Source organism: Protopterus annectens, chromosome 2.part0 (assembly GCF_019279795.1).
Source record: "Protopterus annectens isolate FY-2018-M chromosome 2.part0, PAN1.0, whole genome shotgun sequence".
NCBI classification, from domain to species: Eukaryota; Metazoa; Chordata; order Ceratodontiformes; family Protopteridae; genus Protopterus; species Protopterus annectens.
In genome coordinates, this window is record NC_056728.1 from 466,277,134 (window position 1) to 466,349,222 (window position 72,089).

Below are 72,089 nucleotides of genomic sequence, written 5' to 3' on the forward strand. Positions count from 1 at the left end.
GATATTATATTTTAACTGACAATTGGAAATGGTCTTCTTTCAGCATGACAACTGTTATCCATGTTAGTTTTTACTGCAGATCTTTTCAGTATATGACCATTTTTACCTTTTTTCTTGCAGCAAACACATTTTATGCTATGTAACAATGAATAGATGTGCAATATTTTATGATTTTAAAGTATCTTTAATGATAATAAATACAACACATTAGTGAAATATAAATAAACTGACTGTTTGGTACAGTTGTTTCACTCCATTGTCTCATAGTGAGAGTTTTGAAATGACTCAAAAATGATACTGTTTGTAATTCTCAGTTTAAATTAACAATCAACGCCCACTTAATGCAGCTGAATAAATGTAGAGCAGCGATACAGATTATATGGCTTTTCCTTTAATAAAAATACAGTCACTTCAATATAACAGCTTTGCGAAATGGTGCACTGAGATAAACTGATGCATAAATGCAAGGACAACTTAATCTTTCATCAATTGCTGCGCACTTTGGCACTCTAGCATACACTGATATTTTTAATGTGGATGGAAAATAAAAACTGTGACTCTCCTATTGACAATTATTGTGAAATGTTAAAGACTCTAGACTGAATATTGAAGACTTATTTTATGCAACTACTGTGCATACAGACTTCTGTCCAAAAGAAAAAAAAAACATAATGCAAACTTCCTTACATATGTCTCGAAAGGATTACTGAACTATACATACCCCTGTAGAATGTAATACTGGTTTTATTTTAAGACCTCTTGCAATGTAGTTGAGACACAGACTCTGGTCTACCTGAGAAAAGTTAGAGCTATGGATATCGGACCAAACATTTCAAAGGTGCATAGACGAAATATGGCTGAGTATGGGTGTGTGTGTGTGTGTGTGTGTGTGTGTGTGTGTGTGTGTGTGTGTGTGTGTGTGTGTGTGTGTGTGTGTGTGTGTGTGTGAGAGAGCGATGTTTCCACACTACGTCAGTAATCATGGAGCCTGAATCCTCACCACTGACACTGGAGAGGAGCATTCACTTGGAATGCAAATGATACACTCAGTATTTCCACATGCAGACTTCTCTGCATGAGGCACAATTTCCCTTAAGAGTACATAGGGAGCACATTCAGCCCAGGGTCTGGATTTCTCTATATCTGTCTCCCCCCAGGTCCCCAATAAGACTCCCCACTGGTACAGCTGTAGGGTTAGGTCCTCAGCCAAGTGTCCAAGCCAAGTCCTCCAGCATCCTCTCTATGAAGCCAGCACTTTGTGTCCCTGCCCCAAGTAGCTGACACACACACACACACACACACACACACACACACACACACACACACACACACACACACACATACACACACACACCTGGGAAAGGCTGGTCCATATTTATCTGCTTAGTCATCACCAGATACTCAAAAATCAGCTACTCTAAGGCCCTTAACAAAGGGTGTCCACTTATACTATGTAATATTAATATTAATATTAATACAATTGGTAGTAGTTGACCAAGACAGCTAGGCCTTCTGGAGTGGCCCACACGGTGTCACCAAATAAATATAAATGCCCTCAAAGGTTAAACACTTTCTAAAAGGACCAGACACAATAAAAGTTTTAAATATATGTAATAATAAATAATAAAAGAACATGAAAATACTGATTATATATTTACAGTAAACCACAGAGTTCAAATCACAGGAAATATTGAAAATAATTTTGATGGACAGACTCAGACAAATAAAGAAAAACAATATCTAAACTAATTTGGCTATATATATATTCCTGACTTAATCTGGGATAATTACTATTCCTCGTTTACTTAATAGAGCAAGGAAAGATGAAATACATGAGTAGTCTTTCTAGTCAGGCTCCTAAACAGAATACACAATACTTAGAGTTTACTCCCTGTAAAATGTAATTTCCAACATGGCTTGCAGAATGACCTCATCTAGTCACATGACTCTAGGTTTTCACAGTATCCCCTTTTAAATTTTGAGACAGGACTTTAGCAGACTGCTACAAAACACATTAAGAGGTTTTATGGAGGTGCCTAGGAACCAGAATCATTTACAACACTTTTCCTTGCTTTACAAAAGCTAACATAAAATGACTGCTCCCAGACCTACCATGTCCGGTCCCATTCAGTACTACGGGGTGTCATGTTAATGGTTTAACAGCTTATTTACATTCCCTTATTTTTCTTAAAGTAATCTAGCTGGTTAACGTTTGCTCTTTCAGCAGGAACCACTGTTTATACATACTAGCAACTTTACAAACGCATTTTAATTTTCAAATGCCAAACAGTTCAAATAAATTTGCAACATAAGCATCTGTACAAATCAGTTTGATATTCAAATGCCATGCAGTTCAATTACATTTGTAACACAAACATCTTGCATACATTAGTTGGATATTCAAAGGATATCATTCTTTACAAAAGTTCTGTTAACTATGCTGCCACTAGCCCATATCATCAGTGTGTGTGTGTGTGTGTGTGTGTGTGTGTGTGTGTGTGTGTGTGTGTGTGTGTGTGTGTGTGTGTGTGTGTGTGTGTGTGTGTGTGTGTGTGTGTGTGTGTGTGTGTGTGTGTGTGTGTGAGACTATGTCTGTATGTCAAGATGAATTGGGAGGGTATGGTCCTAATACTCATAACTACCATATCAATGAAGCCACTGTGTATAGTTGTTTGGTAAATATATTAAACAAAACAGTAGCAGTAAAACTTGGATGCTTACTGAACAGTTTACCATCATAATGTTAAATGTCATAATGTCTAATAATCATTTGGTTGAAAACTAGCATCTCAACCCAAAACATTGAATTATCTAATCATTTCATTGAAAAAGCAATGAGATCAACTCTACTATTTTGCAGGGGGGCTGTGCCCCCCACACACCCCCCTACTTAAATATATCAACTCCGAGATCACACTACAGTGCAGAAATGGGCAAATTTGATAATTTTTACATTGTGTGTTTAGACTAATTTTATTTCAACATTTTGATCATTCAGTATAGTGTGTTCAACCAATTCAGTTTTAACCATTTAGCATTTAACATTATATCGGTAAACCTTACTGAACACACACATATATATGTATATATATATATATATATATATATATATATATATATATATATATATTAAAAATAGGATACCCTTTTGATAATATTGGATTTTAAAATGATTGTGGAAAGCAACATTTGATATTGTACTATTGAATTAAAACATTAAAAAGGCATACATTTTTAGCAGCATAACAATATTTTGTGGTACAAAATCTATTTAGAGATACCCAGTATAGGACAGCTCCAGTGTATCTGAGATATTGTACTTTGAACATTATAGGACAGGAGAGCAGCATTCACTATTGATTATGGAAAACAACATTTGGCAAAGAAGTAATTTTTCAAACAGAGCTGTGAATTACTGTCATGGTAGGGAAACATAATGCAGCATTTTAAAATGATTCTGAAATGACTATTTGACATTATAGTATTGAACATAAAAACACAGGACACACTGTCAGCAGTATATAATCAAACAGAAAAAAGATGAGACAGCGATTATGAACAACATAGGATAAAGGTGTGATATGCTCCTGAATGACAACTAAAGAAGCACTGTTTTTTTGAATAGATGGGCTGGATTTATGAACACCTATACTAAGTGTACACTACATTTTATACAATCAGTATTCAAGAACATCCCTACCACATGTGTGTGCTTTCTAATCACTCAGAAAGATTACACTAAGTGCACATGTAGACCACATATTGTGATAACCTTTATGAATGACTCAGTATTTAAGGTTGCAAGAAAATCAGTAGGAAAACTAAAATTCGGAGGAAGAAGGTGGGAGTTATGCTTTTGTTGTCTATTCTCATCCTAAGGGGTGGTGAAAGCCACACACACTCTGGCTAGGCTTATAAATGCCCTAGGGCAGATAGCCTAGTATGAACCTATGAACCTATGAACCTATTCAGTGTACATCTAGTGTAGGCAGTCATGAATCTGACCCATTAAGTATGAGCAACAGATGAGGAAACATAGTTTTATATGTGTCTAAATGCAGTTGTAACATTCTGGTTTGCATTTTTTCTTTATGGAAATGCAAGACGTACTTGAAAATGACTGTAAAAACAGCCATTTCACATTGTAGTGTTAACAAAAAAGGGCACACATTGTTAACAACATATCACTGTTCTGGTAAAACAGACACTATTATGAATGCAGGATGGGGTGTTGTTGAAGGCAGCATAAAAACATTGTATCAATTAACTGTAAAAGTTACCATTTGCCCCCATACTGTTGAACACAAAATGTTTGGCACATATTGCTAGAAACCTACAGCTGTAATACAGTGCCGTTAACATTGCCTTACACAACATGAATGGAGAAATGGGAAGAGTATTTATCCAAACAAAGTTGTAATAGTTTGCTTTTCACTTTACAGAGAAAGTGAAGTAACACTCAATCCAATGTTTTCAAGTGACATCTAATCCTTATAGAGACCCTATGAACAGCTGACACTGTTCACAGAATTTACTAGTTAAGTGAGGAATGGAAGAAGATTTTCAGAATTTCCTTTAATATCACACATATAGTTACTGAAAATTTAGAATGTCCAATTCAATCACCAATATCTTTTTTTATGTAGGGTACAGGAGGAAATGGATTATCTAGCGAAAATCAACATAAACAGCAGGAGGACCTAAAGACTCAACAGAGAAGGTACACCAGTTGAGAACTGAAAAAGAACCTCTTGCTGTGAGGCCCCACTGCTGGTACTCATTGTACCACTGCGTCATGCTGGGAAGTAATGAACATCATTTTAAATGATTCTGAAAAGCCACGTTTCACTTCAGTAATGATTAAAAAAGGCTCCACGCATATTGTTAGTAAATAAAGGAACAATGCTTCGATTCCGTCCTGGTAGTTCATGGTTTTTAGGCCTGTGATCTTACTGGTTAGGAACCTCTGCAGCCTTTCTAGTTAGTTTTTTTCTCTAGTGATATACATCCTGAAAGAGAAATTGTACTCAATAACTCTCCTCATTAATGTGGAATTTAAAGGAATGATGACCTGCTTAGATCTGGATGATCTTCCCTAGGTGATTAGTAGAAGTATTTCCAGACTACTATTCTCATAGAAGATCAAAAGACTGATAAATATCACCCCAAGTTTCAAGTTCCCCAACTACATCTTTATTTAATAGTGGAAAATTGGCAATGCTGATTTCTGAGATGAGGGGTTGTCTAATAAATGTGATGATACTTACTTTAATTTTAGCCCATTTTTGGAACACAGAGCATTTATGAGGGAGAGTTCTTGCTACTGGATTCAGAAATTAGAGGGGGATATAACAATAACTTTCAGTTTGCAACTTTCTATACACATTGTAAGCCATCTTGGTTCCTTACTCGGATATCAGAAAAGTTAATGCTAAAAAGTATAGGTCCCAACAATAAACTCTAAGAAACACCAGTAGTCAACTTCAAACATTCTGTAGTGATACCTGTGAGTCACACTATTATTCAATTTTCTATTTGTCTCACCACATAGGGATCCATTTTAAAGTTATTGAAATTTCTTATGATGTTAGCATAGGGTACCATGTTGAAATCCTTAGACAGGCCTAGGTACACTGTGCTCACTCCATGCCCACTGTAAATTACCTGTGTTACCATCATAAAGAAGTTATCCAGATTGAACAAGCATGATCTGCCCTTGAGAAAGACAAAATATTAAAGGCCAATTCTCAGAATATTTTTGAAAATATAGTTTAAAAAATCAGTTATTATATGTGTCATGGTTGAGTCAGTGAGGTTGGTCAAGCTGGTAGGTCTATAATTCTCAAGGATGGTGATATGGCTACACTTATATTAGGGCAGCATAACTACAGCATGTTACTTTTCAGGGACAAACCATGCAACTAACCTTAGGATAAACAAATTGAGGAACTGGTCAGCAAGGACATGTCTGACGCCACTTACTGAGCACCCAAGTATATCATCAGGCCTCATGGATTCATTTAGTCGTATTCAGTACATTCAAGAGTCAAGGGGACTCCAGGATTTGTGGACTATGGATAGGTGAATAAATTAGTTTGTTGGATATTACATTGGCAATGTCAATTGGGGCTGTGTAATTATGTGGGGTATTGCCAGCTATGCCAGGAGAAGTAGGGCAGTGGATGTGTAACATATGCCAGCATAGCTAGCTGGAGTTTTGCAAAGAATTGTATGTCATTTGTATATCAACCTGATTTGTAGAGCTGCGTGTATTGAAAATGTATTTGTAAAGTTGCTTGTGTTAAAAATGTACCAACAGTGGGCCCTGTTGGACATAAAATAAATATACCTGTATGTCTGACTGCATTGTAACTGAAGAAATGAATATATTGTAACACAGGATACTGGAAGAGAAGAAGTAATGTCAGCCCAGCTAACTTTGAAAAATAGGCTGAAATTAAATTACCTGGCTTAGGCCATAAAGATTGTATCTTACAGTTTTGACTGGAGCCAGAGATGAAATGTCTGTGAAAACCAGGACTAGGAATCCCACTGTATTTTCATTAGGTGTGAACTAATTACTACCCTGGAAGGGTGGAAGTTTTTGAAATCATTTTGTAGCTTTCAGATGCTATAGCACATCTTAGCAATGCTCTATGTGCATGTATGGTAACACATATACAAGATTCTGGCTCACTTTCTAGAAAAGGGGGTAGTGTGGGAACCAGAAATCAAGTGACAAGATGTATGTGATGCCATTCTGTAATCCAGCATTGAAATGATGTTTTAATACTAGATAAGATGGAAGTCTCAAGGCAGTCTGTATTTGAAACCTGACAAAGAAGGATCACTCACCCACTTTATCTTGCCTTGCAGTTGTAAATAACCAGGGAATAGTAGTTCTTTACATCAGTCAAGAAAATATAGTGAGATTAGTTAAGTACTGTTTTTCCTCTATCTGTGTGAATCTACTAATCTGAGTTATTTAATATCTCCCGTGACTGAAACTGTGGCGTTTACTGTAAATAGACATTTAGCATTTTCATGTTCTTTTACTTATTATTACATATATTTAAACTTTTCACTGTGGCTTACCTTTTAGAGAATATTTTAACCTTTGACAGTACTTATATTTATTTGGTGACACTGTGGCTGCTCCTGAAAACATTGCTGTTTGGTCAACATTACCATTGGTATTGCTATTAATTTCACTCAGTATAATTCTGTACCCTTGTAAGAGCCTTAGAGTAGATGGCTTTGGAGTGTTCTGGTGGTAGTATCTACCATATAGTCTGGGGAAAGGGGGCATAGTTGGTAAATCTGTGCCAGCCTTGCCCAGGCGTGTGTGTTTGTGCGTGTGTGTGTGTGTGTGTGTGTGTGTGTGTGTGTGTGTGTGTGTGTGTGTGTGTGTGTGTGTGTGAAAATCAAATCTCAAAGAGTGTGTGTGTCAGCTGTTTGAAGTAGAGAAATAGAGCAGTGTTTTCACAGATGGGGTGGTGGAGGACTTGGCTTGGAACACTTGACTTAGGACTCAACTCTAGAGCTGAGGTCAGTGTAGAGTCTTACTTGGGCCTGTTGAGACAAAGGAAGCCCAGCCCCAGGATGGGAGTGTGTTCCTTATGTGCTCTTAAGGGATATTGTGCTTGGTGCTGAGAGCTGCATCTGGAAATACATCTATTTTTTTTTTTCAAATGAAGGTCTTGCACCAGTGTCCACAGTGAGGATTGAGATTCCTTGATTACTGGCCCAGAGGAGGGACATCACATATTGGTAAGCAGCTGTGTGGATAGTAATTGAACTTCTGTAGCCTGTAAGCAGTTGTCACTAAAGGTGTGTATACTCTCAGTAACCACAAGGTAAACTTATAGAGTTTCATTTTCACAACAGTTTTATTTATTTTTTGTTAGCTTAGTTTAGTCAGGGGAAAGCAGGCAAAGATGTCAGCAAGGGATTATGGCAAGCTAAAAAAGAACCAGTTGGCCAAGGTGTGCGAAGCCAAAGGACTGGTACATATCAACCTGACTGAAGAGGAACTGATTTCAGCTTTAGTCACAGCTGTAGCCCAGACCAACAACCAGGGGGATAACCAGTCTGGTGATAGGGATGTTCAACCCTAGTTCACCTTTTCCTCAGGGGACATAAAAAGCCATCAGGAGTTAAAGATACTTGAACTGGAGGCCAAATGTTTGGGATGAGAATCAGCTGAGAGACTGCAGCATTTGGAGACTGAAGAAAATGAGAGATTGCACCATTTGGAGGCTTAAGAAATTGAGAGGCAGTGGCAGGCAAAACATATGGAATTGCAATCAGCAGAAAGACTGCGGCATTTGGAGGCTGAAGAAAATGAGAAACTGCACCAACATAAGAGGGAGGTGCTGACTCTTTTTCAGGGTCCTGGAGGTAATTAGGTAGGGAAAAACTGAACCCCAGAAGCAATGAAGGTCAGTATTTTTTTTCCACAGTTTACAGAGGGTGATAATTTTGCTAGCTTTATTCATATATTTGAAAGAGTATGTAAACAGTATAATATTGACCAAGTGCTCTGGGTACAGTTCCTGACCCCCTTACTCCATGGTAAAGCTGCAACTGCTTATTCTAAGTTGTCTGATACTAATTGTTGAAACTATGATAAAGTTAAACAATGTCTATTGGAATGTTTTAAGTTAACACTTGAAGTTTACAGAAAAAGGTTCATGAGCATAGGCACAAGGCAGATGAAAGTGTATGTGATTATAATGTTGAATCAAGTAATTATTTTCATAAGTAGGTGAGCGTTTGTCAAGTCAACACGTTTGAAAGGCTGGCAGACATATGATGAGGGAACAAGCATTTAGCACTTTGCCTGAGGACATAAGAATCTGGTTGACAGACTTGGAGTGTAAATCTGCAGATGAGCTGTGGAAAAAAAGGGTCTCTACTTAGAAAGCAGGGCATTACTGCACAAGAAGGGGATACCCAATGTTGCACATGGATATAAGGGAACCCATGGTGGGCAGCCTAAACCACCCCAACAGAGTATACTAGTAACAGGGAAAGCCACCAGTTCAGCTACATGCTAAGATCAAGGTTTAGATGTTTTAAATGTAACCAGTGGGGGCCATGTAGCATACAAATGTCCAAAGAAGCAAGTTGGGGAACAAAAACGAGGCAGCCAGCAAGTGGGAATAACAGTATTCCAGTGGCAAGTTGCTTGGAGACAACAGTGGTACCAGACTATCATTGGAGTTTATATTCTATCTTAATGGATGGAAAGCAGGCCACTGCTAAGAGAGACACAACCCAGACATAACCATTGTGAAATCTGCAGTGGTTAAAGAGGAACAGTACTTGCTTGGGTAGTCCACTCCAGCCAGAGCTTTAGGAGGGGCTCCATTCCAAATGCCTTTGGCCAGGGATCACCATGACTGGAAGGGTAAAAAAGGAAGCAAGTAAGTAGGTGTATTTGAGGATATCCTTGCAGTAGTCCTGATAGGGAATGATTTTGATAATGCAATACCTTGTGTGCATGCAGTTATACTCGGTCTAAGTCGATGACAGGCATGTGAGACTGGTAGCCTGCGGGAGACCCAGACAGACCCCACACCTGAAGCCAGGGACAGTGAGGTGGCTATTTCAAGGTGGGAACAACCCCATAGCAGTGAGCCTGAAGGTGAGCCACAGCTGCTGGTAGGTACTGATGTTCCCTTGGACAGAGTGACTGCAAGGGCATAGGTGAGTGGTAGTACCCAAGCTGACAGTGAGGCACCACTGTCATAGGATACCAGACTTCCTGTGGAAGGAGAGCTAGGAAGGGTAACAAAAGTAGAGTTGAGACAGCCTTAGCTCTCGGACCCTACACTAATAGGCTTGAGGGATATAGTTAAGGAGGCAGCTGATTCTCAAATAAAAGGGGAGTTTGCATACTGGAACAAAGGGTTACTGTATAGAGAGTAGACCCCTGAGGGTGGGCTAGAGGGTGAGGTAACACAGCATTTGGTAGTGCCCAGACCCTACTGTCTGTCACTTCTAGCCATAGCCCATGACATTCCTTTTGCATTTTATATGGGGATAAAGCATATCAAGAGACATATTATGCAGAACGTTTATTGGCCTGGGATTTTAAGGGATGTAACAGGGTAGTGCTGGTCCTGTGAACAGTGCCAAAAAGTAAGCAAGGAAGGAGACAAGGTCAAAGCTCATTTGATGCCTTTGCCTGTGATTGAGGAGCTGTTTCAGAGGCTAGCTATGGATATTGTGAACCCTATAAGTACCTCAAGTTCTACAAGGAAGAAGTATATCCTGGTGGTAGTAGATGATGCTACTAGGTACCCTGAGGTGGTGGCTCTCTCTTCCATCGAGGCAGAGAAGGTGGCAAATACTTTGTTAGAGATTTTCAGCAGGGTAGGTTTCTCAAGAGAAATGCTGACTGTGGTGATAATTTCATGTCAGTCCTGCTGGCTTGTCTGTGGGAGCTCTGAAAGATGAAGCACCTAAAGATCACCCCTCCACCAACTCCAGACTAATTGCCTTGTGGAGAGGTTAAACTCTACACTGAAGACCATGCTACAGGCATTTACAGACCAGTTTAAGAGAGAATGGGACAAATATTTGCCCCATCTGCTGTTTACATACAGGGAGTAACCCCAGGAATCAACAGTTTTTTCACCCTTTGAGTTCCTGTATGGGCATAGGGTGAGGTGGCCTTTAGATATAATTCATGATTAGTGAGAGGGTGGGTGTGTGTGAATTATGCAAGAAGTCTGTTGTGGCATATGTCCTAAACCTCAGAACAAGGCATAAGGAGCTCATGGGCTTGGCCCAGGGGAGCCTGGCAAAAGCCCAACAGCAGAAAAAGGTCTGGTATGACAGGACTACTCAAGCCTGAGAGTATGCTATGGGACAGCAGGTTATGGTGCTCATTTCTGTCAGATACAATAAGCTGCAGGCAGCTTGAGAGGGACCCTTCTAAGTGGTATGGAAAGTATGTGATGTTAACTACATTGCAGTCCTGCTAGGCAGGAGGCAGGGAAACCAATTGTACCTCATTAACATGATGAAGCCTTATTATGCTAGGGAAGCCATGGTGCTGAGTATTTACAGTGGGTGGCAGGAGGAGTCTAATGTAGATCTATGGCTACATCAACCCAGCCAACAAAATGCCAAGTTGATATGGTGGAGCCTAAGGTTGCAGGTATATGACATGACAGAGCAGCACCATAGTGGGGTCAGCCATGCCAATGCAGATGTGCTGTCAAGACAAGGTATGGGTTAATATGTTCCCAGGCAAGATCATGTCCCTCAAACTACATTTATCAAGGATTACTTAGGTTCATAGGTTCATAGGTTTATACTAGGCTATCTGCCCTAAGGCATTTATAAGCCTAGCCCAAAGTTATGTGGCTTACGCCACCCCTTATGTTAGAAATAATGTGCCCATTAGTTTGTTGTGCCTCTGTCCAGCAGTGACACAGAGATGATTCCCGGGGTAAACCTACGATCTCCCATCCACCGGTCAAGATTTCTCTTGAACAGAGCCAGCGAGGTGCTCTGCCTCACATGGACCGGGATTTTATTCCACAGCATGGGGAGTCTCTGGGTGATAAATCTATCCCTCCAGCACATCCTATTTATATCCGTGCTAAGGTTTAAGTCACTTGCTCTAGTGGTTCTGGTGGATTTGGATTTTTTGAGGTGGAGCATGTCCATTAATTCCGGGTTGGTCATGGCCTTGTATGTCAGGCACAGGTCACCTCTGAGCAGATGGTATGCAACTGAATAGAGTTGGAGTTTCTTCAGTCTGGCAGTATATGACAGGTTTTGGAGTCCCTTTATACTTTTGGTGAGGAACTTTTGGGGTCTCTCCAATTGCTGCAGGTGTTGGGTGAGATACATCCCGAATGGGGCATTGTACTCGATCATTGGTCTGATAAGTGAAGAGTACAGGGGAACAATGACCTCACTTGATCTGGATGTGAATCCCTTCATGATCAGATGGGCAATGTAGAAGGTCTTTTGAACCACTTTAGCAACGTGAGTGTCAAATGAGAGGCCACTGTCAACCTGGGTACCCAGGTCCCTGATAACCTCTTCTGTGCTTAGTGGGTTGCCACCTATATGGTAGCTTGGGGTTACCTTGTTTTTCCCGAAGGGTATGACTATACACTTTTGCGTTTAACTTCAGGCCATGGCTCTGGCACCAGCTATCAGTTTCCGTGAGACCCCTCTGAAGGATGTCTGTGTCCGATGTACTATCCACTATGGCACCCAGTTTGCAGTCATCCGCAAACTTTGTCAGCCATAGTCCTCCTATGTTTGCCTGTACTTCTGAGAAGTAGATGCCGAACAATAGGGGCCAAGGACTGAGCCCTGTGGGACACCACTTGTAACCGGCTTGGAGTCTGACATGGCTCCAGCAACTTTAACCCTGTGGGTTCTGTCCTTTAGCCAGTTTGCAACCCATCTTGTGACATATGGGTTTACATTTAAGCTGGTAAGTTTCTCTATGATACCCGAGTGGGGTATTGTGTCAAAAGCTTTTGCAAGGTCAAGGTAGGCTGTATGGACTGCCTTTCCCTCATCAATGGCCTTGGTAACTGTTTCGAAGAAGTCGACCAAGTTCAAAAGGCAAGATCTGCCCTTGACAAAGCCAAACTGGGTTGGGTCCAAGGTCTGCAAGTCCCCTATGTCCTTGTTTATGAGTTCCATTATGATCCTCTCCATAGCTTTGCAGACCAGGCTTGTTAAGCTTATGGGGCGGTAATTACCAGGGTCTGTAGAGGCACCGCCTTTGTGGAGTGGTCTTGAAAAACTATCTTAAGTCTTCAACAGGGGGAGAACTGTCATGATGTGAGGTATTGACAGCTATGTCAGGAGAAGTAGTGCACTGGATGTCTAACATATGCCAGTATACCTAGCTGGAGTTTTGTAAAGAATTTTATACTATTTGTATATCAAACTGATTTGTGCAGGTGATTGTGTTGAAAATGTGTTTGTAAAGCTGCTTGTGTTAAAAATGTACCAGCAGTGGATCTTGCTGGACAGAAAAGGAAAACACCTGCATGTCAGACTGTATTGTAACTGCTGAAATGAATATATCATAACAGAGGATACTGAAAGAAAAGAGATAATCTCAGTCCAGCTTACTCTGAAAAATAGTCTGAAATTAAATTACTTGGGTTAGACCATAAAGATTGTATCTTACAGTTCTGATTGCAGCCAGAGATGAAATGTCTGTGAAAACCAGGACTGGGAATCCTGCTGTATTATCCTTAGGGGTGAACTTATTGTTACCCTGGAAAGGTAGAAAGTTTTGAAATGGTTTTATAGCTTCCAGATGATATAACACATCTTACCAAAGCTCTATGTGTTGTATGGTAACACATATGAACAAATATATTTAAACGTTTTGTACTTTTGGTAACACATATGTGCAAATATATTTAAACTTTTCATTGTGGTCTTTTAGAGAAATATTTACCTTTGAGAGTACTTATATTTATTTGGTGACACAGTGGCTGCTCCTGAAAGCATTGCTGTTTGGTCAACATTACCATCGGCATTGCAAAGGGTTTGTGTGTCTGATACTTGGAGCAGGGATACAGACAACTGGTTTCGCAGAGAGGGTGGTGGAGGACCTGGCTTGCAATACTTGGCTGAGGACTCAACTTTACCACTGTAGTCAGTGTGGAGTCTTATTTGGGGCCTGCTGAGAGAGAAAGGGAAACCATGCCCCAGGATGGGACTGTGTTCCTTGTGTGCTCTTAAGCGAAATTGAGGCTGGTAGAGAGATCTACATCTGGAAATACTGTGTGTATCTATTTTTGTTCCAAGTAAATGCCCCTCCCTGGTGTCTGTGGTGAGGACTGAGACTCCTTGGTTACTGGCCCAGAGGAGGGACATCACAGACTGAATGACAGACACCATCTTGAATGAGTTAGGAGCAACTTAGGGTGTTGCTCCTTGGTTTACTGAACATGAAGTTGAGTTTCAGTTTCTTTGTAGTGTTTGTAATAATCTCTTTGATGTGAGACATTTTCAATTTGCTGTGTAATTTAAGGAGGTTTTATTCTTTTGTTTTAAAGTATTTTTTTTTTAACCCTAGGATGGTATCGTTTTGAATTTGCCATAATACTGTACTTAGCTCTAGCAGGAACTGCCATTTCTATACATTTATCTACATCACCATAGAATTCCTTTGGCGTCCCAAACCACTGTGTCTAAATTGGAGCTGGTGAAAACATAAGATAATTTTAATGTCTCAACTTAGAGCAATATGAGGTTTGTGTGATTGTAATCTTTGTATTCAGGGATGTTTCCTGCAGAAGGCTTTGAAATTTTGAAGGTGAACATTTTAGGCTTGTGGTCAGACATCATTGTAGAAGGAATGTCAGAGAGGGAGGAGACGTACATGAAGCAATTATATTTGTGAGGACTATAACAAGAATATTGTGTTCCCTGGCAGGTTTATATACAAACTACTCCAGATATATATTATTTTTTGTTTGTTTTATACTAACTCAAAGAATGTTTGGGCATACCCTACATTGGAGGTATGTGTGTTCCAGTTTCTTGATGAGTAGTTAATGCCAAGAAAATGGAATTTTTAGAGTTCTTGTTGACAGAAAGATTATCAAGTAGATAAAGGAATCCAATGCAATCATCATGGGACATGGAATGTAACCTATAACAGGCTATAAGTTGATAATTTGCCTTAGCTAGGAAGATTTAAAGTTTAAAGATTTCTGTTTGTGAGTCCCTAGGAGTCAGCCTGTAGGTAATATTAACATTTGCAAAATAAAGGTACACAGCCATAGTTTCTGTCAGACTTTAGCATGTATGCAGAAGCCTTGGAACAAGAGACTCAGGTCATCCTTGGCAAAGCAATTTTGGCTGTCAAGCATGTCATCACATGCTGAAAATATGCATGGACAGTTCTGATATGTCTCACTGTGTGTTCCTCAGATTATTGCATCTTATGTCATTCACCCCCACAAGGATGTTAATGTTATAGTCATGTTTATCAGGTGGGCTGTGAAATCTGAGATCCTGGCACCTGAAAGACAACTCACTGCAAACCTCTTATTGTCCAACCTCAGAATGACAATTAATAGCTAATTACAATGTCAACTACCATAACATTTTTTGTTGGTATTATGGTTAGGACTGAAAGATTTGAAGTGGTTTGACTCAAGGTTATTTTTTTTATAAGGATTGCATGAGTAGATGAAGAGTCTGATTTTCATGGAAACCTAATGTTGTTAGTTCTGGGTGGCTTTGGAAGGGATTTTTACAGCCTCAACATGTCAGTTTATTGTGATTTGGATTTAACTGCTGTGGTGGTGTTCATTGCTCAAAGGACATGCGCATTTATGGTAGGGAAGCTTCTACGTTAGTTAAGTATTTATTCATCTCACAGATAGTATGTTTATACTAAGCAAAAGTTTATTTTCTGTGAGCATGAGGCAGTTGGTGCACTTCTTTGGAAAAACTAGTGCTATAATGCTGGCAAATAGGGGAAAATAGGCAGGCAGACTTTCCAACATGTCTAGAAACTGATAAGTTAAACAGAGTATACTATGGGCAGCTGAGTGAGTAAATTATAAGACAGGTTATTTTGATAGTATGATATGAAGAGTAAATTATAAGGGTGTGATATATATATATATATATATATATATATATATATATATATATATATATATATATATACACATATATATATATATATATATATATATATATATATATATATATATATATATATATATATATACGGGATTCACAGACTAATAATATCAAAATGCATAGAATGAGCAGAAAGTTGTAAGACAAACAGCTATATTTCTGGAAACATGCATTGGCTATACTACAACAAGGGATGAGAAAAAACAGCATTAACAGAGAGGGCTTAGCTAGTAATGCCCCTATGATTACAGGAGCAATGCAACAGAATGAATCATCAGTTGGTGTACCTTAATTCTGCCAACAGGTGCACTGGCTGAACCACAATTTTCAGAGTTCACATGAACATATTTATTTGTGCAATTGTAATAAACAGAAAAGATGATCACTGTTTCCAAAAGGAAAATGCATGAAAAGTGGAATAGTTGTATTAAACTTTATCAGAATTAAAAAAGTGTATACATAATTATTCAAGAAGCTGCATTGCACTTGCATTTTCAGTAGAAATGAATGTGTGAAAGAATGCATGCTAAGATGATATATAATTGCATTTACCACTGTGTGACTACAAACTTTGCCACTGTGAAAAATATTGCAGTTTTAAATTGACGCTAAAGATTTCCCCAAAAATATATACACTATTGAAAGAATGTCTGATTGTTTAGTGTTTTGTTTTTAATTTTTTTATATAAGCTCTGTATTGTTTGCATATTTATTTGGAAAATAAATACTTTAACTTATTGTTGTCAGTTAAATAATTTTATTATTTAACTATGGCATTTTGTGGCTTTGTTTATTTACAAGCTTAATGGTGTTTACTTCAACCATGTGGTTTCCACCTACTTAAGGGTGCCTGCTCAATGCAATTGCTATCATTCAAATATTTAATGGTTGACTTAGTTTTAACATTTTTTTGGGGGGGTGAGTAGCTGTTTGCAGTGTACTGTAGACTTGAATTAAAAGGGTGTTGTTGACAAATGGTTATTATTTATACCTCTCATTCTGGAAAATATTATATAAGTGCATATAGAAAATAATTTAATAGTCAAAAGAGACAACCATTTGAAATTTCACTATAACACTAAAGCTTAGACTGATCAGACACAATTCATAAAGACAAACTAAAGTAGTACGTCAGCTTAGTGCAATAGATTAATACTGTCTTCAGCTAACAGACATCATTCTCTAGTCCAAGGTTTAAGTCTTCCATTCTCCATGGGCTTATCTCTTTTTAATTTCTCCAAGTCTTTTGGGTTTCTAATGCCATGATGGGAATGGACCCCATTCTTAAATCAAAGTATGACTAAAGTTCATGAAATTAGAATTGTTCCAATATTTGATGTTAGTCAGAAGTGCGCTTCACAGCACCCACAATGTGCCCAATAATGAGTCCTACTGAAATTTCTACAGTTACATGTATCAGCAGCATATCTAAGTACGATTGTAAATTCTTTTTTATAAGACCCATTGCTGCTAGTACTATTGGAACTGTCTGGGTATTCTTCTTCTACATTGCCCTTGTTTCTGTCTACAAATCTTAGTATTTTATGACTTTGTGTCTCTCTGTACAAAACACACTATAGTCACTGGGTGTGACAATTTCAATGATCAATGTTACTGTTGTCTTCTTTTCATGGACTACTATATCTGGTTTTCTCGCATCTATTTTTTGAACTGTTGGTATGGGTGATCTCATGTGATATAAACTTTATCATTTTCTGTAATGCTTTGTGGCTCATATTTCCAGGGTTTTTTAGCTACTTCAATGTTATAGTTTTTCCACAATCCCCTGTGTAACAGACTTGCCACATTATGATTTCTTTCAGTATACAGTCCTTCTGCCATTAGTATATCACAACCAGCAACAAGATGTGTGACTGTTTCCCCTTCTGTTTTACAAAACCTATATTTGTCAGTTTCTCCCACATGCTGAATAGACTTTGTAAACCAACGTGTATGCAGTCCACTATCTTAGTCAGCCAATATTAATCCTTCATCTTTTGGTTTAAATTCACCTCTCCTTATTCATTCCTGCGTTTGATCCTGATCAACATGAGGTTGTTCCAGAAGTTTTTTATACTTGCAAATGTATTTATGCATTTTCCACGTTTCTTACCTTCTCATCTGATCCTTCACCTTATATTCTTTCTTTCGTTTTTTGGCACATTCAATTGCTACCTGATTTTCATCTATTTCTGGTTTGATTTCCATTTCTGCTTGACAATGATATGTGTCTGCTAAGCTAAGCAGGGAAGTCATCCTAGACTTATTCTCCTCATGTTTTAAAACTTTCACTACATTTGGGTCTTGTGAAGTCAGCAGATATGTATGCAATCCCATGATTGCAGATCTATACATATAATCAATTTTGAGAAGGCCCATACCTCCTTCAGAACGGGGAATATACAGTCTTGGTTTACAATGATTTTTATAAATCATTTAATGAGCATGAAGCATCCTTTTGGTTTTCCTGTCCAACCAATCCAACACCTTTTGGGGCCAGTCAATCACTCCAAAATGTATGTTAGGACAGGAAGAGCAAATTGGTTTATAGCTCAGACTTTATTCCTAGATGTCAATGCTGTTTTCAGTATTAATTTTAGTCTTCTAAAATATTCCTTACTAAGTTTTATTTGCATTTGTTTGTTTTATCAGTTCCCACATATTTACTGTTAATGTTTTATCAGGTCCCAAATATTTAGTGTTTATGTTTTATCAGTTCCCAAACATTTATACACTCCCCTTGCTCAAGTTCCTTTATATCACATTACTGTCCCAGACTGATATTTTCTTGGTGCTGCAGCTTTCCTGCTTTAAAGGTTGTTTTTGCACATTTATCAAGACCAAATGACATTCTTATATCATCTGAAAATGTTTTAACCACTTGCAATTGTGCTTTCAGTTCCTCATCTGATGAACAATACAGTTTTAAATTAGCCACAAAAAGTAGGCAAAAAGTCACTTTGTTGTTTTCAGGGAGCCACATTTTAGTTAATCTGTTAAGTGGACAGCTTAATGGGTAAAGGGCAAAACTAAAGAGCAGTAGTGACATAAGGTCACCCTGAAATATCCCACCTTAAATTTTTATCCCTGGAATAATAATCTGTCCTTTATTATTGCTTAACTGCAAAGCAGTTTTCAATCAATCACTGTAGGGTGTGCTTATACATTTTTAAGCACTCTTTAATCCATGAATTTGGACTACTACAAAATGCTTTTTTGAAGTCTATACATGGTATAGTTAGATTCATCCCCTTTTTACAGTTCTCGATTATGACATTATTTAACAACAAATGATTCTTTGTTCCATATAACTTTCTTTTGTTACCCTTTTGTTCTAGTGCCATGATTGGTTTTCTTCTGAATGACTATAAACTCTGTTGGCATCAATTCCAGTATAAGGTTTATACATCATTGCAAGGCAAGTTATTGAACTACAGTTTTTACGATAGCTTGCAGGTTCACTCTTTTAAGTAAAAGTATTGTTTTTTGCGTTGTTAACCAGGTTGGTGTCTGCCTGGGGTGCACATATAAATAGTTTTTACTCATGCCTACATCGTCAGGTAAAGATGTTAATACTTTTAGCCAGAAGGTAGGTACTACATCGGGGCCTGAGTTAATCCAGTTAGGAGCTTTTCTTAACTTTGTTTCAATATCTCTGGCCTTTATTTCATTCCATTTCATATCCTAAACAATTGAACTTCTTATTCTTTCTTTCTTTTACTTTTTCAGTCCATTTAGTTTCTTTGTTATGTTCTACAGGATATTCATAGATATTTTTCCAAAATGTCCATATTTCTTCTTTTTTAGTGGTATTTCAATTTCTTTTGCCTTGTTTCCCAACTCTCTATAAAACTTTTTTGGGTCATTAATAAATTGCTTATTTTGTACTTTTCCTTCATATTTATCTGCATATCTTCTGAGTTTTTCTGCCAGTGCTGATATTTTTAGTTTATTATTTGTGACAGTGCATGGTAGATCCTGATCTGTTCTAATACTGCACATTGCTTTTTTCACTTCTATCTTTCTGACTGTTTTTGTTGATCTGTTCCCCCTTCTATACTCTTCTAAGTGTGACACTTCTTGTCGTAGTTGCTTTATAGTTTTTTCTATTCAAAACTTACATGATGGCATTTGATTTCTCCCCTTCCTTTGCCTTACTCCCCTGTGTTTTTGTGGTAAGACTTTATCTGTTATTAATTTAGCTACACAGTAATGTATCCTATTTACTTCAGTTATATCATATGAACCTCTATGAACAGTCTTAATTACTGTGTTAATTTATTTTATCAGACTTCTAACTTTTGGGATTTTATTGACTTTCTGTAGTCGATTTCTTTCAATGAGCTTGATATTTCTATCCTTTTGCATTAAATTAAGCAATTCTTCTCTTAGATCATTTTCTTCTAAACTGATGTCACCTGCTCCTCCCATTTTACATTTCCTAACTGCAGTGGTGGTGCTGCGGTAGCGTTGTCGCCTCATAGCAAGATGTTGTCCCATTCAATTCTCAGCTAGAGCATCTTCTGTGTGGAGGAATATGTGAATGGGGCATGCCCTCGTTGAAGGTTGTGTGTCAGGGCTGGTAACCTGGTACGTAAAATCCACTACCAATCATTAGCAGACCGGAGTTCCACTGTAGCGACCCCTAACCGGGAAAAGCCGAAAGACACAAAGAAATAGGTAATCTAAGAAAGTTCCAGAACATCTTCCTGTGCCTCATTCTCTTCAGTTCCATCCTGTGTCATCTGTTGTTCTTCATGTGGAAACTCACTGGCTTATCACTCCACAACATTGACTGTGGTCACAGTTGACACAGTTTTCTGCTCCTTCCCTAGCTGTACAACTCCAGCTGAACTTTTGTACTGGTTTCCTATGAAAGGCTACAAAGTATTTTCATATGGTAACTGATCAGATATTTCCCGTTCCACTGGTTTCTTCTTAATTTGGGGATCCATTGTTCTATAATGCTGTGATATTATCAGAGTTATACTTTCTACACTAAATTCTTCACTTTGCAGGTAATCCATAACCTCAGTTTCTATTACTTTAACTTCTCCATTGCTTATCCTCTTTTCTACTTTTCTTCTTTTTTATTTCACTTCAAATATCTTTGGTGCTGCTCTTTTTCTATTAATTAGTTTTGTTTTCTCCTTTGCGTAAATTTGCACCATATTAAATTTATTTTTTTCTTTCTTATGTCCATATTTCTTCTTTTGATGTCACCTGCTCCTCCTGTTTCTCCTTACTTGGAGAAGAGTTCCATCATGCTGTGATATAACATGTGTTAGACTTTCTACACTAAATCCTTCAGTTCACAGATATTCCGTAATGGCAACTTCTATTTTTTTAACTTCTACTTTACTAATCTTCTCTTCTGTGTTCCCTCTTTGTGATCTTATTTTTCATATTGTGAAATTTTTCGTATCTGGATGTCTTTGCCTATATTTTTCCTCGAATATCTTTGGGGCTACTTTTTTGCATTGATAAATTTGGCTTTCTCCTTTGCATAAATAATATAACATATCAGATCTTTCTTTCTTTCTCATATCCATACTTCTTTTTTATACCTTTCAAAAATCTCTAGATTTTGTTCTTTATATTTTTGCAGTTCCTCAGTCACTTCTTCTTTCAAATGTCCTAAAGTTTCTTGGTCTATATAATGTTTTTTCATAAATTTGTTGTATTAATAAACATAATTTTTTTATTTGAAGCTTCTGGGAGTTTTTCTTGTGCAAGTATTTTTCTTTCCTCTAATTTCTCTCCTAATCTTTCTGTATACCTTCTGTCTGGAAATTCATGGCTTCTTGCATAACAGTAACAATATTGTATGAATCTGAGCATGTCAATTAAGATTTAATGCTCCAGGGCCTGGATGAAAAATGGGAATACTCAGTTTGAAAACCTGGTTAAAAGTAAATATAGACAAAAATGAAGAAATAACATTTTATTTCTAAAAAGTAATGGCAGGTGCCCCTCCTAAATCCATCCATAATTAAGTCCACATTATTGTCAATGAGCCTGAATGGAATGCTCACTCTTTGAAGAGCTAATCTTCCTAGCTTACTACCAGATCTTCTTGCTGATGAGATACTAACGAACTCCTTCTGATATTATGAAAACATGGTTCTGATCATCGATCTACTTCCAGCTGCCTCACTGGAAGTTATATTCTCCAGAGGTGACAAATCTTAATTTGAGGTACAACCTCTATTAATACACTATAACCTGAAATTATGCAAATATCAGTCTTACATCTAATGTTGTCAATAGTCTGCCTACAAAAATATCAGCATTTGCCATTGCTTTGCCATTGTTTATTCTTATAAACTGCTGAATAACAGAGAATGTGCCCTAAGCTCTGAAAAAAGCTATAGTAATCCTCTTTTATGAAGGAGGTGACAGTAATACAGTAAACAAATGCCTCTACTTTTCCCTTCTTACCAACTCTCTAAACTTTTAGAAAGAACATTCATAAGCAGCTGCTTGATTAGCAAGAAGCCAAACCAATGTTCCGTTTATAAATCACATTCAGGACAAGAGATAACATAGATATGGCACTACTACAATTATTTAACTACTTAAGATTTACACTCAGTCAAAAAAAAAAAAAACACTGGGATGGATTCATGAACAGCTACACAAAGTGCAGCTATCATGTACATGGCCCAGCACACACACACAATAGCTCCCTATTTGGAATTTATTAAACAGCTCTACACTTAGTGTAGAGCCTCAAAACAAGGTTAAATGTGAGAATATGCCAATTAAAGCATAATTAGCTGAATTATATGATAACTAACCAATCCAACATGGCAGAGCTAGTCAGGAAGCTTTAAAGCAATTGTATACATTCAGTGTAGCCATTTGCCCTAAAATCCCAAGCTTGCTGGAGTACACCCATGATTACACTTAGAAAAACATGTTATCAGTTGCTGCTGCCATCATTAGCCTGCATGTGCAACAGGCTTTAGTTCAAGCTGTTTCTGCTGCCAGACCAATATCATACTTCCATGAGGTTTTGGGGGCCATAGATTACATACACGTATAAATAAAAGCCCTACCTGGTGAACAGGGAAAGAGGTACATTAACACAAAAGGCTACCACTCTATAAACTGTTATGTTGACTGTAATGCCAAAGGGATCATCTACAAATTCTGTGAAGTTAACCCAGGCATTTTACATGACTCTTATGTATGTCATACCTGTAAGCTGTACATAAGGTTTGCTAGGGGATTGATTTTCCACAAAGGCTTGTAATGGGGGATGCAGTTTATGCACCAGAACCTTGTCTCATGACACCCATGAGAAATACATACAATGCCATCAAGCAAGGATAAAGTGATGCCCACACTCAAATGAAGAATATCACAGAGCATGTATTCAGGTTGCTCAGAAAGCTTCTGGTGTCTGAATACCTCAGGAGGTGCTCTGCAGTACGATCCAGTAATCTCTGCTGAAATACTCAAAGTCTTTTCAATGTTGCACAATACCAGTCTCAGGAAACAAATTTAAGAAGGACAACTAGGGGCAAGACCATAGTTCCCAGTACCATAGGTAGGGTCAGCAGCTCCAGCAGATACAGATGAGGAGTCTGAGTGAGAACCACCAGCTGCGGTTGCTGCCAGCAGATGTAGGCATGCACAATATGTGATGGCTCTGGCTAAGAGGCAAAGGATAGCACAGACACACACACACACACACACACACACACACACACACACACACACACACACTCTGAATATCTAAGTGAAACCCCAAGAGCCTAAGCACATACAAATATTAAAACTGATGCCTACAAAACTGCACAACCTTTAATTAACAACGTAATGGCTGGATTCTGTTAGCATCAGACAGATACTACCACTAAGGAAACATCTTGTATACATAATATTAACAAGGTATATCTGGAACCTCTATAAAAAAAAACAATAGAGTTATATAATAGATGACTGTAATATGCAAACACTCATCTGTTATTAAGATTGAACGTGACCCAGGTGAGCAGTAATGTTAGTAATAGCTTATGATTGACTTTTGCATTATACAGCTATGGATTTTGCTCAATACTGTGCATCAAGCATTTCAGTTGACTGCTGTATATAAACCAGTGAGCAGATCAATGTTAGCATCATTTACATATGTATAACAATAAGCAATACTTAAACAGCTACACTGACTGCATTATTAAGAACAGTAACAGAAATACAATAAGGGTCAATGATTACAGCAGCAATCATTCACAACTGATTGTGAACAATAAATAAAAACATTCATTTTGCAATACATTTACATTTACAAAAGGTTCTGACTGAGGAAGTATTAGCTGTCTGCTTTATGCATCAGAATATTTGTTATATGTGTGTGTGTCTGCATGAATGCAATCAAGCACTATGTCCTAGCATCTTGGACAGGTGTGAGCCATGTATGGTAGAATAATCAGCTCAGTATCATCACCCTCAACCATGACAATTATCTCTGTCAGGTGTTATACTGTGAGCTCCATGTCCCTGGCTGGAATTTTGGGTGCTACCTGAATGTAAGTGATGTCTGCTGGATTAGCTGACTACTATGTCCTGGACCATGACCACATAGCCTACCATGTCTGTGTGTGGATACTGCAATCACTGACAGAGCAGTGGCAGTAGTTCCACTGTGGGAGAGGGATGTTTCATGGTCATATTAGCTAACACTGGAAAATGTAGTGGCTCTCCAACCACAGGGATGCCAACCATCCCCCAGTAGACATTCCATTATAGACACTGCTCAATACAGTATGTCATTTATCCTGCCCAAGGAGTCACTCACACAGTTCAGGCAGTCCTGCACATCAGCATCACAATGTTTAGTAGTCACACTATCTTTTCTGAGGCCCTTGTGGAAAGTGCCTGTGCCTTCATGATGGCTGTACACATATATGTTGTGGCACCTACTGACAAACCAGCATTATGAGAAGGGTGGAAAGCAACATCAGGAGGAGGATGAACAGCAGGCCTTCCCTGAGAAAGTCTAAAACCCATTTGTGTGGTACCTTGACCTCACAATGGATAGGAAGAGAATCAACCAGCTTTGCATCTGGAGTAACCACACTTCCCTGATCAACTATGACACCCTCAACCTGCCCAGTGTGTGTTCTCTGTGTCATGGGTATGTGTAGACATAATAGCTGTGTCTGCAATAAAAACAGGAGAAGTTAGAAGCACAACTTCGGTGTTTGATTGACCCTCTGTACCACCAGACTGTGCCTCTTCATCATCACCATCATCATTGGCTATCAATGCTCTAACATTAGGGAGTAGGAGTTTCACAAAGCCACTGGCAGGATCACCTACGAAAACAATTAATCAATGCAAGAAAGAGGGAAATAAAATAAGCAATGATCAAACTTATGTTATGTGAAACATATTTTAAAAAATAAGAGATGCTAAGAGATTCTAGTGGAATGAAAACAAATAACTTTCAATTACACACACACACACACACACACACACACACACACACACACACACACACACATCTACCTTTTTTACACTAATAAGAATATAGAAAGTGTGCTTACCATGTGCAGGTGATAGTGCAAAAAGAGAACCAGATGTTCCTAGATATCAGAAAGGGAGATGAAACATGGATAGTAAACATCACAAAGCAAATGACATAACACACAGAAAACAATTGCCTTTACAGATGCAGAATATGACACATCTCATACAAAAACTTGATGTCCAGTTGACCTCCCTCCCCCCTCCTTCTCACTCTCCCTCAGTGTGTCTTCTATCCTACCCTTCACTCTCACTTGCACACTCTCCCTCTCTCTCTCTCTCTCTATATATATATATATATATATATGTTTGTGTGTGTGTGTGTGTGTGTGTGTGTGTGTGTGTGTGTGTGTGTGTGTGTGTGTGTGTGTGTGTTTGTGACAAAAGGAGACACTTCCAGCACAGCTAGCTGGAATTTTGTAAATAATTGGAGAATATCAAAATGATCTATGCAGGATGGTGGTGTTACAAATGTATTAGAACTGTATGTCATGTGTATATCAACTGCTTGTACAGAAGTATGTGATGAACAGTTATTTGCAAAGTGCTGTATGCCCTTCTGGAAGAGAACATAAATGAACATCCACTATTGTAATTCTTTAAATGTATATATTTTAGCAGTGGAAACTGGAATACAGGAGGTTAACCTCAGTCCAGCAAACTTTAGAAAATATTTTAAATTAAATTACTTTATAGGCTATGCAATAAAGAGGCTATCTCTCAAGTTTTCAATGCAGCTAGAAACACAAGGTCTGTACTATGAAGATTTCTGTATTGTCCTTGGAGTGAACTAATTGCTACTTTTGAAACATGAAGAAATGCAATTGTTTTATGACTTCCAGCACCTGCCTAAGATCTGAGCAAAAGCCCTTGTCTGTATATTTTTACATGTATATGCTAAATGCTGCCAGCTTCTAGCAATGGGGATTGTGGCCTGGGAACTAGATGGCAGATGACCAGAAATTATGTTATTCTGCAAGCTATCCCAGCAGTAATATTTTAGATATTAATTTGAGAAGTCTCTTAGTGAAACAGAGCATTCTGTATTTTGTCATGGACCTGTCAAGAACCATTCACCACAACATCTGCCTTGATCTAATGAAGTACTTTTCTAGAGAACAGTATAACTCTTTTAGATACAGTCAGGAATATAGTAAAGTTTAGTTTAGATGTTTTTCTTTAATTGTGTGAGCATGTACTGCAATGTTACTTTAAATACTTCCTGTGGTTTTGAACTCTGATGTCACTGTGAATCTATATTTAGTATTGTCTTGTTCTTTTATTATTTATTATTAAATATATTTAAACCTCTCATTGTGGCTGATCTATGTAGATATATTTCAGTTCTGAGAGTACTTGGATATTTATTTGGTGACACTGTGTGGGCCATTCCTAATAGCCTTGCTCTTGGTCAAACTACCATTTGTGTTAATATTAATATTACATAGTAAGATTGGGCACCCGTTGCTAAGAGCCTTAAAGTAGCTGATAAGGAGTGACTGGTGGAAGTGGAAATTACCTTATAGTCTGGGCAGAGGGAGGCATAGCTAATACATCTGTGCCAGCCTTTCCCAGGTTTGTGTGTGTCTCCAAATCAAACCTCAAAGGGCGTGTGTGTCAGCAACTTGGGCAGGGACACAAAGCACTGGTTAGACCGAGAGGGTGCCAGTGGTCTTGGCACTCAGCTGAGATCTCACCTCTATAGCTGTGTCAGTGGGGAGTGTTATTGGGGATCTAGAGAATGAGGCTGAAGCCAGCCCAGACTGACTGTGGTCTCTGTGCTCTTAAGGGAGATTGCACTTGATACATAGAGCTGCATCTGGAAATATTGTGTGTGTTCTTATCATCCTCTCAGTGAACATCCCCCACTGTTGCCAGGGGTGAAGACTGAGGCTCCTTGATTACCAGTCATGTGGCGGGACATCACAATATATATAAAAACATATCTATCTATCTATCTATCTATCTATCTATCTATCTATCTATCTATCTATCTATCCATATATGACAATGACAATTAGATAATTATATTGCATTCCTGGAAGTTCTAAAGTAGACATTCTTGGGTTGTCTTCCACATCAGCCCCAACATCAACAGTTCTGTTTGAACCCTGTTCTAAACTGTCTGGGTCTCTGACAGTGGACAAGAACTCTTCCGCTTAAGTCAGTGGTGGCTCTGTAGCACACTCTCCCCCTTAGCCATACCTTCATGGACTGACGTCTGGCCACTGTGATCATATCGCTGGTCCTATGTCTTAGATTGGAATATGTACATCCATGGCCTCTGACTGCATTAACATCACTGATTGCTTCCCCCAGATACAGTCAAGGAAGTACATTATCACCTCTGCCTCTGTCTAAGAGGAATGACCCAAAGTGAAGTACTGCCTGAATGACAACATCATTGTCAGCATCAGTGTATGGTGGTTTACATTGTGCAGATGTCTTGGGTGGCATAGCTCTGTATGAGTGGAAACATAAAAAGGAAAACAAAATACATAAGTAAACAAAAAATGATTGTTAACAAAACAAAAATATATATGAATGAATCCATCTGTCATACACAAAATACATGAAAAAGTATCAGTACACATAACTTAATACAAATCCCCCACAACCACCAAACAGAGAAAGCAAGTGATAAAAAAATTGCAAAGTATACAAACATTTCTGCAACTCTGCAGTGCATTGCATCAACAAAATAATGTACAGTTGTTATGGAAAATGGATAACAATTTTGTGTGATATTAGTTTCAGTGGAGGGCAGCCAGGTATACATAGGCTTAAAACAATCTGTGTGTAATGATGCAAAAACCCATGATATTGATAATATGTAATACAAGAGTCTTCTGCACTATGTGGTCAGCTACCTGTTAAATACCAGTATTGTATAGAAAAAGTTTTAAGGTCAAGGAATACATGCTGTACATGGCTATGTCAACAGCTACTGAGAATAATGCATACAATAAACCAATAGTTTTATTGTGAAATGCAATCCATCTCTAAGGTTAAAAATGCATCAAGTTGTGAAAAACAGAAACCTACCTTTTCAGCAAGTCAGTTCTTAAAGTAGTACAAAGTTTTCTAAGCAAATAGCAGTATCAAGCTCTCTGGATCCAAATAGTCATCCCTACCATAGTACAAGTCCCTTACTTGCACAATTACATTTATATAGTGCAGATTCAGTCCTCTTTTCACTGTGATTATGCAAATAAGGTGTGAACTCATTAGCATTCATGAATCCCACAATCCACACTAAGTGCAGGGTAAGTGAACATGGTGTAAAGACTTGCATACATGTATGCACATGTCCCAGCAGTGCAAGGGTAGCATTGAGAAGTGTTACTTGCAAAGGACTTGCAGATGTGAATGATTCATCTGACTGCAGGACTGATAAGGGTTTCACAATTAGTCATCGTTGATGTGCACTTACCGAGCTCATGTCAGGAAGAAGGGGCTTACATTTTATAACATTTCTATGAATTGTTTGTGACCACACTTTGTACCACTGAGTACATTGTTTCTGCAATTCTAAGGAAATATATTACCCACTGAAACATATATCGACTGCAAGACAAATCGCATAGTAGTTCTGTTATAGAAGCATAAGTAAAGGAATGATGCTCATAAAATAAAGAGAATAAAAGAGCTGCAGTGTTGCAGTTTTGTACTTTATATACTGTGAGGAAAGATCACCTTAACTGTTTGCCAACATCACAGACATCCACATATCTAACTATAATTACACAGGACAACCTACAAAACTCAGTTCTGTTGCACCTGTAGTGTTAGGTGATACTCTATCACATACTATGTGTGACCTCATTTTTTTTTCAGGCAACTTGTATATTGTGGTACATACTGATAATAACCTGAAGTGTGTGTTGTAAATCTTCTAGTGTCCTGAGGTTCAAATCTAGATAGTGTGGTGTTTGTGTGAACAGAATGCTGTTTAAGGAGCATATGTTTATGTCACAAGACAACAAAGTTGAAGAAACATCAGAACTTTACACTATATCTACTTGTTTCATGCTGTTTGTGCTTTTTAATTTTTTTCTTTTCTCTTCATCAGTCTAATTTGGTCTGCCTGGTGCTTTTGCATGTATGTCAGCACTATGGATATTACTCAATGAAGAAAATGCACTTGCCAGGAAATTTACTTTATGTCATAGGTGTAACTGAATTGAGTTTAGAGAAAGAATTCAGCTGATGCAGGGTTTAAATGCAGTAAAATGATACTTTTATGGGGGGGCTGAATTGAAATGTACAAATATTTTGTTATATTATTGTGTGGTCTGAAACTGAACTATTCTCAATATTACTAACAACAGATGAGATGTCTGTCCCATTTACAGTTATTTGGCAGTACTTACTGTCCTGATAATGTGTACCAGAAATTAAAATTCTGATATGTCAGGGAGATGTGAGAAGAATGAATATGTCAATGGAATGCAGTTCCTGCTCTGTTCATTGTTATACATACTCTTTGATTAATGTCATTTTCATTTAGTGTTTTCCTATTTTTAATGCCTTTAGCAATTGTGCTCCACTTGACATTATGCAAGTATGTTTTACTTTCAAAGGACAAAAGTAAAAAAAAATGAATTTTGGATGCCTTATATAGCACAAATGAGACTGGTTTCATTGCACAGCTCTTAGCAATCTGGTTGGTACTCAGTGAATAAATTCCACTAGTCAACTGACTATCTCTGTGGCACAAGGTAAACGTGAAGTGAGTTTAGAGAAATGAGACAGTGATGCAGGCATCAAATCCAGTTTACAGATATTTTTTGTGGCTGGATTCAGAATAAAAATACTGACAATGTTGTATATGAAATGATCATCATTGATTGCTTCTCACAGATACAGTCAAGGAAGTACATTATCACCTCTGCCTCTGTCTAAGAGGAATGACCCAAAGTGAAGTACTGCCTGAATGACAACATCATTGTCAGCATCAGTGTATGGTGGTTTGCATTGTGCAGATGTCTTGAGTGGCATAGCTCTGTAAGAGTGGAAACATAAAAAAGAAAACAAAATACATAAGTAAACCAAAATGATTATTAACAAAACAAAAATATATATGAATGAATCCATCTGTCATACAGAAAATACATGAAAAAGTAAAGATCCATATCAGTACTCATAAGTTAATGCAAATCCCCCACAACCACCAAACAGAGAAACCAAGTGATAAAAAATTGCAAAGTATACAAACATTTCTGTAACTCTGCAGTGCATTGCATTAAAAAAATAATGTACACTTGTCAAGGAAAATGGATAACAATTTTGTGTGATATCAATTTCTGTGGAGGGCAGCCAGGTATACATAGGCTTAAAACAATCTGTGTGCTAATGATGCAAAAATCCATGACATTGATAATATGTAATACAAGAGTCTTCTGCACTAAGTGGTCAGCTACCTATTAAATACCAGTATTGTATTGAAAATGTTTTAAGGTCAAGGAATACATGATATACATGGCTATGTCAACAGTTACTGAGAATATTGCATACAATAAACCAATAGTTTTATTGTGAAATGCAATCCATTTCTAAGGTCAAAAATGCATCAAGTTGTGAAAAACAGAAACCTACCTTTGCAGCAAGTCAGTTGTTAAAGTAGTACAAAGTTTTTCAAGCAAATAGCAGTATCGAGCTCTCTGGATCCAAATAGTCATCCCTACCATAGTACAAGTCCCTTACTTGCACAATTACATTTCTATAGTGCAGATTCAGTCCTCTTTTCACTGTGATTATGCAAATAAGGTGTGAACTCATTAGCATTCATGAATTCCACAATCCACACTAAGTGCAGGGTAAGTGAACATGGTGTAAAGACTTGCATACGTGTATGCACATGTCCCAGCAGTGCAAGGGTAGCATTGAGATGTGTTACTTGCAAAGGACTTGCAGATGTGAATGATTAGTCTGACTGCAGGACCAATAAGGGTTTCACAATTAGTCATCGTTGATGTGCACTTACTGAGATCATGTCAGGAAGAAGGGGCTTACATTTTATAACATTTCTATGAATTGTTTATGACCACACTTTGTACCACTGAGTACATTGTTTCTGCAATTCTAAGGAAGTATATTACCCACTGAAACATATATCGATGGCAAGACAAATCACATAGCAGTTCTGTTATAGAAGCATAAATAAGGGAACGATGCTCATAAAATAAAGAGAATAAAAGAGCTGCAGTGTTGCCGTTTTGTACTTTATGTAGTGTGAGGAAAGATAAGAACTGTTGCCAACATCACAGACATCCATTTATTTAACTATAATTACACAGGACAACTTTCAAAACATGGTTCTGTTGCACCTGTAGGGTTAGCTGATACTCTATCACATACTGAGTATGTGTGACCTCATTTTTTTTCTTCAGGCAACATGTATACTGTGGTACATACTGATAATAATTTGAAGTGTGTGTTGTAAATGTTCTAGTGTCCTGAGGTTCAAATCTAGATAGTGTGGTGTTTGTGTGAACAGAATGCTGTTTAAGGAGCATATGTTTATGTCACAAGACAACAAAGTTAAAGAAACATCAGAACTTTACGTTGTATCTACTTGTTTCATGCTGTTTGTGCTTTTTAAGTTTCTTTTTTTTTCTCTTCATCAGTCTAATTTGGGCTGCCTGGTGCTGGTGCATGTATGTCAGCACTATGGATAGTACTCAATGACGAAAATGCACTTGCCAGGAAATTTACTTTGTGTCACAAGGTGTAACTGAATTGAGTTTAGAGAAAGAAGTCTGCTGATGCAGGGTTTAAATGCAGTAAAATGATACTTTTATGGTGGCTGGCTGAATTGAAATGTACAAATATTTTGTTATATCATTGTGTGGTTTGAAACTGAACTATTCTCAGTATTACTAACAACAGATGAGATGTCTGTCCCATTTACAGGTATTTGGCAGTACTTACCATCCTGATAATGTGTACCAGAAATTAAAGTTCTGATATGTCAGGGAGATGTGAGAAGAATGGATATATCAATGGAATGCAGTTCCTGCTCTGGTCATTGTTATACATACTCTTTGATTGAAGTAATTTTCATTTAGTGTTTTCCTATTTTTAATGCCTTTAGCAATTGTGCTCCACTTGACATCATGCAAGTATGTTTCATAGGAAAAAAGTAAAAAAAAATGAATTTTGGATGCCTTACATAGCACAAATGATACTGGTTTCATTGCACAAGTCTTAGCATTCTGGTTGGTACTCAGTGAATAAATTCCACAAGTCAACTGACTATATCTGTGGCACAAGGTAAATGTGAAGTGAGTTTAAGGAAATAAGACAGGTTATGCAGGCATCACATCCAGTTTACATATATATGTTTGTGGTTGGATTCAGAATAAAAAATATTGACAATGTTGTATATGAAATTATCAGACTAGTGTCTGTGATATATGATAAAAATCTTACCTGTAATACATGTGAATTTATAGTATAAAGGTATTGCTGTTGTAAACTCACCTCTTCTTATTAGTTAAAACAATATATGTTATGGAAGTTGTGACATATGACATTTAGTAGTGTGTGCTAACACAAGTCAAGTAACATGAGTAATGTGGGCATATGTGTCATATATGCTGGAGAACTTATGTATATTTCACAATTATTCATCATGACAGTTATACAACATATTGTAAACATTGATGTCATGAATAATTGAAACAGGTACTATGACAAGAATGATCTCCCGTCATTCTCTGTGTACCATCTTGCAGAGCAATTGCCATAGCATGAAATTTTGGTGATGTGTAACCTAAACAGTACTTGTGATGTTGCAAGCAGATGTGAGAAGTATGATTGTGTCATGTGAATGCTATACTAGCTTTGTTCTTTACTACATAAATCCCTGAAATGTGTTAACATTGCAAAACAATATATTTTTATATATTTTTAAATGCCTTTTGCATTTGCTCTCTATTTGGCAGTGTGCAAACAGTTTTCACTTCCCAAGGAAACATGAAAAATGTAATTTGGGCAGCATTTTGTAGGGCAAATGAGCCTGACACTGGTTTCAATGAATAAAATGCATCCACCAGGTAACTTTCTATGTGGAAACAGGTGTAAGTGAAATGGGCTTAAAGAAATAAGTCAGATTATACACGGTTTGAGTCCAGTTTACAAATGCTTTTACAGAGGGTGTCAGAATGTCATTTCTCCCAACATTTTAATTAGGAGTGTAACACTAAATACAAATGTATATCATAACTATGTTTATTGCAACATATATATCAGTAATGTTTGCTACAGAAGCCCAATATGATATTGTGTAAATTATGTTAAACATGACAGTTGTGATATTTAATTTATAATGCACTTGCATATGTATGGTATGTACAATATTTTGTTATAATTATTATGAGCTATCACATATTAGAATGATGTGATTAGGACAGTATGTATTTTATAGTATGTGTGTAATATAACCCAACATGTATTACTCAGTTCATGCAACTACATGCATCTGAAATGTATTTACAAACAAATTCTGCCATCTACATAGAAATGCAGTGCCATGACTAATTAAAGGCACACAAATACAGGTATCTCAGAAGTACATCTCCAGTCATTGTTACATTACATTTACTTGAATTAGAATGTTAAAAGTAAGTTCTCCTTTGGTACTGACAGATAATAAGCAGTGTTTCACACTTTATCATTTTTTGTCTCATGGGATCAATTCCCAGGTGGTACTATTCAATCTAACCCATGTGTAACTCCCAGCAGGCCATTATTTCACAAGTCATACATTTTTTCCTCCAAACAGCCATGATTATATCAAACACCATAAAGCATTTCAGTATTTAACATTGGAGCATGTGTCAATAGTTTGAGCATCAAACATGGCCAAATCACACTGCCACATTTCACACTGCTTTTGGAATTAATCAGTGCCAACATGTCTGGCAAGCTATTGTTGTACTTCCAGTTGTGCAAATGCAGTTGGCAATCCTGTGTGTCTTTGTGCACATGCTAAAATACACAAGATCTGAATTGGCTGACAATTTAGACCCATATTCCTAACCTGACTGCTGCAGACATGGCTGGCAATGATAGAGATGGTGTTACATTTTCAGGAAAAAGGTAGTGTGCTGAGGAATCCAGGATTTTTGTGACACTTCACATGAAACAATACAGGCTGCTTCAGGGGAAATAAAGTGCGTCTTCAGTGAAAGACTGAAGCTTGATGAAGCTTGGCCAAGGCTGTCTCTAGTGCAACTGGCAATCCATGCACTGGGGAGCAATGTTGTCACCACTACAGTGACATAACGAGGCACAAGTGTGACCTCTTGAGCCAATGGGAGGATGAATTTAAGACTGCAAACACCTTTCACATGCATAAATATACAGAACCATTACCTGTCTATGATAACATTAATTAGCCAACCAATGCAGTTATTCATTATGCTTTCATATATCTTTTTTTTCATTTTTCTACTGTCCAGCTACAGCAGAAACAGCCAGAAACTGTCAGGTGCATCAGGAGAGACTAACTCATCACAGAGAGGCACAAGGTAAGTATTCATCAGGTCTGAATGCAAGGCAGTGAATTATTTTCAGTATATAACTCTATATCATCTTGAACAGGCATACCTTAACTTTTATATTAAGGCTAGATACTTGCCCCAACAGCTTTTGCGTGATTGCATTAAACAATGAATACATCAGGTTAATTTCTTGTGAGTTCAGAAGCCAGACAAAGACATTAATTTTTTTTACAAGATAGTATTTAGTAGATATTAACTGAAATACTTAACAATTACATTTTGGCAAATGCAATTAATAACTTTGAAAGCAGCTATCTGATATGACATAGTGAAATACATGCTTCTATTAGTCATATCATGCCATTGTGAATGATTGATTTTATGACACATTGATGCCTTTCCATCATATCTGGATGAGGCCAAGATGTACTTGTGTATCTCACATATTAGCTTAGGTACTGTAATAATAAAATAATTTGACATGACATTGATCTAATTCTCTCTTTTCTGTCTCCCCCAGCCTATGTCTTGCTTTTTTTAATATATATATTTATTTTTTTTTTAATATATATTTTTTTATTTTTTAATACATTGCTGCCAAAATTGAAATGGCAACTATACCAGCCAATGGGTTTCATTCTACACAGGTGGTGGCAGCATAACCAAGACAGGCAGCACAGACACCAAGCACATCTGGGTCACAACTTGTCAGTGTTACCTCCACAGCTCTGACCCAGCTACTGGTGTAGTGGTATCCTCCAGGAGCAATATTAATGGAGATGGTGATTTTGTCACATCTCAGGAGCTGATAAGGCTGGTGGAGAGCATTATGGAGAGGGACCTCTGTGTCTGAATCTGTAGGGTTGAAACAGTTTTGCATCATATTGCCAAAATTATGCCACATTTGGTTATGACCTGGGCAACTGACACAGGAAACAGTGATGACAATTCTGAGGCTGAGAACCAGATTACTACCGATTTCAAGTTGGACATGGATGTGCCTCCAAGGTCCTCTACCTATCTCCCAGTCAAGGTGTCACCCAACCCTTTGTGTCCAACATCATACATGTCTGTCTTGTATGTCCTGCATATCTGTGTCTGCTACCTGACACTGACTACCTCACCCTCTCATTCCTAATCACCTTCCCCAACATTCCACTCTCTCCATTACAAAAAAATACATAATTCTTCACCTTTGTGTCCTCTTGACTCAATTGATTTGGTCTATTTGACTAGACAACATTATTGTGTTGTTGTCACCCACCCCTGGTATGGTGACTCCAAAGTCAAGAAATTCTTTGTACAATTCTATATTTATCTTGTGAAGAAGTAGATAATTTGGTGCTCTCCCACCACCATCCTGCTAATTCTTGTAGTCTTTCCCCTCTGTTTAACCCTCTGCTTGCTGCCTCCACTTTCAGCACTGTCTTATCAACCCCTTTTTCACAAATTTAATCTTATCCAAAAATAAAACCATATACACCACACATGGCCAGAAATGGCCCATTCCAAAGCCTTCAATTTTAGTTCCTAGCATTTGTACAGAGATGCTGAGTGACACTGAATTGTGTTTTACATCCTATGGTGAAAGCTGAACATTTTAATTTCAGCTGCACTTCACATAATTTCATTAACACAGCATGTGAACAGAGCAGCAAGAAAGCAATTGCAAAAAAAAATTCATCCCCAACAGGGAGAACTAGTAAACCACTCTTATCCGGCTTTTGTCTTAATCTTGTTTCTACTGTCCCTTCCCCTTTGTGCTCCCTATAGCAATCACTTTATTTGCACAGTGCATGACAGAGGAATAATGAGGAAAAACACCATAAGCAATACTGTTGCTATTTCTTTCTCCATCTCTCATTCACTCTTCACTCCTTCTGCTTCAGTAAGTTGTTACCATCACTTCAATTATGTGATTTAAATTATGTGAAGTAGTAGTAGTTTTGTTGTGGTGTAATGGGATAATGTTTAGCTCTATAGACTGATTTTTGCATACTTTCAGGGGTTCTAATCCAGGCATTAGCAAACTGTTATTGTCTGTGTTCAGTGCTGTATTGTATGTATAGCTGTTGCCAACATATTGTTTTGAGCCACCATTATCCCACCTCTGTCATAATCTACTTGGTCCTTGCCTCCCTCTCCCCCTCTCTATGTATCTTCCCCTTCTGTCTCATCAGTCTTTATCATCTGCATTTGCACAGTGTCTGGTGCCGAGCAGCACTTGTAACTTAGTGGAAATGAAAGTGCATAGTTTATGGCAAAAGCTTGTGAGTTTTTGCCTTTGGCCACATTACTTTGTTGCCCTTCATGGTGCTGTGCTTACCCTCACTGCATTATGTACAGTCCAGTTAACTTTCCCTTGAACATGCTGAAGAGTTGAAGGTACAGCACATATCATGCTCCAATTGCAAATATTGTTAGTAAGCATGCTGTCCAAATATTCCTGCCTTCATGGCAAGTGTGTAAATCACAACACATAACGCCATAACACATCTCTCTTATGAGTTGGATCATTTTTTATGCTTCTGGCTGTAATTAAACCTTATGTAATGCTAAAATTGTGATTACTGCAAGGAAGCCAAATGTCACACCAAATGTATGAACCTGCAGTTCCTCTTATACTGAGCAGGATTACTATCACAACAACAGAACATAAGTAGGGTAGAACTAACCTGTCTCAAGATGGTCTAATCTTTCCTATTAGTGGGTGAACAATCCAACACTTGCTGAATTCTGCTTCACAATGACAGGAAGAGCCGAAAAGGATCAAAAAGCAATGTCGCTATGAATGCTTGGCTGCCACAAGCCTGTTATCCCTGTGGTAACTTTTCTGACATCTCCTGCTTAAAACCAAAAAGCCATAAGGATCATGAGGCCCCACTTTCATGGTCTGTATTCATACTGAAAATCAAGATCAAGCGAGCTTTTGCCCTTTTGCTTCATGGCAGGTTTCTGTCCTCCCTGAGTTGCCTTAGGACACCTGCTTTACTCTTTGGCAGGTGTACTACCCCAGTCAAACTCCCCACCTGACACTGTCCCTGTAGCAGGTCACACCCAGATGTCTGTGCACTTGGAGCCAGAAGTGAGTGCCCCAGTAGGGCTCACTCCCCAACTCACCGGGTAAAATTCTCCCTTACCTCATTGTTTTGTGAATGTCCATTCAAAACCATACAACTAAGATAGTGAAGTAAAACCTCCTTTGTGGTGTGCTGACATAATGCACATGCCCGTAAAATGATTTTTGGTATAGTGTCAAGGGTTTGAATCCAAAAATATGTGAAAGGAATGTTTAATATTTTAATTATATGGGTCTATATTAGGAGTTCGAAAGCACAGGTGTTTGAAAACCATAACATTGAACTGGGAAGTTTGAAATGTTAAAACTAGCGAAGCCACAGAACACCAATTTTTTTCCCAGGGAAAAAAATTGGTGGGCCGTTTCTGCGGCTTTGCTATTTCCTCCACTGTGGTGCGATCTCTGAGTTGGTATATTTAAGTAGGGGATTAGGAACAGTTTGAAGTGCACGTATGTTTTTTGATTTTGTACCGGAATAGCAATTTTTTTCCCTGGGGGAAAAAATCATTGTTCTGTGTGTTCGACATTATTGCATTTCGAAATTCTGGGTTTGACATTTACGTAGTCGAACTTCTTGCAGTTTGACTATGTGATATAGACCCAATTATATTACTATTATGTGTGTAAGGCATGGCCATGGAAAGAATTATCATGGACCATATCAACAAGGACATAGGTGACTTCCAAACACTGGACCCAACCCAGTTTGCCTTTGTTAAGGGTAGATCATGCTTATTAAACCTGGTAGACTTCTTGAGAATGTCACCAAAGCCATGGATGAAGGTAAGACAGTGCATACAACTTATGTAGACCTTGCCAAGGCTTTTGACACAATTCCCCCACTCTGGCAACAGTGACAGACTCTTCCAGACAGGTATTAACCCTTACATTACTAGATGCGTAACCAGTTGGCTCACCGACAGAACACACTCTGTCAAAGTTCATGACTCCACCTCCACCAGTAGGCCCGTCACCAGTGGAATACCACAGGTGTCTGTGGTGGGCCCTTTACTGTTTGGCATCTATTTCTCAGAAGTCAGGTCAAAGTAGACAGCTTGTGGCTTACCAAGTTTGCTGATGATTGCAAACTGAGAGCAGTCATTGAGTCCCACAATGATGTCAACATATTACAATAAGGGCTAACAAAAACAAATGATTGGTGCCAAAGCTGTGATCTAAAACTAAATGCAAAAAAATCCATTATTATTCCCTTTGGCAAAACTGAATTACCTACAAATTACCATATTGACAGCACCCCCACCCCCCACCCCCCAAGCTCCAAACCAGTGGTGCAAGTCTTGGGAACACAGGTTGATAGCAATCTGAACTTTGACTACCAAGTTTCCACAGTGGTATCGAAACCCTCCTATGTAGTGCACTTCATAAAAAAGGACATAGCATCCAGGTCAACAGATGTTATAACTCCACTGTACTTGACCCTCATCAAAATGCTAATATAGTATAATGCACCCTTTTGCATGTACCTCACCAGATACCTGCAGCAGCTGGAGAGACCTTAGAGGTTTCTCACTAAGAAAATACAGGGACTCCAAACTATGATCTACATGGACAGGCTGAATGTCCTGTCACTTTACTCTGTATCTGAATGGTTACTGAGAGGTGACTTGTGCCTGGCCTATAAGACAATCTCCAACCCTGCCCTAATGGAAATGATGACGTCCATAAATCAAATGGCCCAAGAGTCACTCACTCGAGGGATCTCATCCTTGTGACATTAACATATGCTGGAGAGACAGATTTGTCTCCTAGAGACTGTTGCTTCTCTGGAATAGACTCCCTATTCATGTAAAATACAGCTCCTCAATGACCCTATTCAAATGCAACCTAAATAACTGGATTAGAGATCACAAATTTGCCCCTGTTGTGGCACCTATGTCCCTCATGGAGAGGGCTAGCCGGTATTGATTACAGACCCGCTCTCTTCATAAATTCATTCTGCAAACTACCCAAAAAAGAACAAACAGGGATACTTGGGATTAACATGGCTAGGCTTGCAAAGGCTCTAGGGTCGCTAGCCTAGTACTCTCCCATGAATCTATGAACCTATATAAGTGTTGTCTACATATCTTAGTCAACCACCATTATCCTGCTTATGTCTCAGTCAGGGTTTCTTTCTGCACCTTCATTCTTCTTTTTGAAAACACTTGATTGTATCTAGTTAAACATAATACTTAACATAAACATAATACTTAACATGAAAAACATAACATTAACACACACCCAAGTATGTTAAAAAAATAATTTTAAATAAACTATGGTGTTGTGTTTACACTAGGATTTCCTTTCATTTAAACCATTTAAGTGCAGAACTCTGATGGATTTGTAGGGCAGCTTCATCCTTCTGTCTCTGCATGTCAGCTGTTTGGTCTCTGTGTATTTTTATGATTTATTGGTATGTTAAAAAAATGCCCCATAAAAATATAACATTCTTTTCATGTGTCCATCCCTGTCTCCATGTCTCTATCTGTTCCCACTTCAGTATCATCACTTTTTATTTTTTCATATTTATTTGGCTATGTTATGGGATTTTACAATTGTCAGGAGGCAACAAAGAGTAATACATGCATTCTCATTCACTTCACTCTGTTGTCATATTTGATGAATGTGAAGTAGGTGTTCCTATCTAATGTGGTTAGACAATACTCAGGTCTGTTGTTTTGTTTTGTAATACTGCCATGATTTGATTTCAAATGTATGCCAACATGTATTTGAATGTTTTGTATGACTCCTGTGTGTGTAAGTGTTGGCTACACCTTTCGTTAACACATCAGTATCCTGCTGCTGTATTAACCTACTTGCTCCCTATTGGAAACACTGCCTTGTACAGATCTTACCTCAATAATTATGAAGTTAAGCCAAAGTGTAATACAACACAAATATGTGCAGACATTAACTATAAACTAATCCCTTGGTGCATCTATAGATGTACTCCTGTCACCAACTCTCCACCTTTTACCACCCCTTTTGTGTCATCAAATAAACCTCATTGATTCAAAGCTGTTTCCTTAAACCATGTTTCCACCAGCATTAACATGTTTGAACCCCCCTGTGTTAAATATTATACCTGTCTCATACATGTTAAGGATTGAAGAGTTGCAACTGCCATGGCTTTTGTGTAAATCCTAACACCTGGAATATGCCCATAACACATATCTGTTCTGTAGTCCATCACATACAGACATGGTTGTATATGTATACTGCTTATTTACATGACGGTAATCATGGAGCACCATAGAATACTGCTAATTCCATTCTAAGTCGACCACCTCAGGATATGACTACACAAATTTATCATCAACAGTGCAAATGAGCTTACCAGAACTTTGCTTCAGGGAGAAAATTAAACAAATTGCAACAAAGAATTATGTGAGTACGTGGTACTTCTCTATGTCTTAGCACAAGAAATCTGGACAAAGTCTAAAATAATGGAGGGTGCAATTGCTCAAAAATAGTGACATATTTTGTTCTTTTAAACTTAAAAAAAGTTGCTAGAATAACATGATTTGTGTTAGCATGCATTTTCTAAAGGATATGAAGATTGAATCTCAAATGTATGCCAAAATTCAGTGGCTTCAATTCTCAGTGATTTGCCAGAAAAATATAAATTTTATGAGGAGCAGACCAAATGTGAAGCAAAAATCTGGATAGTCTGCTAAAATCTGTACAGTTGAGAGCTATGGTGGTACAACTTCTGTATGTGTTGCTGCAAATTTTAAAACTGAGATATCTGCATTTCAGGATGACATTGTCTCATTTAATTCAATCTAATATATGTCTGCAATGCATGAGTTACTCTTGCAATTTTGCTATAATGGTGTATAAACTTTCCACACATAATCCATCATGTTTATTCAGAAGTGCACTGTAATATTTATGAAGAGTTTGTTTTTACTGTCATTGCACATGGTGCAAGCATGACCCAAGACAACTGACAATAACACAATAAATGGTGACTATTTGCATGTAATCATCCTGGGATGAACAGTCATGAATGCTTTACTGACAACTCAGTGTTTTACATTTGTGGTTGCATTGATGCCACATACTGAGAAACAAGCATATGTACCTCACAGTAATACAATGTACATGAATTACATTATATAGATGCTAGCAGAGAAGTATGGAATTACATGGGACAAGCAGAGTGATGCTGTGTTGGCCTGTCCAGGCACATGCATTTGTCCCAAAACTGGTAATGCACAGCAGATGATGTATGACACAGTGACGTTTTAATATTTACATATGTACATTTTCACATAGTTAATGTCAGACATCTCCTGAGGTGCTTGCAATTCATATTGTGTTCTCCAGATTGTGAAACTGGATAGGTAGGTGTTTCTAATCTGACATTGTGAATGTGTGTGTGTGTGTGTGTGTGTGTGTGTGTGTGTGTGTGTGTGTGTGTGTGTGTGTGTGTGTGTGTGTGTGTATACACGTGTGTGTGTATACATGTGTGTGTGTGTGTGTGTGTGTGTGTGTGTGTGTGTGTGTGTGTGTGTGTGTGTGTGTGTGTGTGCACGAGTCTGTTTTTCTAGCAACAAGTAAAGCCTCAATAACAGATCTGCTCTGTCCACTTCCATTGAGGAGAAGAATTTAACTTTTGACACAGCTCCCTCTGCACTCTATCTTTCTTTTACCAGAGGCATCTTCTCTGCAACACACTGATGAGATCATCCTGTCAAAAGTGCAGTCTCTACTCTTCAGTGTTAGACATTTCCAGCAGAAGTTGCTGCTAATATTGTGTTCTATAGATTGTGTAACTAGATAAGAAAAAGGTTTAAATCATATAGTGGTGAGCTTGTGTGTGTGGCTTCAATGTCAAGTATGTATTGCTTCCTGAGCAGAGGTGCTGTATCTTCCTCCACCCGGGGAAAGAATTTAACCTGGGAGAGGACTTCTCATCCCCTTTACCAAAATCATCTTCGCTGGAACACACCAATAGGTCATCCTTTCATAAATGCATTCTCTTACTATAAAAACAGACTCATCCTGTGGCACTTGTGGGTAATATTGTGTTTTCTACGTTCTGCATCAATATAGGATTGAGGTTCAAACATACCATTGCTTAAATAGTGTGACTTTGTGCACTGTCATTTACAATTGGCTCTGTAAGAACACCCCTTTTGTAAAGTCCCACTTAAGAGATGTATTTTCAAAGGCAGAGGTCTACCCTATAAATTTCTATTACCCCAAACCAATAACCAGTTTTGGAAAAACAATGGTTACATCGTGCTTTCAAAGATGAACTATATCATAGCTGTTTTTAGAGTTATCCTGGGGTACTGGCTGTTGATAATGTACTCTCTACACTGCATAGATGGAGGAGATTTTAATTCAGCAATGACTGACTGCACAAAACATGTATTTGGCTGTCATGCTATGTAGAGAAAGCTTCTAAAGCATATAGTCTATGTAGCTGAATACTGTTACTGGGATCTTCAACGACCTTCTTCCCTTTTTAGAAGATGTCTGTGTCGGTGTCAATGACTTGAGGCATACCTCTCTGGACAATATGAAAGCAGACATGACTGAGCTCTCAGATTACGTGTCTCAGACAGTATGTCCCTAGCCTTAAGCAACATTTTACCTTCATCTAGGATAATGCCTCACTACAAATTGAAAATGATTGACTTCAGTAATTGGCTCAGTTTCTGGTGTCATTCTAAGGGGATCCAGTATCTGTCAGCCTGGGATAACATGATTGACAGACCTCAATGCTTTGCCAGAGATGGTCTTCTTCTGTCACCCCTGAGATTTCAGCTAGTGGGTAAGGCTCCTGCCACCCCATAGTGCCTTTTTCAGGTAGTGTCTCAAGGACAAAAATCCCTATGTAAAAGCTCCATCTAAAAACAATTTTAAAGTTATGCTGCTACATGCTAGGAGACTTAATATGAAACTGCACTCACTGGAAGCATTTCTCAACTTGGAAGATGCAGACATTTATGCAGTCACAGAGATCTGGATAAAGGCTGTGGAGAGCACCCCAGCCATTCCAGGTTACACCTCCTTCCACACATTCAGACCACAAACTAAAGACCTGAAAACTAAAGGAGGCTGTGTATCAATATTCATTAAAGATAGATACATCTCCAGACTTGTTAAAAAGTATGATTCTATGAAGATACTTCAGGTGCAATTAACTGTTGGTATGACACCTATTCAAGTCATTGCCAGATACATGACCCTTTCCATGAATCAGGACACCCACTCTTCCTGTATAGATCTACTTGAGTCTATCAAGATACTTCTGAACACCATGGTTTTGGGTGACTTTAACTACTCATCCATTGACTGGGTAAATTATTCTTGCTCAAACTCACTTGCCCAAAGGTTCCTTGACTTTCTTAACTCTAGTACCCTGGACCAGCTGGTTGACACCCCCACAAGGGGTGCCAAAATCCTGGATCTGGTGCTTACCAATACGTGGGACCACCATAGCACCCCTACTGTGAGGTCTTCCCTGATGAGGTCTGATCACAGATCAGTCTCATTCAAAGTAACTATCACACCTGGACCCCCCCCCCCCAGCCAGCAACTAAACTAAAAAACTTCTCCAAAGCAGATTACAACCTTTTATGGGATGGTATAAATCACTCCACAAGAGAAGAAAGAAACTGTTGCATAAATAATAAAATCCCATGATTGGAGAAACTCCCTGGTCAGCCTCAGTAAGAAGCAGAGATCCCTCATAAAATCCTCCAAAGCTAGTTATGAAAACGAAATCGCCACTGACTCTAAAGACAACCACAAAGCATTCTATAGCTATGTCAAGAATCTCAATGGCAACACTCAGACCTGCTCTGAGTTACAGAACAATGGCACTAAATATACAGAAGCAACTGATATTGCCAACTTCCTAGCAGATAGGTTCAGTGCTAACTTTACCCCCCTGTCATCCTCTAAAGGGCCCATCTCTATACCAGAAGAATGCAAAGTTCCTGTAATCATGGCTGCACAGGTAAAAAACACACTATCCAAAGCCAAGAACACAGCATCCATGGGACATGACAACATCCCAGGCTGTGTTCTACATGAACTACAGAACGAACTGGCACCCCACCTAAGTAACATGTTCAATCACATAGCCTCACCTCAGGCTATGTGCCCACTGAATGGTGCACAGCGATGGTTATCTCACTCCACAAAACACCAGAGAACCCAGAAACTACTGCCCCATTAGCCTAACGAGTCTGGTCTGCAAGGCTATGGAACGTATCATCATGGAACTTATAAACAATGACATTGGTAATCTCCAAACTCAGGACCCCACCCAGTTCAGGTTTGTAAAAGGCAGATCATGTCTCCTAAACCTGATAGATGTCTTTGAAGCAGTCACCAAAGCCGCAGATGAGGGTAAGGTGGTTCACACAGCCTATCTAGATCTCGCCAAGGCTTTTGACACCATCCCCCACTCTGGAATTATAAATAAACTCACTATACTAGGTATAAATCCCTGTGTCACAAGATGGGTTGCCAGCTGGCTCTCTGACAGAACACACACTGTGAAAGTAGCAGACTCCAAATCTAACTTCAGACCAGTGACAAGTGGAGTACCACAGGGTTCAGTCCTGGGTCTTCTCCTGTTTGGTATCTATTTCTCTGATGTACAGGCTAACACAGAAGGTCTTTGGCTAACTAAGTTCGCAGATGACTGCAAACTAGGAGCCATAATCAAAACTCCAAAAAATGTGGACATCCTACAAAAGGGCCTCACTGAGACAGATGCCTGGTGTCAAAGCCATGGCCTCAAGCTTAGTGCTAAAACGTGCAATGTCATCCCTTTTGGTAAAAGCTCTGTACCTATGAACTACCACATAGGCGGTAGTCTACTTAACACCAAAAGTGTGATAAGAGACCTTGGAACACAGGTGGACAGTAGTCTCTCCTTTGATATCACATCGCCACAGTAGTCAGGAAATCCTTCTACATGGCACACCTCATCACAAAAGGTTTCTCATCAAGGAAAAAAGAGGTCATTGTTCCCCTCTACTCATCACTCATTAGACCCATTACAGAGTACAATGCCCTTTTTGGCATGTACCTTACAAGACATCTACAACAACTGGAAAGGCCACAGAAATACCTCACAAAGAGGATTACCAGTCTCAAACAGATGCCCTACGCAAACTGTCTCAAAAAACTGCATCTTTATTCCATCACATATTGCCTACTTAGAGGTGATCTCTGCCTAACACACAAAGCTATGTCAAACCCAGAGCTTTTAGACATGCTCCATTTAAAGAAATCCCAATACCTACGAGCTACATGCTCTAAGTACCTAAACCTTGTCACCACAATAAACAGAACATGCTGGAGGGATAGATTTCTGTCCCAGAGACTTCCCACACTCTGGAACAAACTACCTATCTATATCAAACAAAGCTCCTCATTAGCACTCTTCAAGAAAAATCTTGATGACTGAATGGGAGATAGGAAATTCACCTCGGGGATCACTTCTGTGACTCTGCTCGACAGTGGCACAGGAAAATAATTTTTTTTGGTGGCGAAAGCCAGGGTACCTTTTGGCTAGGCTTATATAGGCCCTAGAGCCAATAGCTTAGTACCAACCTATAAACCTATGAACAAAACTGATATCACAGCATTCAGTGTAACAAAAAAGTAATACAGAATCAGTAGACATATAACTCAAATTCAGTATAAAACTATAGAGATAAGAAGAAGAACAGAACTTGTCGTTAGGAGATTAAGTAAGTAGAGCAGCAAAATGATACCATCACCGATAGGGAGAGTAAAGAGTGAGAGAAATTAGTTGTGCTTATACATATATACATATAGTTATATAGTTGTTATGTTGTATTAGCTGTACCTATGGTTATGTCCTTGGCATTTGTTTAAAGTGGGTTAGTTCATCCAGTCACTGGTATGTGTCACTAAGAGATGAAATGTGTGTATGGTCAGCAGATTCAGACTATTCATGATGGTACATCATGAATCATTACTAGCAAAGTGCTTCTGTTTGAGATCTCCTGCATGTATCACATTTTCTTCTTCAGAAAGTGATAAAAGGAAAAATCCTATAATAAAACATCAAAGTATGCATCAGACCACCATTCCAAATTCCACTAGTACATGACACAATAAACTCTAAACTGGCTCAGATTCAAACAATAAGTGAAATTCTATCATCTGTTGAAGGCCTTCAGAATGGTACATTATGAAATATTAAGCCCTTCTTGTCACAATTAATGTACACATCTGTACTTGCCCAATAAAGTCGCAAGAAAACATTAATGGTGAATACTCTCCAATTTGGGAAAAAGTTGGGTGACTGTTCCACCTCTTCATGTCCAAATAAAAACAAAAACACACTAAAATGACACAGTTTCAGTAAACAGTAATGCAGTGGCGGGATCATTTAGTTATCATTTAATTTCTCTTAAAAATGTTGACTTCTTTGTCTTTTATAACAAAACTTTCGCTGTTACTTTCAAACACAAGATGAACAAACTTTTTTAAGTTCATTTCACACTCACTGAAGAACCTCTTAAAATTCTTTCTATTCTCCTACCTTGTTTTACACGTTCACTATATTCAATACTATCAAATCCAATGTATCATTTGAAACCTTATGAGACATTATCCTTTTCTGTTTGTTGTTTTAACTTCTCAAACCACTCTGTTGATATGAAATCCACAAGACTCATATAGTGATGTAACATGCTGCATGAATTCTACATGCTGCAAAATTTTAAATGTCTCATATAATGAAGTAACATACTGCATAAATTCTGTCTCATACAATCATGCAACATACTGCATACATTCTACATGCCACATACTAATGTAACATACTGCATAAATTTTACATGTCTCATACAGTGATGTAGCATACTGCATAACTTCTACATCTCTCATATAGTAATACAACATACTACGTAAAGCCTACATATCTCATGCAGTGATGTAAAACACTGCATTATGTCTACATGTCTCATATAGTAATGCAACATACTGCATAAATTCTACATGACTCATATAGTAATGCAACATGCTGCGTAAAACCTATGTCTCATACAGTGATGTAACATGCTGCAAAAGTCTGTCTTATATAGTAATGCAACATACTACATAAATCCACATCTCATACAGTGATGTAATATACTGCATAAATTCTATGCATCTCATATAGTGATGTAACATACTGCATAATTATAACATACTGCATAAATTCTATGTCTCATACAGTGATGTAACATGCTGCATAAATTCCTACATCTTATGCAGTGATGTAACATGCTGCAAAATTCTATGTCTCATATAGTAATGCAACATACTATGTAAATCTACGTCTCATACAGTGATATAACATACTGCATAAATTCTACATGTCTCATATAGTGATGTAACATACTGCACAAATATAACATACTGCATAAATTCTACGTCTCATACAGTGATGTAACATGCTGCATAAATTCTATGTCTTATGCAGTGATGTAACATGCTGCAAAATTCTACATGTCTCATACAGTAATGCAACATACTGCATAAATCCACATCTCATACAGTGATGTAACATACTGCATAAATTCTACTTCTCATATAGTGATGTAACATACTGCACAAATATAACATACTGCATAAATTATACAACTCATACAGTGATGTAACATGCTGCATAAATTCTACGTCTTATGCAGTGATGTACCATGCTGCATAAAGCCTACATCTCATAAAGTGATGTAACATACTGCATACATTCTACATCTCATATAGTAATGCAACATACTGCATAAATTCTACGTCTCATATAGTAATGCAGTAAACTGCGTAAATCCACATCTCATACAGTGATGTAACATACTGCATAAGTTGTACATGTCTCATATAGTGATGCAACATACTGCGTAAATTCTATGTCTCATACAGTGATGTAACATACTGCATATTGGGAGGGTGGCCTAATGGTTAAGGTGTTTGCCTTACAAACATAAGGTGCAGGGTTTGAGTCTCACAAGGGATAATTGGCTAGGCTTAAAATGGCTTGCAAGGGCAGTTAGCTTAGTACTAATCTATGAACCTATGAACCTATGAACATGTCTTATGTAGTGATGTAACATGCTGCATAAGTTCTATATGTCTCATATAGTGATGTAACATACTGCATATATTCTACGTCTCATATAGTGATGTAACATACTGTATAAGTTCTACAACTCATACAGTGATGCAACATTCTGCATAAATTATATGTCTCATACAGTGATGCAGCATACTGCATATATTCTATGTCTCATATAGTAATGCAACATATTGCATAAATTCTGCAAGTCTCATATAGTGATGTTACTTACTGCATACATTCTACATCTCATATAGTGATGTAACTTACTGAATAAATTTTACTTGTTCATATAATAATGTAGCATACTGCATAAGTCCTACATATCTCATACAGTGATGTAACATACTGTATTATGTGTACATGTCTACATGTCTAAACAGTGATGTAACATGCTGTATAAATTCTACATGTCTCATATAGTGATGTAAAGTACTGCATAAATTCAACATGTCTCATATACAGTGGCGGCTCATTCCATTGGACTGATTGACTGCAGGCCCCCCAGCTGTGAAGAAAAAAAGAAAAGAACATTTTAAAAAATAAAATATTTATAATTATTTCAATTTACTGGCTGGCTGCTTTGTATAGCTCTGAGTCCGACTGACTAGCAAAGTCCCAGAACTTGAACTGCGCATGCTCAGTGAGTTCTGGGTTTTAAAAAAATAGTTTCTGTAAATCTGGACTGCTGTAAAAGCAATCCAGATTAAGGAGAGAAGGCATCAGTGTGATCACTAGAAATCTATGTGGTTTAACCACACAGTAAAGTGGAAGAGGATTGGACTGCCACGCCCGTAATCATGTACATGATGTGGATGGCTGGATGGCTATTGATTGGTTTTTGCTTAAACAACTTGTTCTACGGAGATGGAGAGTTCGTAACTTTGTGATCGCTGATCAGACAGACAGTCACTCAGTCATTTTTAACTTTAATTTGTACAGTTAGGTGTCCAACTCCTTGTCCATGTGTTTTCTTTTCTTTTACTGTTAATGTTGTGTCATGGAGTTAGATAGTTGAGTAAGCAGCAGTATAGGTAGTAACATCAGCTGTTTGTTAACTTATCAATTGAATTAGGTTAGGATGGAATAGGGATAGGTTTTCATTTTCTAGTAGTTCTAGCTTATTAATACACCATGTTGAAAGTTTATTTTTAAGGGTGTTACCAAGGCAGGTGGGATGGTCTTTCATTGTGAATGTGAGCTAAGAATATCCCCTACAGAGATCTTCAAGGAGACCAAGGTAGGGCTGGCTCTTAAATGAAGATGGTGATTTCAAGTTTTTACATGGTGTGATGAGCAAGTGTTAATCACCAAGGCACGTCTTATTCTGGGATGGACATTTGTGAGGGTGGTAGAGGGTGGAGTGGGAACCAGTAGGGTAGAAAACTAGAGAAATTAAGTGTAAATATTGTTTTTAGTGATATGAAGTATCAGTGGTATATCATGGAGATTAAATGAGAGACTATGATACAGAAGTTTATCTAGCTGATAAAAATATATCAGTAAGGAATAAGGATTAATGAGTTAGAGAACAGGGCTGGGAGGACAAACAAAGTAGTTGTAGTACTGATTTAGTGAACCTGACTTTTAGCAATAGTAAGCTTTTTATTTGATAAAGGAAGCCCAGTTTGCAGTCAGATTAGTGGACTGCTTATTCAGTGCTCTAGTCCAATTCTAGCTTGGGACCACAGTGTACCCCTAGAATTTTTGAGTCTAGAACTAGGCCAGACTCGGTGAGGTTGATATCATTATTTGAACAGTACTGGAAGAGTGAAAGTTTTAGTAATCAGGTTGAAACAGCAAAATTTTTTTGTTTTTATTTTTATTTGTGTTGTTTACTATTAGCAAGTGTTGCTGAATGTGCCATTGATAGTAGAGTTAAGATGAATACTTTCTGCAATGGTGGTGCAGTGGTGCAGCAGTTAACATTGTCTCCTCACAGCAAGAGGTTCTCTGGTTTGAGTCTCAGCTGGGGCGCCTTCTCTGTGGAGTTTGCATGTCCTACCTGCATTAACATGGGTATCCTCTGAGTGCTCTGGTTTCCACCCACATTCCAAAGACATCCATCTCCCTGTGCCTCTGCTGAAAATTGGCTCTGTCCCAGTTGGACTCTCCTGGTAAACAAATATTACATAAATAATGTTTTTTTTTTAATATAAATATTTCTGGAGGAAGAATGGAGGGAGTGTCATCTGTACATTGCACTACATTGGGGGATGACAAAATGTAGGTAGATGTTAATAACTATTGTAAATAGTGATGGAAACATTCAGAGCCTTGGGGTACACCAAGGTGTAAAGGGTTGAGGAATAAGATTTGTTTAGACAATCTAACTGCATGAGCATTTTCAGGTAGTTAGTTTGTAAACAATTGTAAGGTAGACCAAGTGAGGCCGAGGTTAAAAAGTTTAGATATAAGGAGATTATTGTTGACCATACTGATGTTTTTAACAAGTCTAGAAAGATGACACTAATTGAGCAGTTGCTATGAAATAGCACAGACCAAGTTAATTTGTGAAATTAAGCATGCAGTTTCAGTTGCATACCCTGCCAGAAAACCACATCTACAGTTGGACAGTGAATTATTTTTGTGTGGTGCTGTAGCAATTGGTGGAGAGCGCTTGTCCCTCTCTGGCTTGCCTTGGTTTTCATTACTGAAATGAGTTTGTGTTATGATACGCAAGGCTGAAGTCACCATACATTTCTGTAGGAATACAAAGAAGAGGATAATAAGTACAGAAACTTCCAGTATCAGCAATGCTTAATATGGGGAAATCATAGTTTCCCATCTCAGGCCAGACAAGAGAAAACTGGCACCTGCTATTTCTTTGTTCAATGCTGGAAGAAAAAGAGGCATTGTTTGCCAGAGTGACAGCCACCTGAAACATGGAGGTCACTTCTTGCCTTTCATTTTCTGTCTTGAAATTTCCTTTTTTTGTAATGCACATGCTCCTTTTTATGTTTGTCAAAGTAACTTCAGTCACTGTCCTATTTAGTCTATGTGTATGACATAGCAGTTTCTCTTGTAATTATTTTTTTAAGTTAAACAGTTATTTGCTAACTATTTTATGTAAGTAATAATGTTTTAATATGTTGTCTTAGGAGCTTAGCATACACTTTGAAAGGTACTTGTCTCTCTCTGGAACCCATGGCATCCTGAAGCTGTTAATGTTTAGTTTATTGCCTATGACTGATTCTTTAGAAAGGCATATATTCCTTTAGCTACATCTATTTTTTGTGTCCATGTGTGTAGTGTGTACAGATTTTCACATCACATTATTGGTCTGTTTTTCATAAAATTGTGGTTTTCTGGCAAATTAGTGGCAAATCATTAAAGACTGAAGTTAGAAAATAATGACAGACATTTGAGTTTCAGATTTCATACCCTTCAGAAAATTCAAACTAATGCAAAACCTATTGTTTTATTAACTTTTTAAGTTTGTAAGAGCAATATTTAAAAATTGTCCTTATTTGTAGGCCTTTGTCCCACTTTTATTTATGGCTTTGTCCAGATTTCTTGCTCTGAGGTTGAGAGTATGACAAATGTGTCAGGACCATCATCATCAGCCAGAGACATTTCAAATTGTGACATACTTGTTGTACCCCACTCCCCCATGTAGTAACTTTGGATGTGTCCGAGCAAGGCAAGGAGCAGTTATGCAGTGTAAGTGTGCAGAGTATCCCCCCATCCAAGGTAGACACATGTACAGTGGCTTTTCATCTGTTCTTGATTTTGCAGAATGTTCTGATTTTCTGTCATATTTTTATACTGTTGATTTATGTTTCTTATTATTCAGAAAATGTATGTTGTTGCAGTGCCTGTTGCTCTGTGTTTAAGTAGCAATGCTTTAATGACCATCATGTAGTGAGGGAACATATTGCACGAATTCAATCTGTCAAGTATTGTGATGGGAACAGACTCCATGATGACTGTATAGCATCATCATTATAAATATCTTGAATCTTATAAATGACTTTATCCAGATATGTGAGGGAAACGTTGTGCAAATTACACACTATAAATACATTGTTGAGACATCACACAGTTTGATCTTAAGGTTTCATGTGACCGATATGTTATTTATATGTTGCCCTGATTCATTATTTATACAACATGAGCTGAAATACATATTTTTTCGCATGATGTCTTTACACTCAGTCTCAGAAAATGGGTTATACCCAGTAGAACTTTCACAGGCAAGAAAATTAAAATATATAAACAATAGAGCAAATAAATGTTAAATGGTAAAATATTTTGTCTGTAGATCTTGATTTGAACCTATAATTAACATTAAAATAAAAGAACAGCATCAACCAGAAGTGAGAGTGGGACAGAAAGGCATTCACTTGGCCATGGCCATAGGAAGGATAAACAAAATCAGATTAAATTTGAAATTTATTTTTTGTCAATATGTAAAGGATAACATAAATGGGGCACTAGGAAAAGTCTGCATATTTTTGGGTGGAAGATAAGAATAACACAAAGGGTGTCATTATCAGGTCTTTGGTTATAACCAGGTTATTATGTGCTCAACTCATGGATGTCAAGAAATTCACCTGGGTAGGAAGCTCTCTAGGAGAATCCATATTGAGACTACAACACTGGTTATGGTCAGGGAGACCCAATTGTAACACATTGTAGTGCACATAGTTATATTTACTCCATTTTGTACCAGTTTCATAAGAAAAATAGATAAAATAAAGCACAGAGTGTTTTACCAGCTTTGAAAGCTAGTAAAGTATTTAAGAAGTGCTGTCACAAAGACAGCAAGTAAATATAATTGTAGCAAAAAGTCAGGGACAATTTTTATATACTGATCTAATTTAAATAAGTCACTTGCAGACTGACATCTGTAAACTTTGTGGACATAAAAATATGAGGCAAGATATTCAGGACACTTGAGAGAGAAGGAACATCTCATCCATGAGATCCAGCTGTAACAGCACTTAGGGTGTGTGTAACAATTTTTACATACCTCTGAAAGCGCTGTTATGGTTGGGCCTCATGCTACAGAAGTGCTTTCCAGATAGTTATTTTTTCTTCCATGCACTGCAATATAAATACATAATACTGTGCACACCAGTTGATGTGGTAATAGATTATCTGCCCAAATAGTTGGAATGTTGAACTGAATGAAAGTTCAGCAGTGGAACACAGAATGACAGTGAAGGGTTTGAAGGGAAGGGCCAATAAAGACTCTTTCATCCTTTATTTTGAGAGGACTAATGACACAACACCACAACAGTTCCAATGGAGATATATATGAGAATACCATTAGGAAGATGTAGGTGAGGGTATAAAGGCTGTGACATTATTATCTTTACTACATATATGAAAGTGTCCCCTTACCAACAGTCTTTCTTCAATCATTTGAATTTATTCTGTAACCAGATTACATATATTAAAAATCTTGGGCAGGATTCCAAAACACTGATGAATAATATGGAATGCAGCACGTAAGATGCAAGAAATCTGAGCATATAATTAGCATATAGACAATCTGCATTCGCAAAGTACCAAAGATATATATATATATATATATATATATATATATATATATATATATATATATATATACAGTAAACTCTCAGTTAACCGGCAGCCATGGGGATTGCTAGATGACAGATAACTGTAGTTTCAGGTTACCCAAGAGTTACTATTAAAAATAGGCCTGACTAATATTGTACCCTATACTACTTGTTTGGGTTGACTTGTTCTCAGTTTGGGGAGAGAGGGAGTTTATTCCTATCTTCCTTTTTAAAACTGTAAAACTCTAAAAACATAAGGTATGTTTCTGAGAGGGGGGCAGAAAGTGCAACACATAAAAATTGTACTGCATTTCTTCAATATTTTTTTGCTGGTTGCTTGAGAGTGCAAGTTGCTTGAGTTCTGAGAGTTTACTGTATAGATGTATACAAATATATATATATGTGTGTGTGTGTGTGTGTGTGTGTGTGTATATATATATATATATATATATATATATATATATACACACACACACATTTTATATACACATTAACACACATACACACACACACACACACACACACACACACACACACACACACACACACACACACACATATATAAATTCTTAGTATGCTGAAAGAAAAGTGTCAAAGGAAATAAAGCTCCACTCTAGAAAATTACTCAGATATATGTTGCATGGCTAAACAAATATATGTGTATATATTACAAAACAAAGGTAAATACATGAAAGAAATGCATACTTAAGCAGACAAGGGAGAAGTCTAGGCATAAAACATAAGTACATAACAATATCCTATTAATATGTAATATATATATATATATATATATATATATATATATATATATATATATATATATATATATGTCCAATGTCATAAGGTTGCAGAAGTCACTGGGTAGTATGGATATTCAAAGTCAGAAATGTTATTGAATCTGCATTAGTAAAACATATATATATATATATATATATATATATATATATATATACATATACATATACACAATTTCTTATACATCCACACTCTAGCAATATATCAAAAGCAAAACAGAGGGATGAATGGAGTGAGGGAATAGCTACTGCAGCAGTGATCTGTTAATGCATGTACTGTTATGTTAAGTTAACCTACACAACTGTCCTGTGCTCAGCATTAGGTCACTGTTGAAGTAGCCTATGGGTGATGCCACAGTATGAACAGAAAATGATTGAATTTAGTACCTGCCTTAGATTTTGGTGGTACTCCAGAGGAACCCAAGATCTACTCGCATGGGAGCACATGGTTAACAGATCAATTTGCTTTATCAAGAATTGGCTGCATATGTCCCCCTTTGGCTTTCTGATATTGGCTAAAACTTTACCAATCTCCTTACAGCCTTTTTTAGGCAATATCAAAATAACAAAACTACCAACATAGCAATAATATCCTCAATGCAACCTTAAGGCACTACTGCCCAATGTTAGGAGCCTAAACAAGAAACTCCACAACCTACAAGCTCTCCTCACTCTGGAAGATGTAGACATCAGTGCTGTTACCGACATAAAAGCCTCTGGAGGTATTCCTGTAGTGCAAGGCTACAGTGCCTTCCACACAGTTAGACCAACAGAAGCACAGACAAGAGCTAAAGGTAGAGGTGTCTTAATCTACATTAGTATCAAATACAACTCTACGTTCATTAAACAGGATGATGATTTGGAGTTCATCCACATCCAAGTCAACATAGACAAGGTTCTCTGCCATCTATTGGCCAGCTACAAGTCACCCTCTATGACCCACAAACCTCACAACTCTTGCCTAGAGCTACTAGAGGCACTCACTGTCCAGTCAAATACCTTATTCATGGGAGACTTTAACTACCCCTTTCTATAGACTGGAAACATACACTGCCTCTAACTCACAGGCACAATGTTTCCTGGACATTATCAGCACAAATACCCTGGACCAGATAGTTTATTATCCAACCAAAGGATCAAACATATTGGACGTACTACTCACCAAGATGGGAGGACATTGCACCCCCATGTCATATCTTCATTGATGAAGTCAGACAACAAGGCTGTCTCCCTCACAATAAAAATCAACCTTAACTCTACTAAAGCAAACTACACCCCATTAAGAGATGGATTGTCAAAATTCACAGCTCCCCCAAACCTCAAGAACAGCGCTACCTATACAAAATTATTTACAGAAAGCCTGTAGAAACATGTAAGTGGCTGCATTGAGGCTGTCATACCTACTAGAAATAAGCCCAGATCTAATACCAAAAATAGACCACACTAGTGGAATCCTTTCCTTAACAAACTATATAGCAAAAGAAAAAAAGGCATGGCCAAAATCAGAAAGAGCAACTGTCATAGACGCAAGAATTCTCTGATTCCACTAAGTAAGAAACTAAGAGGTCTAATAAAGTCCAATTAGGCCAATTATGAGGTCAGGATAGTCTCTTAGGTTAAAGACAATCACAAGACCTTCTTCATCTATGTCAGGAATTTTAAAGGTAATACTCAGTAGTGTGCAGGACTGGTGGTAAACGGCACAACCTTCACTGAACAAGGGGTTCGAATGGAGAGATGATAAATCAGCAAGCAAAGGAGAGTAGTATTGCTGAAACTGAATTCATCCTCAAATCTTGGTGAGTACCTTCACAAGGTAGACCCTGGTTTTCACAAACATTTTGCCAAGACAACACTGATATAAATCTATAAGTCACTGCATTTTATATAGCATATATCATGGACAGAAGTAGGTTAAAAAATATAAAAGATAGCTGGGTGCATAAGACCTAGAATGAAAAAGGGCCCAATCCTGATAGGTGCATTGGTGCCAGAACTGGTAAAAATGACAGTGTTCAATCCTCAAAACACAGAAATATTCCTACAATGTGGCTACGCCAGGCCCAGGGGGAGGATGCCCCCCCTTTTGTAGAAGGAAGTAGTAGTCCACAAAAATGATAGGGCAAACATGGAGCCATAAAGACGACAGAGTGGAGTACTGAGGATAAGAAAGAAATGATGCTTTGTTACTATTATGTAAGAACCCCAGAATTTCTAGACAGAAGATATACAAAGAGATTAAGAAAGAAATTAGAGGAAAGAAAAATACTACCACAAGAAAAACTGTTAGAAGCTTTAAATAAAAATTTAGATTTACAACAGATTTATGAAAAACATTATATAGACCAAGAAATCTTGGGCCATTTTGGAAAAAGAAGTGCCTGAGGAAGTGTGAAAATTTAAAGAACAAGATCTAGAGATTTTTGAAAGGTATAAAAAAAGAAATATGGACATAGGAAAGAAAGAGAGATCTGATGTGGTATAATATTTATGCAAAGAATAAAATAAAATTAATTAATACAAAAATGCAGCCCCAAAGATACTTGAAGAGAAATACAGACAAAGACATCCAGATATGGACAATTTCACAATACAAAAAATAAGCAAAGAAAGAATGTACAACAGAAAATTAGTAAAGTAGAAGTTAAAAAAATGGAAACTGAAGTTATGGAATACATGTGAAGTGAAGGATTTAATGTAGAAAGTCTAACACAGGTTATACCACAGCATGATGGAACAGTGAGCACCCCCAGTAAGGAGAAACAGGAGGAGCAGGAGACATCTGAAGAAGAATTTTGGACATGGGAAAAAGAAAGAGATTTAGTATGGTGCAATATTTATGCAAAGGAGAAAGCAAAACTGACTGATACAAAAATAGCAGCACCAAAGATATTTGAAGAGAAATAAAGACAAAGACATATGGATGTGGAAAATTTTACAGTACAAAAAACAAGAGAACAAAGATGAAAATTAGAAAAGAGGGTTAGTAATGGAGAAGTTAAAGAAGTAGAAAATGAGGTCATGGATTACCTGCAAACTGAAGGATTTAGTGTAGAAAATCTAACTTTGATAACATCACAGGTTGATAGAATAATGGATCCCCACTTAAGAAGAAACCAGAGGAGCAGGAGACACGTAATCAGTTGCCATATGAAGATACTTTGGAGCCTTCCACAGGAAATCAGTACAAAAGTTCAGTTGGAGTTGCACAGCAAGCAAAGGAACAGGAAACTGTTACAACTCTGACACAGCCAATGTTGTAGAGTGATAGGCCAGTGAGTTCTCATATGAAAGAGCAATGGATGACGCAGGATGAAACTGAAGAGAATGTGGTACAGGATGATGCTGTGGAGCTTTCTATAGAATGCCCACAGGAAATTGAGAACAAAGAATGTACCCTCGGTTTAGAAGAACATGATCTAAGAGAAGAGTTGTTTGCTTTAATAGAGATATACAAACATTTTAAGATCGATGAAAGAAATAAACTACAGAAAGTCAATAAAACCCTAAATGTTATAAGTTTGATAAAACAAACACAATAATTAGGACTGTTCATAGAGATTCATGCGATATAACAGAAGTTAATAGGATACATTACTGTGCAGCTAAATTAATAATAGATAAAGTCTTACCACAAAAACACAGGGTAGTAAGGGAAAGGAAGGGGAAAAATCAAATTCCATCATGGAAGTATCAAATAGAGAAAACTATAAAGCAATTAAGACAAGAGGTGTGACTGTTAGCATGGTATAGAAAAGAGAACAGATCAACAAAATTACTCAGAAAGATAGACGCGATAAAAGCAATGTGCAGTATCAGAACAGATCAGGATCTATCATGCACTATCACAAATAATAAACTAAAAATATCAGCACAGGCAAAAAACTTAGCAGATATGTAGATACATATGAAAGAAAAAGCAAAAGGAATTTAAACACCACCAAAAAAGAAGAAATAGATACATTTTGGAGGAACATCTATGAAGATCTTGTAGAACATAACAAAGATGTTAAAAGAATAGAAGAAGTAAAAGATAGAATAAGAAGTTCAAATGTACAGGCATGAAATTCCAGTTAAGAAAAGCCCTTAATTGTAAAATCTGCCAGATGCACTTCTGACAAAAAGTATTAACATCTTTACATGAAAATTGAGCCATAAGTAAGAACTATTTATATACACATCCAAACAGACACCAGCCTGAACAAGAGGAAAAACAATGCTCCCACTTAACAGCGAACCTGTAAGCTATACTAAAAATTATAGACCAATAACTTGCCATCTGATGACATATAAAGTATACACTGGAATTGATACCAACAGAATTTATAATCATTTAGAAAAAAGTCAGTCATGGCAATAGAACAAAAGAGTAACAAAAGGAAGTCATGTGGAGCAAAGGATGTGCTGTTAAATAAAGTCATAATGGAGAATTGTAAAAAGAGGAAGACTCTAAGTATGGCATGGAAAGACTACAAAATCATTTGACAGTATGCCATATTCATGGATAAAAGAATGGTTAAAACTGTATAAGATACACCATACACTGATCAATTACATTGGAGTAACCAGAAAACCGTGGCAAATCACTTTGCAGTTAAGCCACGATAAAGGGAAAACTTTTTATTATTCCAGTGATAAAATTTCAAAGGAGGATATTCGAGGGTGCACTGCTACTCTTTTGTCTTGCCCTTAACCCATTAAGCTTTTTACTTAACAGATTAGGTCATGTCTGCAATTTGCCTCCCAAAAAATAACAAAGTGTAAAGACTTCTCATCTTTTTTTGTAGACAATTAAAAACTGTATATTTCATCAGATGAGGACCCGAAAACAGAACTGTATTTGGTCAAAACTTTTTTAGATGATATAAGAATGCCATTTGGTCTAGATAAATGTGTAAAAGTAACCTTTAGAGCAGGAAAGCTGCAACACCAAGAAAACATCAGTTTGGGAGAAGGATGTGATATAAAAGAACTTAAGCAAGAGGGAGTGTATAAATATTTGGGAACTGATGAAGGATCAACAATAAAAGATGAACAAATGCAAATAAAATGTAGTAAGGAACATTTTAGAAAACTTAAATTAATACTGAAAACAGTGTTGACATGTAGGAAAAAGGTTCAAGCTATAAACCAATTTGCTTTGTCTGTCCTAACCCACAGTTTTGGAGTGACTGACTGGCCCCAAAAGGTGTTGGATTGGTTGGACAGGAAAACAAGAAGGATGCTTCATGCTCATCAAATGATTTATAAAAATCAGTGTATACCAAGACTATACATTCCCTGTTCTGAAGGAGGTATGGGCCCCTCCAAAGTGATTGCATGTATAGATCTTCAATTGAAGGACTGCATACATATCTGCTGACTTCACAAGACCCAAATGTAGTGAAAGTTTTAAAACGTGAGAAGTCTGAGATGACTTCTCTGCTTAGTTCAGCAGAAGCATATCAGTGTCAAGCTGGAATGGAAATCAAACCAGAAGTAGACAAAAATTAGCACAGCAACTGAATGTGCCAAAAAAACAAAAGAAATAATATAAAGTGAAGGATCAGATGTGAAGGCAAGAAATGTGGAAAATGCATAAATACAGTTGCAAATATAAAAAATTCTTGGAACAACTTCATGTTGATCAGGATTAAACACAGAAATGGCTAAGGAGAGGTGAATTTAAACCAGAAGTTGAAAGGTTAATATTGGTGGTCCAATACTGTGAACTATGTATCCATTGGTTTACAAAGTCCATTGAACATGTGGGAAAAACAGACAAATGCATGTTTTGTAAAATAAAATTGAAAACAGTCACACACCTCGTTGCTGGCTGTGATATACTAGTGGCAGAAGGACTGCATGCTGAAAGGCATAATAATATGGCAAAACTGTTGCATTGGGGTTTGTGCAAACATAATTTTGAAGTATCTGAAAAACACTGGAAACATGAGCCACAAAGCGTTATAGAAAATTATGAAGTTTGTACCATGTGTGATCAGCCATTAGCAACAGTTTAAAAACTAGATGTGAGAAAACCAGATATAGTCATCCATGAAGACAAGACGAAAGTAGCATTGATCATTGAAATTGCTACACCCAATGACTACAATATTTTACATACAGAGAGACATAAAGTCATAAAATACCAGGATTTGCAGGCAAAAATGATGGCAATATGGAAAAACGATACCTAGCCAGTTCCAATAGTAGAAGTAGGAGCAATGGGGTCTTATAAAATAGATTTTGCAATCGTACTTAGTTATGTTACCAATACATACAACTCCATATGAATTGTAGAAGGAGTCATTACTGGGCACATTGCAGGTTCTGAGAAGAGCACTTCCGGCTAACATCAAAGATTGAAACAATACTACTTTCCTTTCCAACAAACATCTTTATTAAATTTTCACATATGACATAGGCAATCTTACATTTATATAAATGAAAAACAAACAAAATGACACCACTTTAGTTGCAAACAGTATATATCACAGACACTATTGAAACAACTGTAGTTGAAAACATTATGCATCACTTATAATCTAGCCAGTCATTGTCAGTTAAGCATTATACGGCTCATTCAAATCCTGCCTCTTAAACCTCATTCCTGCTCTGCATATATTGTTTCCACACTTCCCATTTTTTCCTTTGTAGTTTGTTTCTTCTTTTTTCTAAAGATCCCAATTCCAGTTGTTTTATCTCTGTTACTATATTCACTACTTCTAGTAAAGCTGGTCTAGACTTTGATTTCCATTTTCTAGTAATTGCTTTTTTGGCAGCTACCATAGTTAGACTCAGCAAGGCTTTACTATGTCTAGGCAATTCCAATTCTGGATCATAACTCAAAAAAATCATCTCCACAGCCAATCCAATCTACTTACCTAGCATCCCCGACAGAGTGGTCTGCAGGGAATCCCTAAAGTCTGCTAGCTCATTGCACTCTCAGAAAATATGTTCCCAGCCTCCTCTTTCTTGCCCATCACATCTCCAACATTTGCTATTCACCTGAGGAAAAATTATTTGTAATCTATTTGAAGTATAAAAATACATATGTAAACACTTCCAGGCAAAGATCCTAAATCTTCTATTCTTTGTTGGATATTTGGGAGATGTACCTATATCCCCCATTGTCTCTTTGTGAATTGCTTATCTAGTCCCTCTTCCCAATCCTTTCAAAGCTCATCTAATTGATTCATATAATTATCATGCAATATTTTACAAGCATTACTAATTATTCCTTTTTTTAACAGCAGCTTCTGCACTAGATGCTGTTAAAAACTCTACCAGTGCTGGTCTTTTATTCAGGAATCACCTATTTCTTTCTCTTTGCCTATACTCTGATATCAATCCTTGATAGGGAAGGCAATCTCTAACCTGCAGTCCAAATACAATCTTGGTCTCTTCCTATTCTGTTACCTCTCTTTTTCTAGTTATTTGTTCCTAATACCTTGGTTCCTTTGTCAGTTTTCTCTAATAACTTACAGCCCCATCTTACCTATTATCTGTATCCCTGACCACAGTCATCCCTATCGCAAAATCTCTTTTTAACATTCTTGTGCTGGTTTGGTTCTTACAATACTCTCTGATATTTTATGAATATAATACTCTGTATGATTTGCAACAATACTAATTTCTTGAACTTGAATCATACATTGACTTAGGAATGGGATCCATTTCCGTCATGGTATTAGAAACCCAAAAGACTTGGAGAAATTAAAAAGAGATAAACCAAGGTGACAAAGCAAATCAAATGGCTGATAAATTTAGCTCTATCCTTACCCCACACTCCCCTCACTACCCCTTGTGAAATCCCTTCTAGCATATCACCCAAACATCACCAGGGAGCAGGTCATGGAAGTGATTGCTAAAGCCAAAAACACTGCTTCATTGGGCCTCAACAATATCCCAAGTTGCCTTCTAAATAGCCTAAAACATGTATTAGCAGGACCACTTCAGGCACTCTTTGACTACAGCCTAAAAACAAGTTATGTGCCAGGTGAATGGAGGGCTGCAATGGTCATGCCTTTTCATAAGGGTGGCCCATAAATTGACCCCAGGAACTACAGACCCATCCATCTGACCAGTCTAATATGCAGAGCCATGGAGAGGAATTATCATGGAAATGATCAACAATGACACTGACAATCTGCTAACACTGAGCCCATCCTTGTTTGGCTTTATTAAGGAAAGGTTTTGCATGCTTAACCTGTTAGACTTCTTTGAGAGGATCACCATGGGTACAGGTGAGGGGAAAATAGTGCATTTTGCCTACACTGACCCGGCCAAGGCTTTTGATACAATACCCCACTCAGGTATTGTTGACTAAATCACAGAACAAGGCATACATCCTTGTATAATTCACTGGATTGCCAGGTGGCTCAGAGATAGGACCCAAGAAGTCAGGATTTGTGAGACCTCATCCAACAAGAGACAGGTCACCTGCAGAGTACCCCAGGGCTCTGTGTTGGGCCCACTCCTGTTTAACATCTACTTTTTGGAAGTTAAGGCTAATGTCGAAAGCCTCTGGCTCACCAAGTTTGCAGATGACTGTGAATTGGGAGCTATCATTGATCTTCCCCATGACACCAACATCCTACAAGAAAGCCTAACAGAAATAAATGACTGGTGTGAAAGACATGGATTAAAACTCAATGCATTATAGTGACATTTGGGAAAGTGGCCACCTAAGGCAATTACTTCATCCATAAATACCCCTAAGAGTTGACCCAGTAGTTAGGGATCTCAGAACATATGTAGGCAGTAATCTGGTGTTTGACCAACATGCAGCCAAGATAGTAAAAAAAATCATTGAATGTTGCCCAATTCATAAGCAAGGCTATGGTATCCAGCTCCAAGGAAGTAATAGTGCAACTCTACTCAGCCATTATCAGACCAACCATTGAGTTCAATGCCACCTTTGGCATGTACCTATCCAGGTGCTTGGAACAGTTGCAACACCCTCAAAAGTTCTTCATCAGGAACATCCAGGTATAAATACCCTGTCCAACACGTATCTCCTTAAGGCTCTATCTCTGTACTCAGTCACCTACAGACTACTGAAGGGCAATCTATGCCTAGCATATAACACATCCATGGATCTATTGCACATCTGCAAGACAAAGAACACAAGAACTTCTAGATTCAAGGACCTGAACATTGTCTCCGACATAAATAAAACCTGCTGGAGGGACTAATATGTGTCTCAAAGTATTCCTACCTTATTGAATAAGCTCCCTGTCTTGATCGTTGGATAGGAAATTGCAGATTTATCCCCAGTCTGGCCTCCCATGTCTCTGATGGACAGTGATCAACAGTAAGTAAATTGATCCCGAACTGTCGTACACCTCCAAATAACTCTTAGCTACCACTTTACTAACATACCCCACCATATAGGCATCCAAGGAATTCTGGGAGAAAACTGTGCTGATTTGCATTGTTAAGCTTGTAAAGTCCCTGTTGGTCATTAGCCTAGTATGAACCTATAAACTTATTTGGGTACATTATTGTAGCTTAGGAACATACAGGAAGGAGGAAGAAATCAAGAACCCAGGATCCCTTGGTGAATAAACCTAGCAGAGCTGGTTCTGGGTCTACAAAAGGAATCCAATTTGCAATGCTTTATGAACGCTTGTACAGTGGATCAAGTTGCTGCCCCTAGAGTGCATCTAGAGTCTAACCCTTTCCACAAAGCCAAAGAAGAAGTCAAAGCCCTGGTAATGTAGTCAGTGTGGTCCATAACTCTGTCTGCATGTGGCTTATTATAGTAAAACTATGAAAAAGAAATAGCATGAAATAGCCATCTAGAAACTGTCTGGTTTGACACTGTTTTCCCTTTTGTCTTACTTTCAGAGGAGACAAATAGCTGATTATCTAAGGATTTAATTCTGTCCAAGTAGTATCTAAACTGCCTGCGGACATCCAGAGTATGCTGGATTCTTTCTTCCTCGTTGCTAGTTTCTGGAAGGAAAAAAAAAATGGAGATTAGTAAATTGCCTCAAGATAAATTCTAAAACCACTTTAGGCATAAAAGAAGGAATTGTTCTCAAAGAAACCATGTCCTTGTAGAAAAAGAGGTAGGGTTGACTTGCCATAAGAGCTTGTAACTCAGATAATCTTTTTGCAGAAGTCAAAGCAATGAGCACCACAGTTTTCCAAGTCAAGAACCTCAAATCAACCTGATGAGCTGGTTCTGAAGGAAGGTTTTTTTTTTTTTTCAAGAACAAAGTTAAGATGCCAAGGAGGAGCCACATGTTTTCTAGGCAGACAGATATGTAAAACACTTTCAAAAACTGCTTAGCTTGAGAATAGATAGAAAGGGGGGGATATAAGGAGAAACAAGCAGAAATTGTCAAATGATGAATCATGGTAGATAAGTAAGAAAGGCTGGGGGTAATAACTCACACAAATCCTCTAGATCCAGAGGCATCCAGACCTTAAATGAGTCCTGGTTCTTAGCATGGCACAAATTAAAAAATATCTTCCACATACACATATTTGATTCTCTAGTAACAGATTTTTTGCATCCTTTAGCACCTGTTATACACCCTGAGGAAAAAAGCACCTAAAGGATATCAAAACTCTACCATCAAGGCAGTCGAGTGAAGTGTTTTCACACTGGCATCTATTAAACAATCCCTGTCTTTTGTAAATAAATCTATTCTGTGGGGAAACTTATGGTAACTGCCCTTGGGTAATTTCAGAAGAAGGAAGAACCAATGCTGAATGGGTCAGAAGGGAGTTGTCATTACTATCTTTGAAAAGTACCTCTGAATTTTAAGAATAATCCCTGGAATCAGTGGAAAGGTGGGAAAAGCTTACAGGAAATTCCTTTATAAGGGAATGAGAAAAAAAGTCTGTCTTCCAGGCAGGTTTGCATGGAATCCTGGAGTAGAATTTTTTAACTGTATGTTTTGAAAGCATCACATTATGTTGCTAGTTAAAACTTACACGGAATTTGTGAGGGGAAACACATGTAATGCACACACCCCAGGAGTTAGAGGTGATGAGACAGTAGAAGTTCTGTGAAAAAGGGGTGATACACATAAAAGAAGTGAAAAGGTCATCAGGATATGGATATTTATTTGTGAGAATATTTCCAACCTCTGTTTATTTTTAGAGAAGAAAAGCAATGTTGAGTTGTTGGCAAGCTGTAGAGAAAAAAATTTTAAGAAGAAAAATATCACATAAAGAAAACATTAAAAAATAAAAACAGGGTAGTACAATACAAAGGGAGGGGAGATGCAGACAGACAATAAACATGCCAGCAGCACAGGTAGGGGAAAGGGATGGCAACAAAATAAAACAAAACAAGAGTGAAACACATGGCCCACCATGCCAACAAAAATAAAAGTATTGTGGCAATGCACACAGCGTCATTGCTATTGTGTTATCTACAGTGTATGATTACCTTACTGGGAGTAAAGCAATACCTGCCCAAAAAGGATGCCACAGCACAGACACACATGTGCAACTGCTTGCATGCTCCAGGTCTGCATCTGTAGACATATACATAAATAAAATAGCTTGCAGATAAGAATGATCAAGGCACATAGGGTTACGGGGTCAGAAGGAAGGCTAAAACTACCACCCTGTAAGTGGAAGACAAACATCCATCCATTAAGCCACACTGCAACCCTGAAAATTATTGACGTACATATTAGTGCTCTGTCAAGGCAGCAGCAGGACATTCCTGCTGCAGCAGAGTCATCACTGCATTAACAAGGGATAATGCAAACAAATACTACTGAAATGTTAGAACATCGTGTGCCACCTGTAAACTTTACACCTTCTGCATGTACATCACAAATGTACAAATGTACTGTTCCTGATATGCTACAGCTAATTGAACCACTACAACATACACAGTGGTCTCTGTTATGCTTCTGTGTACTATATGGTTATGTTTGCTTACTATTGCCTAACATGGTAGCTGTATATCAATTATGTGATGTGCCTCATTTGAAATCAAGAAGACATGACTTTGTACATGCAAGACAAATAATACCACATGTGCCATGTGCATAACACACACATAGGAAAAGTACACCTTTGCCACTGGGTCGCAAGTATGGTGCAAACAGTATCAGCTACTTGTGAAAACCTAAGCTGTTGCTAAAGCAAAGTACCTCTGTAGGTGTGCTGCACAGCAACCAATACATGCAGTCACACATCACACAAGAATGCATACATGTCATGAATAGTAGTACTATGTGTGCAATCAAAGATGTGGAGAGTGTAATCTGACTGGTTGTGTACAAACTGTATACTGAACAATTCCCATTGAGGACCATGTCTGAAAGGCATGCGGATGGCATGTAATGTGACATCTGCAACTGAATATTGCACATCCATGTGCCAGTATATACATAGCACTTCACATGGACAAAGCACTTGCTATAAGCAGCTATGTACTGGCACATGTGCCATAGTATATGGTCAATATTCCCGAAGTGGATGTTTAACTACATGTAAGCCACATTAATGTGCAAATTTTATACATAATACAGTACTTTACAGCAGTACGAAATATGCCATCAACATATGCCATCGACACTTGTGCATGTACACATCTTAAAATCAATGTTGCATACAGTCGTATGCACAGTTATGCAAACCCATAGAAGCATATATCATGGCTGCAAATATGTGACACAACAATCATGCACAAGTGTGGGAAAGTAAATCTGGAAATGCATATGAAGAAAGAAAATGTTACATCATAATGGTGACAAACACACTTTTATAACACACATAACAGAGCATGGCCATAAAAGAACATGCTATGAATGTGTGAGACATGAATGTGTGAATCAGCCTGACACTATATTCTGAGGATAAACTGTGTCAGCAGATGAAGTGTCACACAGAGAAAAGTTAAAGGGCAGCTGTCTGTATCAGTGGTCTGTGCAACCCTCTAAGAACACACAAACACAATGACATGTTCAACTGTAAAACAAGAGTGATTCATGGGGTCCTGTAGCCTCACAATCATGTGAAGACAACAAGCACCTGTAATGTGGCTTGGTGCAACATGAGTCAGTGCAATGCATAGCCAACAATGAAGTCTGCTGGGAAACACAGTACACTGATGTGAGAGGCATGTATACATACATACATACATGCATGGATGCATACACAAGGATGCGGGACAGGTGCACATATAGGTTCATAGGTTCATAGGTTGATACTAGGCTATCTGCCCTAGGGCATTTATAAGCCTAGCCAGAGTGTGTTTGGCTTTCGCCACCCTTTTTGATTTGTTGACTGTGCCTATGTATAGTAGGTCACAGAAGATAGCCCTTTTGAGGTTAGTTTACTGTGCCTCTGTCTAGTAGGGACACAGAAGAGATCCCAGGGGTAAACCTACGATCTCCCATCCACTCGTCAAGATTTCTCTTGAAGAGGGTCATTGAGGGACTCTGCCTAACATGGACTGGGATTTTGTTCCAGAGTGAGGGGAGCCTCTGGGTTATGAATCTGTCCCTCCAGAATGTTCTATTTATTTCTGTGCTGAGGTTTAAGTCCCTGGAGCGTGTAGCTCTAAGGGATTTGGATCTCCTGTGGTGGAGCATGTCCATTAATTCTGGGTTGGACATGGCTTTATACGTCAGGCACAGATCGCCTCTGACTAGGCGGTAAGCAACTGAGTAGAGCTGGAGTTTCTTTAGCCTAACTCCGTATGGCATCTGTTTGAGTCCCTTGATCCTCTTGGTGAGGTACTTTTGGGGTCTTTCCAGTTGCTGCAGGTGTCGGGTAAGGTACATCCCAAATGGGGCATTGTATTCAATTATGGGCCTGATGAGTGATGAGTAGAGGGGCACAATGACCTCTCTTGATCTAGATGTGAACCCTTTTGTGATAAGGTGGGCTATATAGAAGGTCTTTCTAACCACTTTGGCAACGTGATTGTCAAAGGAGAGATTGCTATCTACTTGGGTCCCCAAATCCCTAATTACTTCTTCCGTACTTAATGGATTACCACCTATGTGGTAATTTGTGGGCACTTTGTTTTTCCCAAAGGGGATGACTATGCACTTTTTGGCATTTAGCTTTAGGCCATGGCTCTGGCACCAGTTATCCATCTCTGTGAGACCCTTTTGGAAGATGCTTGTGTCAGTCGGCGAGTCGATTATGGCACCCAGTTTGCAGTCATCTGCGAACTTGGTCAGCCACAGTCCTCCCATGTTAGCCTGTACCTCAGAGAAATATATACCAAACAAGAGAGGTCCCAGGACTGAGCCTTGTGGGATGCCACTTGTAACTGGTTTAGAGTCTGACATGGCACCTGCAATTCTGACCATGTGGGTTCTATCCCTGAGCCGTTTGCAACCCAGCTTGTGACATAGGGGTTGATATTTAAGCTGGTGAGCTTATTTATGATGCCCGAGTGGGGTATTGTGTCAAAGGCTTTTGCGAGGTCCAGGTAGGCTGTGTGGACTACCTTACCTTCATCTATGGCCTTGGTGACTGTTTCAAAGAAGTCGACCAGGTTCATGAGGCAAGATCTTCCCTTAACAAAGCCTAATTGGGTAGGATCCAGTGTTTGGAGGTTCCCAATGTCTTTGTTTATGAGTTTCATGATGATACGCTCCATAGCTTTGCAGACCAGGCTAGTCAGACTTATAGGGCGATAGTTTCCAGGGTCTGTTGTGGCACCACCTTTGTGGAGTGGGACCACTGTTGCTGTATGCCATTCCTTGGGTACATATCCTGTAGTAAGGCTGAGATTGAACAGTGACTTTATGTGAGGGTTCAGTTCTTTTTGGAGTTCATGTAAGATGCAGCCCGGGACACCGTCCGGTCCCATTGATGCTGTGTTTTTTGCTTTGGAGAGGGCAGCTCTCACCTGTACATCTGTGATGTCAGGAAGGCTACAATCTGTTGGGATAGACATTTGCTCTTTTGGGGGGGGAAGGGGGAGAGAAGTTTGCACTGAACCTGTCTGCCAGGATGTTAGCAATGTCTGTATATGATGTGTGTGTCACTAATGCACATGTTAAAACAACCACCAAAGCAGTGTTTTGTCCCTGTTGTGCATAAGGTACAACAAAGTCTCACAGCAGAAAAAGTAAAAAAAAAAAAACATATGAACCATTGTCATTAATGTAGGTACATATGTTTGTATGATAGTGCTACATGAATGGGAACTGTGTCTGCATAGAGAATTTTAAACAGTGTGAGGAAAGGCAGAAACATGTCCCACCCAAACAACATTGTCACTCCAGATATACACATACACTATCACTATAAGAGTAATGTCAACAAAGGTAAGAATTAATGGGGACAGCATGATAATGCAATCAGCTATAGCTATACTGCTCCTCTAGACAGTGTACTTGCCTGTGATATATAGTGGCAAAGGAGATGTCTCCAAATGAAAACATAATGCCTGGCAGCCATCTATGGGTGCTGTATCTGACTAATGCTGTGACATGTCCTGCAAAGGACAGAGGATTGCCATGCCACCGGCATTAAACAGTATCTGATATGTGCAACAAATGAAAACATGTCAAATGATACCATTGGAAAATAGTCCACAGTACACAATCAGGGAAATTAAAGGGAAAGCACAATTATCATAAAGAGTAATGTGTGAGAATATGTGTCATGACAAGATAAGTCCTAAATTATATGGTATCAAGTGAAATCTACATAACATAAGGAACATAAAGACTTAATGTATAGTCTCCTCACACACCATCTGGTTGTGCCAATGCTTTTGGATAAGTTTGGTGGTGATTTCTCAGAAGGATTAATACATGGCACATGTTTCTCCCTTGAAGAAGTCCCTAGCCAGTCTTCATCTGCATCCAGAAAATGTTGGTGACAACTTTACACATATGGTCCCTGATATTGTCTGCTTGTGATGAGATATGAAGTTGCTGGTATGCTTATATGATAGCATGCATTGGTCCTGGCTGATCATTTGCTGGGGCAGCAGCCTTGTACCTGGAATTGTATTCCTCTGGTAGTGGTCTGGCATGTTATCATTATCCATCCACAAGGGGCTTGTCATATCTTGCAGCGTCTGGAAGATGCAAGAAAAACAAATAAGCGTACACATCAGCATTAAATGACATGAAATCACAATAGCAATGTGCAGTATAGCAGTGTAATAAAATGCTACTTGTAAATCATAATTGCTCATCATCATACCCAGGAATATTGCAGGTTCATATATTAGTATTAGACTAACTCCCCTTGTGGGACATTTTAAGCCTAGCCAATTACCCCATATGAGGATCAAACCCTGCACCTTGTCTCTATAAGATAAACACCTTAGTCATTCTGCCAACCTCCCACCCCTTATAGAAAGATGTAAGATCAGCTCAGAACTTGAAGATTAGCTTCTATACTGTCCAAAACCTGCTACTTATATGATCGTTTATAACAACAAATTGAATGCTCATGGGTTAAGCACCAGAACATCTCACGAAGGAATGATGTATGACTAAAAAGTGATTATGAAGATATCTAACTAAATATTTTATTAATGTCCCACAACCACAATGCAATGACCCACATTTAATAAATATGTAAAGCAGATATATCCACTCAGGCTAATAGGGGAGCCATAGTGGTAGGAATCACATGCATCAAATATATGTGCAATACAGACAGGCAGTGAGCTAAAATCCAAATGCAGGACACATATGCACCAAAAGAGTCAAGGATGACATCATATAGTCAACTGGAGGAAGTACGTATACTCAGTGAAGCCATCAGTGATGTAGTCAGTCTGTATTCCTATTACAAGTGAGGTAATGAAGTCTGGTAATGATCTTTGCTGTACATTAGTAAAAGCACAAATGTTGGTACATGGAATAAAAGTACAATCTAAGAGCAGACGTAGTCAGGACAGATCTACAGTGAAGCTCAGTCTGCACATTT